This window comes from Lathyrus oleraceus, chromosome 5 (genome assembly GCF_024323335.1).
Source record: "Lathyrus oleraceus cultivar Zhongwan6 chromosome 5, CAAS_Psat_ZW6_1.0, whole genome shotgun sequence".
Lineage (NCBI taxonomy): Eukaryota > Viridiplantae > Streptophyta > Magnoliopsida > Fabales > Fabaceae > Lathyrus > Lathyrus oleraceus.
In genome coordinates, this window is record NC_066583.1 from 300,770,763 (window position 1) to 300,842,851 (window position 72,089).

The 72,089-nt window shown below is 36.4% G+C and overlaps 1 protein-coding gene across 1 annotated transcript; it reads right to left on the reverse strand.

The window, feature by feature from the left end:
* Window positions 1–27,567: 27,567 nt before the first annotated feature.
* LOC127080322 (uncharacterized) lies at window positions 27,568–29,355 on the reverse strand. The gene is made up of 5 exons (XM_051020653.1): window positions 29,005–29,355; window positions 28,813–28,944; window positions 28,486–28,770; window positions 28,245–28,404; window positions 27,568–27,773 (listed from the first exon to the last, which is right to left on the reverse strand). Exons 1-5 carry the CDS (start codon window positions 29,353–29,355, stop codon window positions 27,568–27,570), a joined length of 1,134 nt encoding a protein of 377 aa, XP_050876610.1.
* Window positions 29,356–72,089: the final 42,734 nt, after the last annotated feature.

A 72,089-nucleotide genomic window follows, 5' to 3' on the forward strand; every position in this document is an offset into this window, starting at 1 on the left:
GAATCTCTTTTGTAAGGCAACTATAGATTCACCGGGCTGCATGCGGAACATCTTATATTCTTGACTTAGAGTGTTTAGCCTCGATCTCTTCACTTCGGCGGTTCCTTCATGTGTTTCTACCAAGGTGTCCCAAATCTCCTTTGCCGATTTACATTGAGATATACGGAAGAACTCGTCCATACTAAGAAATCACTTGATTGCTCTCGGTAAAACCTTCACCAATGATGACATTGTGAAGACATGGCTCCTTGATGATTTTGATGATTATAACATCTCTCAACAATTCTCATGTGAAAAGATCAAAAAGGTGTCAAAGACTTGAAGTGAATTGAAGTGGAGTAAAGATTCAAGTGAAGTATATCATTTCAAAGGATCAAGTATCATCTTTGGTATATCTAACTTTCACTAATATGATATACAAGTGTTCAAATATTTATTCCATGATATCTTGGTCCATATAGAAAATTAGGATGTATTGCATTTCATTTTTCACATTCTGCCAAATTCTATTTTTCAAAACTGAGCTTCAGTAACCGGTTACCCACCGAGCAGTAACCGGTTACCACTGTTATTTTTTCAAATATTTTTTGACGTTGGAAGAAAGTAACCGGTTACCCACCGAGCAGTAACCGGTTACCACTGATGAATTTTGGCAAATTGGTGCATTTCTTCATTCAAATGTTTTCTTTGCATTCCTTTGGATCATGACATCTTTTCATTCATCGTACTCTTTCAAAAAGGTGTTTGTAGCAATATATAAACATCATTACTCATTTTTTTACAAACACCTCCTTTCTTGCAAAAACTTTCAATTAAATCACTCTTATAAAAACTCAGATTTTTTATCAAGTGTCCAAAAACCTTCTTAAAGTATTCTTTGCATTAAACCTTCATATACCTTGAAAAGAATACATATCATTCGGTTTGAACACTTGTATACTACATTGAGTGAATTATTTATCCAAGGAGAAGATCAATCAATAGAAGATTGATAATACTACACTTTATTCAAATCATCAAAGAAGATTTATTTCTGTTTGACTTGTGATCCAGGATTGTTGGACACAAGGGTTAGTGTTGAAGAGGATTGTTCTTCATACACTTGATTACCTATAGGTTAGATAGTAAGCATCACCATTGGTGTGAGTAGGTTGTACAATAATTCTAACTATAGTGAAATCTCTTTTAAGTTGAACAATTTGGAAAGATAAAGACTCACAATTCTTACATACAAGACTTTGTTTTTCATCCATCAACTTTTGTTTTTCACTTTCAATATATTTTTTCAAAGCAATATTATTTTCTTCTAAAGATGAAATTTGTTTCTTTTGGGATGAAATACTTTTATACAACGTCTTGCATTCTTTTAAAAGTTCATCTATAACATCTTGTGCGTCATTGTCATAAACTGAAAAGTTGCTACTAACCTCGTCGATTTCTTCATCGGAGTGATGTGATGCCATAAGAGCCATGTTCGCACATTCATCGCTTTCCGATTTCGAAGATGAACTTATCTCATTATCGTCCCAAGCAACATAAGCCTTTTTGTTCTTGAATTCCTTCTTTCCTTTGAATCCTCCTTTCTTTGCAAGTTTCGGGCAATCCGACTTTATGTGACCTTGCTTTCCACATTCATAACAAGTGACGTCTTGCATTGATGTTGATGCTTCCTTTTTTCTGAAATGTTTATTCTTTTTAGGATAAGAGGAACTTTGATTTTTATTAAAAAACTTACCAAGCTTCTTCACAAGAAGCATAAAGTTCTCATCTTCGGACGTCTCATCATCTTTGTCATTTTTTGAATCAGCCTTCAAGGCAATTCCCTTGGACTTCTTTTCTTGACTTTCGTGCTTCTCGAGCCTTCCAAGTTCCAATTCGTGTTCTTGAAGTTTGCCAAATAGAGACGCGGATGTCATCGTTTAGAGACTCTTCTTTTCCGAAATAGCGGTCACCTTCGGTTGCCATTCTCTTGTCAAAGATCTTAGGACTTTCAGGTTGAGATCATCATTGGTGAAGGTTTTACCGAGAGCAATCAAGTGATTTGTTAGATGGACGAATCTCTTTTGTAAGGCAACTATAGATTCACCGGGCTGCATGCGGAATATCTCATATTCTTGACTTAGAGTGTTTAGCCTCGATCTCTTCACTTCGGCGGTTCCTTCATGTGTTTCTACCAAGGTGTCCCAAATCTCCTTTGCCGATTTACATTGAGATATACGGAAGAACTCGTCCATACTAAGAAATCACTTGATTGCTCTCGGTAAAACCTTCACCAATGATGACATTGTGAAGACATGGCTCCTTGATGATTTTGATGATTACAACATCTCTAAACAATTCTCATGTGAAAAGATCAAAAAGGTGTCAAAGACTTGAAGTGAATTGAAGTGGAGTAAAGATTCAAGTGAAGTATATCATTTCAAAGGATCAAGTATCATCTTTGGTATATCTAACTTTCACTAATATGATATACAAGTGTTCAAATATTTATTCCATGATATCTTGGTCCATATAGAAAATTAGGATGTATTGCATTTCATTTTTCACATTCTGCCAAATTCTATTTTTCAAAACTGGGCTTCAGTAACCGGTTACCCACCGAGCAGTAACCGGTTACCACTGTTATTTTTTCAAATATTTTTTGACGTTGGAAGCAAGTAACCGGTTACCCACCGAGCAGTAACCGGTTACCACTGATGAATTTTGGCAAATTGGTGCATTTCTTCATTCAAATGTTTTCTTTGCATTCCTTTGGATCATGACATCTTTTCATTCATCGTACTCTTTCAAAAAGGTGTTTGTAGCATTATATAAACATCATTACTCATTTTTTTACAAACACCTCCTTTCTTGCAAAAACTTTCAATTAAATCACTCTTATAAAAACTCAGATTTTTTATCAAGTGTCCAAAAACCTTCTTAAAGTATTCTTTGCATTAAACCTTCATATACCTTGAAAAGAATACATATCATTCGGTTTGAACACTTGTATACTACATTGAGTGAATTATTTATCCAAGGAGAAGATCAATCAATAGAAGATTGATAATACTACACTTTATTCAAATCATCAAAGAAGATTTATTTCTGTTTGACTTGTGATCCAGGATTGTTGGACACAAGGGTTAGTGTTGAAGAGGATTGTTCTTCATACACTTGATTACCTATAGGTTAGATAGTAAGCATCACCATTGGTGTGAGTAGGTTGTACAATAATTCTAACTATAGTGAAATCTCTTTTAAGTTGAACAATTTGGAAAGATAAAGACTCACAATTCTTACATACAAGACTTTGTTTTTCATCCATCAACTTTTGTTTTTCACTTTCAATATATTTTTTCAAAGCAATATTATTTTCTTCTAAAGATGAAATTTGTTTCTTTTGGGATGAAATACTTTTATACAACGTCTTGCATTCTTTTAAAAGTTCATCTATAACATCTTGTGCGTCATTGTCATAAACTGAAAAGTTGCTACTAACCTCGTCGATTTCTTCATCGGAGTGATGTGATGCCATAAGAGCCATGTTCGCACATTCATCGCTTTCCGATTTCGAAGATGAACTTATCTCATTATCGTCCCAAGCAACATAAGCCTTTTTGTTCTTGAATTCCTTCTTTCCTTTGAATCCTCCTTTCTTTGCAAGTTTCGGGCAATCCGACTTTATGTGACCTTGCTTTCCACATTCATAACAAGTGACGTCTTGCATTGATGTTGATGCTTCCTTTTTTCTGAAATGTTTATTCTTTTTAGGATAAGAGGAACTTTGATTTTTATTAAAAAACTTACCAAGCTTCTTCACAAGAAGCATAAAGTTCTCATCTTCGGACGTCTCATCATCTTTGTCATTTTTTGAATCAGCCTTCAAGGCAATTCCCTTGGACTTCTTTTCTTGACTTTCGTGCTTCTCGAGCCTTCCAAGTTCCAATTCGTGTTCTTGAAGTTTGCCAAATAGAGACGCGGATGTCATCGTTTAGAGACTCTTCTTTTCCGAAATAGCGGTCACCTTCGGTTGCCATTCTCTTGTCAAAGATCTTAGGACTTTCAGGTTGAGATCATCATTGGTGAAGGTTTTACCGAGAGCAATCAAGTGATTTGTTAGATGGACGAATCTCTTTTGTAAGGCAACTATAGATTCACCGGGCTGCATGCGGAATATCTCATATTCTTGACTTAGAGTGTTTAGCCTCGATCTCTTCACTTCGGCGGTTCCTTCATGTGTTTCTACCAAGGTGTCCCAAATCTCCTTTGCCGATTTACATTGAGATATACGGAAGAACTCGTCCATACTAAGAAATCACTTGATTGCTCTCGGTAAAACCTTCACCAATGATGACATTGTGAAGACATGGCTCCTTGATGATTTTGATGATTACAACATCTCTAAACAATTCTCATGTGAAAAGATCAAAAAGGTGTCAAAGACTTGAAGTGAATTGAAGTGGAGTAAAGATTCAAGTGAAGTATATCATTTCAAAGGATCAAGTATCATCTTTGGTATATCTAACTTTCACTAATATGATATACAAGTGTTCAAATATTTATTCCATGATATCTTGGTCCATATAGAAAATTAGGATGTATTGCATTTCATTTTTCACATTCTGCCAAATTCTATTTTTCAAAACTGGGCTTCAGTAACCGGTTACCCACCGAGCAGTAACCGGTTACCACTGTTATTTTTTCAAATATTTTTTGACGTTGGAAGCAAGTAACCGGTTACCCACCGAGCAGTAACCGGTTACCACTGATGAATTTTGGCAAATTGGTGCATTTCTTCATTCAAATGTTTTCTTTGCATTCCTTTGGATCATGACATCTTTTCATTCATCGTACTCTTTCAAAAAGGTGTTTGTAGCATTATATAAACATCATTACTCATTTTTTTACAAACACCTCCTTTCTTGCAAAAACTTTCAATTAAATCACTCTTATAAAAACTCAGATTTTTTATCAAGTGTCCAAAAACCTTCTTAAAGTATTCTTTGCATTAAACCTTCATATACCTTGAAAAGAATACATATCATTCGGTTTGAACACTTGTATACTACATTGAGTGAATTATTTATCCAAGGAGAAGATCAATCAATAGAAGATTGATAATACTACACTTTATTCAAATCATCAAAGAAGATTTATTTCTGTTTGACTTGTGATCCAGGATTGTTGGACACAAGGGTTAGTGTTGAAGAGGATTGTTCTTCATACACTTGATTACCTATAGGTTAGATAGTAAGCATCACCATTGGTGTGAGTAGGTTGTACAATAATTCTAACTATAGTGAAATCTCTTTTAAGTTGAACAATTTGGAAAGATAAAGACTCACAATTCTTACATACAAGACTTTGTTTTTCATCCATCAACTTTTGTTTTTCACTTTCAATATATTTTTTCAAAGCAATATTATTTTCTTCTAAAGATGAAATTTGTTTCTTTTGGGATGAAATACTTTTATACAACGTCTTGCATTCTTTTAAAAGTTCATCTATAACATCTTGTGCGTCATTGTCATAAACTGAAAAGTTGCTACTAACCTCGTCGATTTCTTCATCGGAGTGATGTGATGCCATAAGAGCCATGTTCGCACATTCATCGCTTTCCGATTTCGAAGATGAACTTATCTCATTATCGTCCCAAGCAACATAAGCCTTTTTGTTCTTGAATTCCTTCTTTCCTTTGAATCCTCCTTTCTTTGCAAGTTTCGGGCAATCCGACTTTATGTGACCTTGCTTTCCACATTCATAACAAGTGACGTCTTGCATTGATGTTGATGCTTCCTTTTTTCTGAAATGTTTATTCTTTTTAGGATAAGAGGAACTTTGATTTTTATTAAAAAACTTACCAAGCTTCTTCACAAGAAGCATAAAGTTCTCATCTTCGGACGTCTCATCATCTTTGTCATTTTTTGAATCAGCCTTCAAGGCAATTCCCTTGGACTTCTTTTCTTGACTTTCGTGCTTCTCGAGCCTTCCAAGTTCCAATTCGTGTTCTTGAAGTTTGCCAAATAGAGACGCGGATGTCATCGTTTAGAGACTCTTCTTTTCCGAAATAGCGGTCACCTTCGGTTGCCATTCTCTTGTCAAAGATCTTAGGACTTTCAGGTTGAGATCATCATTGGTGAAGGTTTTACCGAGAGCAATCAAGTGATTTGTTAGATGGACGAATCTCTTTTGTAAGGCAACTATAGATTCACCGGGCTGCATGCGGAATATCTCATATTCTTGACTTAGAGTGTTTAGCCTCGATCTCTTCACTTCGGCGGTTCCTTCATGTGTTTCTACCAAGGTGTCCCAAATCTCCTTTGCCGATTTACATTGAGATATACGGAAGAACTCGTCCATACTAAGAAATCACTTGATTGCTCTCGGTAAAACCTTCACCAATGATGACATTGTGAAGACATGGCTCCTTGATGATTTTGATGATTACAACATCTCTAAACAATTCTCATGTGAAAAGATCAAAAAGGTGTCAAAGACTTGAAGTGAATTGAAGTGGAGTAAAGATTCAAGTGAAGTATATCATTTCAAAGGATCAAGTATCATCTTTGGTATATCTAACTTTCACTAATATGATATACAAGTGTTCAAATATTTATTCCATGATATCTTGGTCCATATAGAAAATTAGGATGTATTGCATTTCATTTTTCACATTCTGCCAAATTCTATTTTTCAAAACTGGGCTTCAGTAACCGGTTACCCACCGAGCAGTAACCGGTTACCACTGTTATTTTTTCAAATATTTTTTGACGTTGGAAGCAAGTAACCGGTTACCCACCGAGCAGTAACCGGTTACCACTGATGAATTTTGGCAAATTGGTGCATTTCTTCATTCAAATGTTTTCTTTGCATTCCTTTGGATCATGACATCTTTTCATTCATCGTACTCTTTCAAAAAGGTGTTTGTAGCATTATATAAACATCATTACTCATTTTTTTACAAACACCTCCTTTCTTGCAAAAACTTTCAATTAAATCACTCTTATAAAAACTCATATTTTTTATCAAGTGTCCAAAAACCTTCTTAAAGTACTCTTTGCATTAAACCTTCATATACCTTGAAAAGAATACATATCATTCGGTTTGAACACTTGTAAACTACATTGAGTGAATTATTTATCCAAGGAGAAGATCAATCAATAGAAGATTGATAGTACTACACTTTATTCAAATCATCAAAGAAGATTTATTTCTGTTTGACTTGTGATCCAGGATTGTTGGACACAAGGGTTAGTGTTGAAGAGGATTGTTCTTCATACACTTGATTACCTATAGGTTAGATAGTAAGCATCACCATTGGTGTGAGTAGGCTGTACAATAATTCTAACTATAGTGAAATATCTTTCGAGTCGAAAGGGGAGTGGATTACCTTCGGAGTGTGAAGGGAACCACTATAAATTCCGGTGTCTTTTTACTTTCCGCAATTTATTTTTCCGCACTTAAACGAAAAATAACCACGAATCAGAAACAAGATCGAAGAATATTTTACCACCTAATTCACCCCCCTCTTAGGCGCATTTACAACTTACAGTTAAGAGTTTTCCAAATTTTTGTTTTCTCCACATAGTCGAATGAGGTGTAAATGGATAAGATCAGACATTTTTTTAATTACACGTGGAAGTATGTTGAAGTTGGAGTCAACATGGAGACAAAGACGTGTCATATTTTGCTTAGTCGACTGTTGTAGACGATTAACTTAGGACTAGTATATAAGTAAGCATTCACTTATATTTTAGAGTCTGCAATTATACACAAGTTCTGTAAAACTCAAAGTATCTGTGTGTTTATGAGAAAATATTCAAAAATGTATGTATATGTGTCATATCCTAATTTTACACCTAAGATTCCACATATCATATCATATCATTTGCATTTCAATAAAGATCACCAGCATGGTATCCTCCTAATCTTCACCTCTTTGGGTTTTCCTTTGAGGGAGATCATCAAACATCCTTTGTGTTTTCTTTTTATCTTTTTGCTTGCTTGCATTCTAACTTTTCTAACCTTATTTAAAATACAAAAATATGTGTTGTTCCTTTTTCTTATTGTACAAGGTAGGGACTTGCAATCAAAGTATCAAGCTTGATTTCTAAATTAGGATTTTGATTCCCAAGGTCAAATTTTGGTCAACAAGTGGTTCACAAGAGCTTTTACTCAAAGGCATGATCTATAATCTTAGGTCACATTCATGTCAAGCTTCATTCAACATCATTTGATCAAGAGAAGTTCAAATTTGGTGCATGTTATCAAAGTTTATTCAAATATGGTTCATGTGTTTATTTCCATGCCTCTCCATTCAATTTTCAAGCAATTATCAAGATTCTTAAAGGGACAATCAAGTTTCCTTCATTTGGCATTCAAGTGTTCATCATTGGGCCTTTGGATGCAAGGAAAGGGCAAGAAATCACAAGTTGGCACATGTTTGGTTGACCTAAAATCAAGTATGGCATGTCACTTGGTCCAAACATCATAACTCTCTCATTTCTCAATATTTTTGGAATCTACTTTGAGTCAAATGTCACATTTGAACTCCTCTACAACTTTGCTTTAAGGGTCAAACATCAATTTTTCCTCTAAGCCCATCAATTTTGGAATTTTTCAAGATGTCCATGTATGCACAAAAGTAGGTCCAAGACCTGGTCGACCTAATACCTGGCTTAGAATTTTAGGTCACAACCCCAACTTTCCACCCATGCCATTTTCAACTCAAGAATCCTTTTAATGTTATTCTTTTTGCATTTGATTCTTTACCATAAGGAGATCATTTTGCACAAATAATATCTCAAAACGCACGAGTGAATTTCATTTGGCCTAAGCTCCAACATGGTACCTCAAACTCTGCTTCTTGCGTAAGTTTCAATTTGGGACCATCTGCACATGTGCAACCTATTTGGAAAAGCAAAACGCATCTGAACAAGTGAAAAATGACTTGGTTTCATCATCAACTCACGCATTGCATGTTTCATTTCACACGGATTGCAAAACATTGTGACCTAATTCACATGAATGTGCCTCCATTTCACACGTACCATGATCTCACTTAATTTCCTATAAATAGAGGAGGCATTTTCCTTTATTTCAAAGCTTTGATAGCCAAAGAAATCCTGAAACCATTTGAATCTTTACCTAGAATTACTCATCGACACCTTCTGAAGCTATTAAAGCATTGTCGTGGCTTGAAACTCTTTGGAACCTGACTTCTAAATCCACCATTGTTGACCCCTGAAGCTTCAACAGGAAAGGTAGATACAACATTTTTGAGCAAACAAGTTACCAGTGTGTTCGTCTTGATTCAATGATCAAAAGCCCTAAATTACCTTGAAATTATTCTTCGTATTCATCAATTAATTTTATTTTGAATAGCTAGGATTCTTCGTGTTCTTGACCAAATTCTCTTTGCTCAGAGCTAATCAATCTGAAGCAAAGAGAAAGGAACAATAATGTGTTACGAATGTAACTCCATACTTGGGTGTTGCTAAAAACACGAGTTCATGATTTGCAGAAATCAAACTCAAGGTTGAACAAGAAGTTGAAACGTGCATTTTGGTTCCAAGATTCAAATTCAACCAATCACGTTGTGCAAGCATGTTTTTTTAAATCTCTTGACCGTCGGCGCCCTAATTCTGATTTCTTTTTATTTTCTTTTATTTCTTTTCTTTTCCATTTAATTTCTGACTCGTTTTTAATTCAATTTGATCCAAATTTTTTACAAAAAATCCATAAAAATATTTTGCATAACATATATTTTTTTTTCATAATTTTAAAAATCATTTTTGCATTTATTTTAGATTTTCCTTTGTTTTTTATTTAATTTCCATTTTTAATTTTATTTTTGATGATTTTTAAACATTTTGAGATCCAATTTTTTAGGTCCACTTATTCATATTTTTCTTAATATCTCATAATTTTCTCAACCATTTCTTTTATCTTTTTGTACTTGATTTGAATTTTCTCTTTAATTTCCCATTTTAAATCATTTTTAATCCCTTTTATTTCATTTTAATTAAATTTTTGTCATTCTTTTGACTTTGCTTGAGTGATTGCTTGGTTGATGAGATCTTAAATATTTCAAATCATTGATAGATAGTCCTTTGGTTGATTCAATCTTCTCTAATTCAATATGTTGATAGATGATCATTTGATCATATTTTTGAGACTTTGAGTTAATGATAGTGTATCCCTTGGTGTAACATATGTTTGAGTCCTTTGACTTGTTGATAGATGGATCCCAATGTGTTGACTTGAATTTGCCTTCTAACATCTAACACTTAACTCATAACTCTACATTTAGGCTTTTTACATTTATGTCATTTACGTTCATTCCATTTGCATTCTTGCCTTTTACTTTATGATTTTATTTCCTTTTTATTTCAAAAGAACAAAAACATGATAAAATTACTAAGACCCCTGAAAACTTTAATCTGATCTTTTGGACTTGATGTTACTATCCCTTGCTTGAGGAGTATTTTGGACCTTGGACCTTATGACTTAGTACTTTCCCTTGCTTGGAGTAGGTCTGATATTTGGTGATTCATCTGAGACCTTGTGATCCCTCTGGACCCTTTGATCTTCAATTCAAGACTTGGATGTTTGTTTGTGGCTTTGTGACTTTGACATTCATCTGGATATTTTATTATTCATCTAGATCATTTGATATTCATCTGCTTATGTGCTTATTCATCTTGTGGCTCAATTGAAAGGGAAAGGAATGCTTGTATTGACCAACGTCAAATGCTTGCTCTATCTTGTGGTTAGTACACTTGCACACACAAAGGCTTTCTCTTAGGCTACCTTACAATGAGAGCTTTTATTTCATGTCATTTACTTTATGCTTTAGGATAGTCTCTTCATCTCCTTCCCACTTCTTCAATTTTTAAAACTTCTCCCTATTTCAAAAACTACTTGTTTTCAAACTTCACACTATTTTTTAATAAACCTTGACTTTGTCAAGTGATCCATAAAATCTTTTTCTCAATAAATGCTAAAACATTTAAGCATACTTAAACTTTTTTGTGAGGGAAAAGATCCATTATCCTTATTTTAATAATGTCAAACCTTTTTAGTTGCTCATAATGTGTGCTTTGGACGGTGTCATCATATCATAGAATGCATTCATCCTCCAACATGCTCAAAGTATAAGTGAAATGAGTCCATGCATATATGAGCATTTCATAAATGTGAATAAGGCACTTGATCATCATTGGTACCTTAGGTTCATAAGAAAATGGTTTGAATTGACCAAAATATCAAAAACTCATTTTTGACAGTTTAAGAATTTTGAGTTGACTCATGACTTAGAGCGTAACTCTCGGGTCTGAACAGGTCGAGTCATGAGTCGACTCATGACTTGGAGCAGTAGAACTGTGAGTCGACTCATGACTTGGAGCGTAACTCTCGGGTTTGAACAGGCCGAGTCATGAGTCGACTCAACTCTGGAAAAACCTGTTTGAGTTGACTCATCCCTTGTTTGAGTTGACTCATTGGCTATTTCATTTGAACCATGTTGTCACGGGTCTGAACAGGTCGAGTCATGAGTCGACTAAACTCTGGAAAAACCTTGTTTGAGTCGAATCATCCCTTGTTTGAGTCAACTCATTTCCTGCTTCATTTGAGTAGTTTTTGCCTCGGGTCTTAACAGGTCGAGTGACCTGTGCGAACAGGCCGACTGGTCGTTGTTGGCACTTAATTTTCTGTTGTGCATTTTTGAAAAATTATTTTGTTATGTCTGTTACTTTGTCCATGCAACATATAAATATTCTAGAGTTTCTTCTTCAACAAATAACAATAAAAGTGAAAGATATACACCAAAGTGCTCTTCATCTTCATTCTCCATTGCATTTCTCAACAAATACACATAACAATTTTTGTTGATCATTGTGCATTGTTGTGGTGATAACGTTCAAATAGGATTGTGTAATCTTAGTTTGGGTTGAGCTTTGTGTGGGTTTTTCTTGAATAAAACCATTGGGGTTTTATCCTCCAAGAATTGGGGTTTTTTACACTAACCTTTGCTTCACAGATTCAGCCGAGTGAAAAGTTTGAAGAACGGTGGGTTCGGTCAAACAAGTAACAGTAACCGGAGGATTGTGAAGAAATCTTAGGGTTCAAGCGACTTACGATCGAAATCAGATGAGCTGAAGTTTTGGAGAACATTGAGTTCTTGCAATAAGGTAGGCGTACCCTAAGCGAGGACGGTAGGGGAACTGCCTAAACAAATCCGGTGTTGTTCTCTCTTTCTCTTAACTCTTCAAAAATCTGCATTAATTACGTTTTGTGTGAAACTAATAGTAAAATCAATTTCGCTTGATTGTTGTGCATAGTAGCTGTTCGATAAATTGGTGAAATCACTTTGATTGCAATTGAGTATAATTCTGCGCATTCAATTTGAGTGTAATTGAGACTTGGTGAGGAGTGCTCACGAAGTGTTCGATAAAATTAATGTCACACAAATCTATTAATATTTTACTTTCTCTCTTATTGTGTTAACGCATTATTAGAGGTAACGATATCAAGGATTGTGGTAGTTAATCGTTTGATTTAGATAGTGGTTGATTATTTCTATCGTAGTTATGCCATTCGGTTTCACGCATATCCGATCTTTCTATTAACGAATCGTTTAGACGATTGCAATCTAGGGAGCTTTCACAACCGTTGAAAACATTTTTAAAAAGCGATAAATTTTAAATACTAATCTATTTTACCCCTCTTCTAGATCGGTACTATCGTCTAACAAGTGGTATCACGAGCGCCAATTCATCTAGTGCTTCACATATAATTTTTTAGAAAATGAGTAACGATCCTAAAGGGGTGTACAATAGGGCGCCTATTTTTACCGGTGAAAACTACAGTTATTGGGAGGATTTTATGCGTATCTATATCAACTCTATTGATAGGAAGGTATGGAATGTCATTCAAGATGGTCCTATGGAAATAACCATGACCAATGCGGATGGTGTTGTTATACCTAAACCTGAAGCACAATGGAATGAAGAAGATGAGAAAAAGTATAGCTATGATTGGAAAGCCAGAAACATACTCATCACCGCCTTAGGTGTTGATGAGTATTATAGGGTTTCCCATTGTACTAGTGATAAAGCTATGTGGGGCTCATTGCAAATTACCCATGAGGTAACCAATGATGTTAAACTAGCTATAATCAACACTTTAACTCAATAATTTGACATTTTTCATATGGAGGATGGTGAAACCATTACTGATATGCAAAAGCGATTTTCTCATCTAATCAATCGGTTAAATGCTCTTGATAGAACTACCCCTAATGATGTTGCTACTAACAAAATCTTAAGATGTCTTAATAGGGATTGGCTACCAAAGGTCATCGCGATTAAGGAAGCCAATGATCTAAGAACATTTGACATGACAACATTGTTTGGTAAGCTTCAAGAGCATGAGCAAGAGCTCATGAACCTTGAGAAATATGAGAAGAGTCAAAAGAAGGAAAAGAAGGAGAAAGCTAAAGACACTGAAAGGAAGTCTATCGCTTTAAAGGCTTCAAGATCTAAGTCATCCACCAATGATGCGTGTGAGAGTGAATCAAGTGATGATGATAAAGGTTCAAATGAAGACATGGGGTTGTTCGTAAGGAGGTATAACTGATACCTTAGAAAGAATGAAATTCAACATTAGGATAAAAATCTTGTCAACTATCAAAGACAATCAAAATTCTCGAATCGAGAGGAAGGTAAGACAACTAAGTCAAAAGGATCATGCCATTATTGAGGAAAGGCCGATCACTATAAGTTGGACTGTCCCTTGTTGAAGAAAGACAAAGGAAGAGAGAAACGTCATAATAAATCTAGCAAAGCTAGAAGAGCATACATTGCATGTGAGAGCGATAGTGAGTCCTCAAGCGATGATAACTCAAGTGATGAAGAAGAAAATGTCAATATTTGTCTTACGACTCATCAAAAGGAGAAAAAGAATGTAAGTCATTCTAAGTATGATCATGTTGATAAAATGTCTTATTTTGATTTTCAAAATGCCTTTAGTACTCTACACAATGAGGCCAAGGAAGCTTTTAAACGCTTGACCTCAAATAATAAAATTTTCTGTTATTTAGAAAAGAAGATTTCTGATTCCGAAAAGGAATTAGAAACTCTTAAGAAATCTATGATAAAGGTTACTAAAGGAAAAACTGAAGATGATAAGGGATTTTGGTTTATATGGTATGGATGTGAAACTTGTCACATTTGGCAAAGAGAGGTTAGAACTCTTCAAGTTAAATTAGACAGGGCTTTACAACCTAAAGTTACCTTTGCTATTGATCAATCACATTTTAGAAGTAACATGAATAATCCTTATAAAAAATACACTTATGTGGTAAAGGATCAAGTTAGCAAAAACAACTCTCATCCGAACTTAAATTGTCTATATTGTTGCAGAAGGGGATATACTATTGCTAAATGCCGATTTAGGAGATTTTTGGTTCCTAAAGGCATTTTTCAATGGTTGCCTAAATGCAACCAAAGTTTCACTCACACACCAGGACCCAATAAAAATTGGGTACCTCCTTCCCTTGTTTAAATTTCCAAGTGGAATGTCTTGAGGATACGGAGAGAACATGGATTCTCAATAGTGGATGCTCAAGACACATGACGGGTGACATTTCCTTGTTCTTTGACTTTGTGGCTAAGAAGAAAGGGTTTGTAACCTACAATGATAATAACAAGGGAGCTCTACTCGGAAAAGGTAGTGTAGGTAATCCCTCATCTACTACTGTCTCAGACGTCATTTTAGTTAAAGGCCTTAAGCACAATCTCATTAGTATTAGCCAATTATGTGACAAAGGATATAAAGTATCATTTTCAAAAGATTGTTGCATGATTAAACATAATGATAAAAAGAATGATGTGCTTAAGGGCTGGAGGGAAAATAATGTATACATGCTTGACTTGAATGAAGTATCTTTGACTAGTGCTAAATGTCTCGTCTCCATGAGTGAAGACTTGTGGCTTTGGCATAGGCGATTAACGCATGTCAACTTTGACTTGCTAAATAAAGTTGTTGCAAAAGATCTAGTAGCTTCCCAAAATCAAAATTTCAAAATATCACTTATGTGATGCGTGCTAAATGGGAAAGCAAACAAGTATCTCTTTTAAATCTAAAAATATTGTTTCCACAACGAGACCCCTTGAACTTCTCCATACGGACCTTTTTGGGTCATCTAGAATTGAAAGTCTAGGTGGAAACTACTATGGTTTTGTTATAGTAGATGACTACTCTAGATTTTGTTGGACCATCTTCTTAGAAATTAAAAGTGACACTTTTTCTGCTTTTGAAAAGTTTGCCAAGATGTCTCAAAATAAATTGAACACTAGCATAGTTACTTTTCGAAGTGATCACGGAGGTGAATTTGAAAACCACCTCTTTGAGGAATTTTGTGAAACAAACGACATTGATCATAATTTTTCTGCTTCAAGAACTTCACAACAAAATGGAGTAGTGGAACGTGAAAACCAAATTTTATAAGAGCTTGGAAGGACTATGATCAATGAAAACGACCTTCCTAAATATTTTTGGGCCGATGGCATAAATACGGCTTGTTATGTATTGAACAGGATACTCATTCGTCCTATTAAAAAAAACCCTTATGAATTGCTAAAGGGAAGGAAGCCTAATGTTTCACATCTTTATGTCTTCGGATGTAAATGCTTTGTATTAAATAATGGTAAAGGAAACCTTGGTAAATTTGACTCAAAAGCCGATGAAGGTATCTTTATCGGATACTCTCAATCTAGTAAAGCATATAGAGTATACAACAAAAGGCTACTTATTGTTGAAGAATCCGTGCATGTTTACTTTGATGAATCTTATCTGAAAATTGTAGGAGAAGGTATTATTGTTGATGGTGCAGGTGTTCCTTCGGAAGACATAATAAAAGATCAAGAAGAAAAGAGTGTTGAACCCCCTCCGGAAAAAGCCGAGGAGGGGCCGAATCACATATATGAAAAGAAAGAGGAGGATCATTTGATTAATAAAAATGATCTTACTTTGGAATGGAAATCTTCTAAGGATCATCCCATCGATAATATTCTAGGAGATATCTCAAAGGGAGTTACCACACAGTCAAAGATAAGTAACTTTTGTTATCATTTCTCTTTCGTCTCTCGAATTGAGCCTAAAAACTCCAAAGACGCATTACTCGATGAACATTGGTTTTTAGTGATGCAAGAGGAACTTAATCAGTTCAAAAGAAATAAGGTGTGGGATCTTGTTCCCCCTCCGCGAGATCATCGAGTAATCAACACTAAATGAGTGTTTAGGAACAAGTTAGATAAAAACAGAGTTATAACTCACAACAAGGCTCACCTTGTTGCTCAAGGGTATAACCAAGAGGAAGGCATCGACTATGAGGAAACTTATGCTCCGGTTGCCCGACTCGAGGCTATACGCCTTTTGCTTGCCTATGCTTGTTCTCAAAATTTCAAATTATTTCAAATGGATGTTAAGAGAGCTTTCATAAATGGTCACATTAATGAAGAGGTCTATGTATCTCAACCTCCCGGTTTTGAAAATTATGAGCATCCTAACTATGTTTATAAGCTTAAACGTGCTTTGTACGGTCTCAAACAAGCCCCTAGGGGATGGTATGAGCGTCTTAGCAAATTTCTACTAGAACAAGGATTCTCAAGAGGGAAGGTTGATACAACCTTTTTTTATTAAACGTCAAGGAAAACACTATATTTTAGTTCAAGTGTATGTAGATGACATTATTTTTGGATCTACTAACATAAATTTGGTCAAGGAATTCTCTAAGTTAATGCATGGAGAATTTGAAATGAGCATGATGGGGGAGCTAAATTACATCCTCGGACTTCAAATTAATCAACTTGAAGAAGGAACTTTTGTGAGCCAAATGAAGTATTGTAATGATTTACTCAAGCGCTTCGATATGGCAAACTCCAAAGTAATCGATACTCCAATGCCTACTATGGTTAATGTGGACCAGGATGAAAATGGTAAGGCCGTAGACATAAAAAGGTATAGAGGTATGATCGATTCCCTCCTCTGTCTTACCGCATCTCGACCAGATATTATGTTTAGTGTATGTATGTGTGCTAGGTATCAATCATGTCCCAAAGAATCACATTTAAAGGCCGTCAAGCGCATACTTAGATACCTCTGTGATACTTAAAAGTATGAGCTTTGGTTTTCTAAGGTAAGTGATTGCTCTTTAGTTGGCTACTCCGGTTCTGACTTTTCCAGTTGCAAATAGGATAGGAAAAGCACTAGTGGAACTTGTCATTTTCATTCAAATTCCTTAGTGAGTTGGCACAGCAAAAAGCAAGTTTCAGTTGCTTTGTCAATAGCCGAACAACAATTACTCGAATTTAATGTTCAACTTGAACGTATTCCCATTTTTTGTGACAGCGCAAGCGCCATCAATTTTACCAAAAATCCTATACTACATTCGCGCACTAAACATATTGAAATTCGACATCACGTCCTTAGGGATCATGTTGAGAAAGGCGATGTTGTCTTCGAGCATGTTAATAGCAAAAATCAACTTGACGATATTTTCACAAAACCACTTGCGACAGAGCCTTTCTTCCACATTTGTAGGGAACTTGGAGTTCTCGACATCTCGGACCGCGTTTAAATCTATATATGATGTCTGCTCTATATCTATGTATGTTTATTCCTTGATTTATAAGTGCGGGCTATGTGAGGGCACTCGTCGTCTATCATCATTGGAGGTAATATCGTTTCTATCTATTTGATCTATATTGATCAACTATGTATGTATATACTTGATCTATGTAATTCTTGATGTTCATTTTATGGTTTGATCTAAGTTTGATCAATTTCTATGTTTGAATTGTACTTGAACTTGCATAGGTGTCATATTTAACATGCATATTACTATATTTAGTTATTTTTCTTAAAGTTTATGCTAAACAAATGTGACAATGTTATTTACTTATTTTCTTTTGCTCCGTGCAATATTTATGTCTTTAATTCTTACATTGAATTCATGTTATATGCATGGTTGTTAATGTATATATGCTGCAAAGTAGTTGACTAAGTGCTTATGAATATCTTTGTTTCCCGTTGACCGTATCATTGTTTCCTTTTGATGTTGTCAAAGGGGGAGAAGCAATGGAAACAAAACACAATAGCAGATTTATAATAGTAGAATTTTTGATGGCATGCATAAAATCAGGGGGAGGATGTCTATCAAAGTACGCGATTGTGCCACGATTTGCCATCATTGAAAAGGGGGAGTATGTGAGGGAAAAGATCCCTTGTGCTTATTTTAATGGTGTCAAACCTTTTTAGTTGATCATAATGTGTGCTTTGGACGGTGTCATCATATCATAGAATGCATTCATCCTCCAACATGCTCAAAGTATAATTGAAATGATTCCATGCATATATGAGCATTTCATAGATGTGAATAATGCACTTGATCATTATTAGTACCTTAGGTTCATAAGAAAATGGTTTGAATTGACCAAAATATCAAAAACTCATTTTTGATAGTTTAAGAATTTTGAGTTGACTCATGACTTGGAGCGTAACTCTCGGGTCTGAACAGGTCGAGTCATGAGTCGACTCATGACTTAGAGCAGTAGAACTATGAGTCGACTCATGACTTGGAGCGTAACTCTTGGGTTTGAACAGGTCGAGTCATGAGTCGACTCAACTCTGGAAAAACCAGTTTGAGTTGACTCATCCCCTGCTTCAGTCGATTCATTGGCTGTTTCATTTGAACCATGTTGCCATGGGTCTGAACAGGTCGAGTCATGAGACGACTCAACTCTGGAAAAACCCTGTTTGAATCGACTCATCCCTTGTTTGAGTCGACTCACCGCCTACTTCATTTGAGTAGTTATTGCCTCGGGTCTGAACAGGTCGAGTGACCTATGTGAACAGGTCGACTGGCTGCTGTTGGCACTTAATTTTCTACTGTGCATTTTTGCAAAATTATTTTGTTATATCTATTACTTTGTCCATGCATCATATAAATATTCTAGAGTCTCTTCTTCAACAAATAACAAGAAAAGTGAAAGATATACACCAAAGTGCTTTTCATCTCCATTCTCCATTGCATTTCTCAACAAATACACATAACAATTTTTGTTGATCATTGTGCATTGCTGTGGTGAGAACATTCAAATACGATTGTGTAATCTTAGTTTGGGTTGAGGCTTTGTGTGAGTTTTTCTTGAATAAAACCATTGGGGGTTTGTCCTCCAAGAATAGAGGTTTTTTGCACTAACCTTTGCTTCACAGATTCAACCGAGTGAAAAGTTTGAAGAATGGTGGGTTCGGTCAAACAAGTAACAGTAACCGGAGGATTGTAAAGAAAGCTTAGGGTTCAAGTGACTTGCGATCGAAATCAGCCGAGCTGAATTTTTGGAGAACGTGGAGTTCTTGCAATAAGGTAGCTGTAACCAGAGGTTTGTTCTAAGCGCTTGAAGGACTTGGTTCAACTCGAATCAAGGGGAGAGAAGCGAATAGGATCTGCAACAACACTAGGGGTTGATTGGTGGTGATCATTTGTTCTCTCGTATCTAATTTGAAACTTAATAATAAATATATCTCAATTCTAGATTTAGAATTAAGGGCAGACGTACCCTAAGCGAGGACGGTAGGGGAACTGCCACAACAAATCCGGTGTTGTTCTCTCTTTCTCTTAACTCTTTAAATTCTGCATTAATTACATTCTGTGTGAAATTAATAGTAAAATCAATTTCACTTGATTGTTGTGCATGGTAGCTGTTCGATAAATTGGTGCAATCACTTTGATTGCAACTGAGTAAAATTTTGCACATTCAATTTGAGTGAAATTGAGACTTGGTGAGGAGTGCTCACCAAGTGTTCGATAAAATTAATCTCACACAAATCTATTAATATTTTACTTGCTCTCTTATTGTGTTAACGCATTATTAAAGGTAACGATATCAAGGATTGTGGTAGTTAATCGATTGATTTAGATAGTGGTTGATTATCTCTATCATAGTTATTCCATTCGATTTCACGCATATCTGATCTTTCCATTAACGAATCATTTAGACGATTGCAATCTAGGGAGCTTTCGCAACCGTTGAAAACATTTTAAAAAAATGCTAAATTTTAAATGTTGATCTATTCAACCCCCCTTCTAGATCGGTACTATCGTCTAACATTTTTTTTCAAAACTTCTAAAAAAACAAACCTCATCAAACTTATTTTTGTGCCTTTGTGCACTTTCCTTTAAGAGCCTTTTCTTTTAAAAGATTGGATATTAGTATATTCTTGTAGTGAAGCAAACCACTATACTTCTACAATATGTTGAGAAATGATTTACATTTTCCAATTGAATGTTGAGACATGCTTATGAGAAAGTCCAAGTAAAAGTTCTCCATATCAAGATGATGCAAATGCTCATTTCCCCATACTTGTGGGTAGTAAGCTGAGTTTTCCTCACGAATACGACAAAATGTCTTTTCAATTTAAAATCCATCAATAAACAAACCATCTTTTTCTATAAACACAGATTTACAAGTGGTTCCTATGGAGTACCATAGATGTGAGGGGCGCTAATACCTCCCCTTGCATAACCAACCCCTGTATCCAGATTTCTCTTTTGTTTTACCTTTTTGTGGGTTTTGTTCGATCTTTTTCTCATTCCCTTTAGAAACAATAAAGTTTGGTGGCGACTCTTTATTTTTTGTGTTAAGTTAATCAATAGCTTAATCTCAAATTTTTCCCGCGACAACTGGCGACTCTGCTCTGGAGTAGTCTCTAAGTGGGTTAAGCCTAGCTTGTTTATCTACGTTTATGTTATTGCTTTTTTTTGGATGCTTGGTGATCTCTACGTGGTGATATAAGTACCCTACCCGGATTGAGTACACTTAAGATAGGATGGTGGTATAGTCATGTTGACCTTATTGGCGTTAGGCCTTGTTAGGTGAGCATGAGAACCCCGCTCATATGAGACCCCTTTGGAGGTATTATTGTCTTGCGAGTAGTCGTAATGGCGTTATTATTTTCGACATGGGAGTCCAACATTCTGAGAGACCTTAGAACACTTTAACCCCTCTTGGACTTTTAATATATAGTGTGGTAACCTTTCCGGCGTAGGCCTGGTCTGATTGATACACGATACTACATTGTGATGAGGTTCTCTTGAGAATATTATTGGTCTACGAGTAAGTCATTAAATTGTTAATATCTGAAAGATGGATTTACGACTCTGAGAACTTTTTTAGAATCTGGTTACTGTTTGAGACATCCAAAGCTATAGAACATACCTTGTGGGATGGCTGTCACCGTGTCCACCTTACTCCATGCTCGTGATGTTGAACCTTTAAACCCCTAAATTTTTGTGATTGTGGCATAATCATGCATTCATAAACATATTTTTTTCCACCTTGTTTTCAAGGAACTTAGGAACTTTATTCGCAAACATTGGAGGTAATTTGAATATGGACTCTGGAAGGATAAGCACTCGTCAGTTTCGTTTCAAACATCCTGAATTGAAAGAGTTAAGGAAGTTAGGATATTTGGTGGCTTATCCTCCTAATTTCAAAGACCGGTATGGAATACTTCCGTCTGTGTTGAATACTGATGTAAAAGACGGATTTCTGAACACCTTGGTCCAGTTCTATGATTTTACATATAAGTGTTTTAGTTTCCTTGATTATCAGCTTGCACCTACTTTGGAAGAGTATTCCTATTACATAAGCTTGCCTGTATCAGATCAGATATCGTTCATTGGTTTAGAGGAGATTCCTAAGTCTCATGCCATTGGAGAAGCTATGCATTTGAGGAAGGGCGAGATTGATGCTAATCTTGTGACTAAAGGAGCTATTTGTTAGAACAAAATTTGGTTCTACATCTATACCTTGAGTTTTGATGATAACAATGTTGTATTTGTGTGAGAACAAATTTTGGTACCCTAATGGTTTGTTATTGTGTAGCTTTAAGGAACATTTCTGATTCTGATCACATGATATGCAACATCATTAGATTTTGGACTTTGCGTTCCAAATTCGCTTCTGCATTGCAATTAGAAGTTCTGAAAGACGTCAATACTGTTGCTGCAATGTTCTTTCTGCTTCTGCGTTATCTCACCCATCAGAAGCTTCTGAGGAGACATTATGTTGTTGTTGCAATATTCTCTCAGTTGTTTTGCTTCTGGACATGACTATAATCAACAAGCTTCTGAAGAATGGCAAGCTTCTGAAGTTGTGTTATGTAGTTGAATATTCTAAAGATCTCAAGACAAACAATTGAAGTTATCAAGGTTCTGACTGAGGCTTCCGAAGATTATGAAGATTCTGAAGACACTGAACAACTCAAGCCAGATTACTGACGCTGTCAAGGTTCTGAATCTAGCTCTCTATTTCTTCACTTCATGCTTTAATCATCTTTTATCAGAAACCAATGAATCTGAAGATAAGATCAAATGGGAACATGATCAAATAGTACAAATCAAACAACTTTTCCACTACCTGATTCCGTGGGCAAGGACTGTACTATTCATCACATTTGTCACTGAATTTGTGGGCTAAAGGACATACGTGGTATCATTCCATTCTCATCCAACAGTGGACAGCCGCTCAAGGAGCTTTTCCCATTTCCCCCTCCAACGGTCACATGCTAAAACTATATAAGGATGCATTGGAGTCTTGAAGAACTCTCGCTGCTGATCTACAAAAGTTTTTGACAAGCTATTTTCTGTGAAAAGCTATCATCTTTTGTATACAGTGTTCTTTAAGTATTTAATATTCTTTTCTGTAAATCTACTTTTAAGGAAACATCTTTTAACATGATCTGCTGTCGCGTACGGGTCAAAACGAGTAATTAGAAAACTGTAGTTTAGCCGAAGCGACAACTCGAGTATCGTATCGCAAGGATTATTGTATTATTGTTAACCTAATGAAATAGAATTAAGGGGGGGGGTTATGTTTTAGTGATCGACTTAGAAAACAAAGAAAATAAAAATGATTAAAATAAGCAATTATAAAATAAGTCAATCTATTATTTTCGGTTTTCGGCTAATCACTGGTTTTTATCTACCAATTCCCTAAGCGGCTTTGATCTCTATTCGATTCAAATTCGATTGACAAACGCAATAGATATATGAAAGATTTATATTCCTATATTCCGAATTAAGCAAACGGATAAATACAATCGTGAATTAAGCAAACACGATTTACAAATGCAGTTTAATGACAAAAAGCGACGAAAACGGCGATTAATAGTTAGGAATGCAATCATACGAATTTAATCAAAACCATTCCACAAAATACAGATTAAGCAAATGAAATTTCATAGAATAAAATTGAAAGAGAACGAAATTAAAGGCAAACATGAACTTAAATCTAAAAACATAATAAAATAGTAAAATAAACTAGATAAATACCTAAGTACAATTATAGAAGAATGTGTATCAAAATGCACTAGTCAAATTCTCCCACACTTGAACTTTTGCACTCCAAGCAAAATTACAATTTCAAAACAAAAGGAAAGAAAATAGAGCATGCACTTCCAAAAGTTTTCAAGATACGAGTTATAAGCATAATTCTAAGTCTAAGCTTCAAAAACATGGTGTTAGTAAGCAACTTTTTGTGGCACTCAAAGCAGATAGAAAAATAGATTACCAAAAAGTACATCAACAACAGTAAGATCCTCACAGGATATAATTCACTCAACTCTCAAGTGTTTAGATTAACTATTTACACTCAAAGCACAACATGAAAGTTAGTACAACCATAAGATTGAAAAGACTCTAACATCCACAATTGAAATACATGCACACAAAGATCAAAATGACTTTTATTTGGTTGTATCGTGGCCAAGGTAAGAGAGAGATAAATCCTAAGGGACTAGGCTAAAATTCAAAGAGATAAAAGAGACTTGAAAGAAACTGCGGGAGTTGAATTTACAAAATATTTCATTCACTTGCACAACTCTATAGCAATTGTTTTCTCTTCTCCTTCCTCTTTTTATTCATTTTTTTAGAAGGAGTATGTATTGACATGTATTGACATCCTTCTATTTTTTTCATTCATTTTTTTCTTTTCTATTTTCTTTTTCTATTTTTTTTTCTTTTTTTGCCAACTTCTGAAATATTACAAACATAATTATTCAACCCCACACAACTCCAAACAAGACCCTTTCAACCCTTTGAATAGGGTGATAACATTGTTTTTCACTTCTAGGCTTGTAATGAGTTTTAAACAAAAAAAGGATAATAGGCTCAAGGGGGTTTCAAACAAGGGATGAAATTATTTCAGGGTTGGCTTTTTGGCTAACTAGCTAAAAAAACAAAATTTCCTTTATCATATTAGTGTGCGCAAGTAAACAACAACATCAACAAGAGTCAATTCAAGTTCTAGAGATTAACAGACATGAGTGAATCACACAAGAAAGAAAGAGATGGATTTTTGTATGTTATCCATATAAGGCTCAAAGCTCATCAGGGTTAATGATCTACTGCTAAAGATATACAATTTAGAGTTTAGTCCTACCTATCATACTAAAAATGCACAACAAATTTTTCACATCACACCACAAGACTTTAGTCAAGAGAACTAAGAAAAATACTCATAATTGTAACTCAAAAACCAAAGGAAAAAGCATGCAATTTTTTTTATTTTAAATTTTAACCAAAAACAGAGAAAAACTGAAAATAAAACAAAAATAAATAAATAAATAAATGGTTCCCTCCCCCACACTTAAAATATGCATTGTCCTCAATGAAAGGACACAACTATTAAATAAGAGTGAGAGGAAAGGAAAAAGTGCTCCCTGGTCAAGTTGTAGGGTAGGTGGGCTTTTCCAAGGAAAGCTCTTCTAAGAGTGCATCTTCAGGCACCACACTTTCATGGAATATCTCCAGGCGCTTCCCATTGACCTTAAAGGGTTTATTAGTACCTGCATTTTTTATTTCTATTGCACCATGAGGGAAAATATTAGTAACAACAAAAGGGCCAATCCACTTGGATCGAAGTTTCCCAGCCATAAGCTTAAGGCGGGAGTTAAATAGTAAAACTTGTTGGCCCACAGAGAATTCCCTCCTAGAAATCATCTTATCATGGAAGTGCTTAATTTTCTTTTTATAAATCCTAGATCTCTCATAATCCTCTAGCCTAAGTTCTTCAAGTTATTGTAATTGGAGTTTTCTTTCAATACCTGCTTGTTGCATCTCCAAATTACAACTTTTTATCGCCTAATAAGCACGGTGTTCTATCTCTACAGGAAGGTGACATGCCTTACCAAAAACAAGTCGATAGGGAGACATCCCTATTGGTGTCTTAAAAGCTGTTCTTTGAGCCCAAAGTGTGTCTTCTAGACGACGGCTCCAGTCCTTCCTGTTTGGTTGCACCATTTTCTCTAAAACCTGTTTGATCTCCCTGTTTGAGATCTTAGCTTGCCCATTAGTTTGTGTGTGATATGCGGTAGAGACTCTGTGCACAACTCCATACTTTCGGAGCAAAGCTTCCATGGTGCGGTTACAAAAATGAGTGCCTTGGTCACTTATGATAGCTCGGGGAATTCCAAACCTGCAAAAATATTGGTCCTGACAAAATCTGCAACAACTCTAGAATCATTAGTCCTAGTGGGGATAACTTCCACCCACTTTGAAACATAATCAACAGTAAGCAAAATGTATAGAAAACCAAATGATATAGGAAAGGAACCCATGAAGTCGATTCCCCATACATCAAATACCTCACAGAAAAGCATAGGTTGCTGAGGCATTTCATTCTTACGAGTGATGGTTGTACCTACTATTTGGCACTCTTTACAAGTTATATAGGTCTCATATGAAACTTTAAAAATAGTGGGCCAATAGAAACCTGAGTCTAAGACTTTTCATGTAGTCCTTTGAGGACCAAAGTGCCCCCTACTTGAGAAGCATGAGAAAGATGCAAAATAGATTCAATCTCATAGTCGGGGACACATCTCCTAATTACCTGATCACTACCAAACTTCCAAAGATATGGATCATCCCAAACATAATATTTGGCGTCACTCTTGAGTTTGTGAATTTGTGTCCTAGATGCACCTGCAGGAAAAACACCATCAACACGATAATTAATAATATCAGCAAACCAAGGAGTAACCCCATGCAAAAGTAAAAGCTGCTCATCAGGAAAGTCATCCTCAATGGGAAAAGGATTTTCATCCCTCTTTATCCTGCTTAAATGATCAGCCACCAAGTTCTCAGCTTCACTTTTATCTTTAATCTCCACATTAAACTCTTGGAGCAACAACATCCACCGAATCAATCTCGGTTTTGCTTCTGGATTCTTCAACAAGTATTTTAAAGCTGCATGGTCAGTAAAAACAACAACCTTGGAACCTAGCAAATATGATCTGAATTTATCAAGAGAAAAAATAATAGCTAGCAGTTCCTTTTCAGTGGTGGTGTAATTAGATTGCGCATAATCTAAAGTCTTAGAAGTGTAATAAATAACATGGGCATCCTTGTCAACTCTTTGTGCAAGGACCGCCCCAACAGCATAGTTATAAGCATCGCACATAATCTCGAAATGGAGGGTCCAGTCAGGGGGTTGAATGATGGGGGCGGAGGTCAATGCTTTCTTCGAGAAGTCAAATGCTTTTTTTTGCAATTGTCATCGAAGTTGAAAGTGACGTTATTCTTCAACAAGTTTGACAGCGGAAGAGCTATCTTGCTGAAATCCTTTATGAAGCGTTTGTAAAAACCTACATGACCAAGAAAACAACGAATCTTGTGAACGCAAGATGGGTAAGGAAGTGTAGAAATAACATCAACCTTAGCAGGGTCTACTGAAATTCCTTTTTCAAAAATTATGTGACCTAGGACAATTCCAGGTTCGACCATAAAATGACATTTTTCATAATTTAAAACAAGGTCAGTTTCGATGCATCTCTCTAAAACCAAATTTAAAATATTTAAACATGCATCAAATGATGAACCATAAACAGTGAAGTCATCCATAAACACTTCCATGCAATTTTCAATAAAATCAGCAAAAATGCAATCATGCATCTCTGAAATGTGCCAGGAGCATTACAAAAACCAAAAGGCATCCTCCTGTAAGCAAATGTACCGAATGGGCACGTAAAAGTGGTTTTTTCTTGATCTTATGGTGCAATATGAATCTGAAAGTAACATGAAAAATCATCAAGAAAACAACAGTGTGATTTACCATCTAGTAGTTCAAGCATTTGGTCAATGAACGACAAAGGGAAGTGATCCTTTCTAGTAGCCTGATTTAATCTCCTGTAATCAATACAAACTCTCCAACTATTCTGAACTCTAGTGGGAACAAGTTCATTTTTTTCATATTTGACCACTATGAGTCCAGATTTCTTAGGTACAACCTGCACTGGGCTTACCCATTTACTGTCAGAGATAGGATAAATGATACCTGCTTGCAAGAGTTTGGTTACCTCTTTCTTCACAACATCGAGAATCAAAGGATTAAGCCTCCTTTGGGACTGCCTCACTATTTTACAACCATCCTCAAGTAAAATCCCGTGCATACACATTGAGGGACTAATGCATGGTATGTCAGCTAATGTCCACCCAATCGCCTTTTTATGCTTCCTCAAAACCTACAAAAGCTTATTTTCTTGATCGACATCAACGTTAGAAGAAATTATAACCGAAAGTTTTTCATTACTATCTAAATAAGCATATTTCAGATTTTCAGGGAGTTTTTTCAGCTCTAGGGAAGGTGGTTGCTCAATGGATGGGGTGTTTGGGACAACCGGGATGTCGAGAGCTTCAACTGCATAAACAACTTCATGGACAACTTCACCTGTAGGAGAAATGTTTCACTGCAAGGCAGCATCAATCTCAACACATACTACACAAAGGTTAGTGTCAGTACAATCATCACATGAATAAACATCATCAAACCCAAATAAAGATGGAAAATCAAGTGAAAAAAATTCAGAAAAAGTGTCATCAACCGACTCAGAGATCAATTCAATATGAAAAACAGAACGCTCCTCCTAGGGATGTTTCATGGCATCGAAAATTTTAAATTTTGCGATAATGTCACCAAATTCCATGGACATGGTTCCATCGTCGACATTAATTTTTGTTTTTGCCGTTTTCATGAACGGTCTTCCTAAAATGATGGGCGATCTGCTTGAATTTGTTTCTCCATACATGTCCAGAATGTAGAAATCTGCAGGAAAAATCAAGTCATTAACTTGAACAAGCACATCTTCCACTACTCCAATAGGGCGAGCATTGCTTCTGTTCGCTAGTTGAATGATTAAACCTGTATGCTGCAAAGGACCAAGATCAAGGTTATTATAAACAGAAGTAGGCATAAGATTAATGCCCTCTCCCAAATCAAGCATGCAAATTTCGAATTTACTATCCCCAATGGTACATGGAATAACAAAAGTTCCTGGATCCTTGCACTTTTGGGGTATGGCCTAATTGAGGGATGAAACAATAGCTTTTTCAGGTGAATGTTTAAGCTGGATAAGGGCTGAAATGTTTCGTCCCAAATTTACTCTCTCATTTCCCTTCAACCTTCTCTTACTTGTGCACAAGTCTTTTAGAAATTTTGCATACTTTGGAACCTGCTTAATAACATTAAGAAGCGAAATGTTTACCGCCACTTTTCTGAACACATCTAAAATCTCTCTCTCCTTGTCTCCATCATCAGTCCTTTTATTTTTCAGTATTCTATGTGAGAAGGGAACTGGTGGCACATACTCCTTCTCTTTTTCTTTTTCAGTTTCTACCACAACAGAGGGTTCAGTTTCTATCACAATGGAAGAAGGTTCAGGTGTTACCTAAAGAATTTTTTTATTTTTTTCTGGGGCTGGTTCTGTTACCTTCCCGAATCTCAAGGAAATTTCACTCACATTAGCATTAGGGTCTTTTGGATTCATAATCGTTTGGGCAGAAAGTTCGTTTGATCCTTGGGCTTGCTGCATGACATTCATCGAAGTGGCAAGCTTTCCAATCTGTGTATGTAAAGTCTGAATACTAGAATCTGTTCGTTGCTGAAATTAGAGATTGTTAACATCCATTTGTTTGACAAGATCCTCTAATGAAGGTTCAGAAGGTGCAGAGGTGGAGACTTGGAGAGTGGTCTGTGGTTGTGGCAGAGGTATGACTAATTGTTGTTGGATGGGTTGTTGGTTTCCATATCGAAGGTTTGGATGGTTCCTCCAATTGGGATGATATTTGTTGGTGGACAAGTCAGGAATGTTGTATCCTTTCTGATTGTTTCTTTGGTTGAAAAAGTTAGCTGCATATGCTTGAGGCAACTGAGTGACCGACTCATCTTGAAGAATAGGACATGTGTCAGTTGGATGTTCAGTAGAAGTACAAATACCATACAACTTTGCTGTTTGAGATTTACTCACTGTCATTTATTTCACTAAAGAAGTAATCTCTTCAATTCTGGTTTCTAGAGCCTTGTTGGAAGAGGAAACCTGAATCTCATTAAAACCTTTTGTTTGGACCATAGAATTATTTATGGTTGTGAACTGTTGGGAGTTGAGTGACATGTTCTCAATCAGGGCTTTGACAGCAACTGGAGTTTTATCGACAAGTGCTCTACCACTAGCAGCATCAAGAATGTTTCTATCCATTGGTAACAATCCCTCATAGAAATACTGAATAAGCAGTTGTTCGGTAATTTGATATTGAGGGAAGCTGGATACTAATTGTTTGAATCTCTCCCAATACTCAGTCAATGACTCATTTCCCTGTCTAATACCCCATATTTCTTTTCAGATTGATGCAGCCCTGGAGGCAGGAAAGTATCTCTCTAGGAAGACTCTCTTCAAATCATTCCAAGTCGTGACAGAATTCGGCTCAAGATAATATAACCAATCCTTGGAAGAACCCTGTAGTGAAAACGGGAAGGCTCTCAGCTTGATGTGATCTTCGGTGATTCCTTCAGGTCTCAATGGTGTAGAGCAAACAACCTGAAATTCCTTAAGATGCATATGCAGATCCTCACCTATAAGACCACTAAACCTTGACAACAAGTGTATTAAACCAGATTTCAACCCAAAAGGAACAGTAACATCAGCATATTTAATACATAAACCATTGTAATTCATATCAGGAGCAGCAAGCTGCCTTAGTGTTCTTTGTTCAGCCATGTTATTAAAATCAAGTTCAGAATCAGAATCAAATAAGTTATACAAATGGTCATAATCAGAATCGCTAACGGGTGGTGAACTAGTGCTAGCTTGATTTGCTCTACGGTGTGCGTGCTAGGCTCTCTCTATCTCAGGATCAAAATTAAAAAGATCAGAACAATCATACCTAGTAGCCAGAACTAATGCAGCAACAAATGCGAAAATGCCAACAATGTCCCATTAGGCAGAAACAAAAAGAAAGAAGAAATATGATCAAAATAAATTAAAAAAATACAAAAACACAAAATTTAATCTAATTAGGTAAAATAAGAATTTTGGAAAATTTTTGGAATTTTTTCGAGACTATGAAAACAGTAAAAAATAGAAAAAAGATGAATTTGGGAATTTGAGGGTGGTTTCCCATAACTCTTTCAAGAGTATGGGACTAATGATCGCACGATTTTTCTGCTCCTAGTAGACAAAACTGTATTTGAATCGGACACAATTTTTCAGAAAACCAGATTTTCGGACGAACGAACGCGAATTGGCCATAACAGCAAACCGGAGGGCCAAAACACTACAATCGATACCTATGACTCAACTAACAATTAAAAACAACAAGAATCCCCAGCAAGAAAATTATCAAAAGTCTTCCCAAAAAATGGAGACCTATGGTAACTGCTCTAAAGATGGCCTAGGATCTTAATAGCACCAGTCTTGAAGAACTTGTTAGATCTTTAAGAAGTCATGAGATTGAGCTAGAAGACGATGAACCTCAGAGGATAGGTAAATCTGTAGCTCTAAAATTTAAGCCTGAGAGGACTATAGTATATCAAGCTGAGGAAGAATCAGAAGGATCTGATGAAGACTCAGAAGATGATGATGAATTGTCTCTAATCTCAAGAAGAGTTAACATACTCTGGAAACACAAGCAAAGTGGTCAAGGGAAATTCAAAGGAGTCAGAAGTACTGTTGGTCGATTTGAATCCTCATCAGGTTAAAACAAGCAAACTTCTGGAAAAGAAGTTAACTGTTTCGAATGCAAGTAGCCATACCATTACAAGAATGACTATCCCAAGCTGAAGAAGGACATAAGGCCCAAGATGAACTACTCCAAAGTTAAGAAGGGGATGACAGCTACCTGGGATGACTCAGAATCTGTAGAAGATTCTGACGAAGAAAAAGCTAATGTTACACTAATGGCAACTACTGAGGATCCCACAAGCTCTGAGGAACCAGAAGAAAAGATTTTGTCAGAACCATAATCTGACTCTGATTCTGAAGAGGTATTCTCTAATCTATCTCGTTCTGATATTGAAATTTGTCTTTTTGAAATGCTGGAAAAGTACCAGAATCTTCAAAGCAAATACAAGGACCTTAAACAAGTCCAAGTAACTGTAAGAACAAAGTTGGTTCTACAATAAATCTCTAAGATTTTGATGATAACAAAGGATGAAACGAAAATGGTACTCTAACAAATTTTTTCTTAAGTATGCAGGACTCTAATCAAACAATCAGATAGATAAAAACATCAGATACAGAATTTAACAATCAGATGCTGCTCAGAGGAAACGCGTCCAGAAGGTTCTGACTCTGATCAACACAGGTACTAGAAAAATAGAAAGAAGTCGGCAACTCTGGTAAAGAAGACTGAATCCAGACTCCGAATCTGAAGAAGTCAAGAGCATAGAGAAACTCTGATGTGGTCAGATAAAAGCAACCTTTGAAGTTAAACTCTGACTAACAAGACTCTGATACAGATTCACCATTTCAGAATGCGTAACCATGAAGAAATTTGATTTTGGAAAGAAATTATTTCTAGAAGGAAATTATGACGCGCACAAAACTGTTTTAGAAAGAAACAAGGAGAGTAATGATAATAAACAGTCTTCAATGACCAAGATCCTATCATCACTCCAATGATTCTTCTCAACGCCTATTTAAAGGACTGAATACTTCACAAGAGAACACACCCGAGACACACAAGAATACAACAACTATTATTCATCCTCCCTTACGTTTTCATGAGCTGCCGCTCTTACATGAAAAACTGATGTTCTTAAAACTCTGTAGTATTTGCTTTTTGTTAGAAGCACGTTGCATTACAATCACATTTTTGTTAAGATACTTCCTCAAGTGACTCTGTACAGTCTGAATACTTGAGAGGGCTAAGGGATTATTCTCTTAGACAGTTGTTTGTGTAATCTTTCAAGATTAGTGGATTAAGTCCCTTTTGAAGGTGAAATCACCTTGGGCGGGTGGACTGGAGTTGCTTTGAATTTCAAGTGAACCAGTATAAAATTCGGTGTCAATCTATTTTTATTTTGTGTGTGTCTAAACTGTCAAAAAGATTTTATTTTCCAAAACAATTCAAACCCTTTTTCTTGTTTTTCTCTACCTTCAGTAACGTCTTTTGAAACTCAAAGAGAACATGAGAATGATATTTTCTCTATAAATGAAAAAGTATTTTCTTTAGAAAGTAATAACTCTACTTTGAAAAGCAAGATTTCAAAACTAGAGGAGGAAATAACTTCTGAAGTTTTGGGTACGGATTACGTCATCAGATATGACAGAGCATTCTAGTACTTTCTGGCTAAAAGCATAGATAGAAGCAAAATGGTTTCCTTGATATACGAAGTTAGCAGAAATGGCAAGAAAGGTTGGGGTTGTACAAAAACTAAAAAACCTGATGAAAGTCAGAAGTTTAAACCAAAACCTCTATGTGCATTTCGTGTCTGCTAGCACCGAGTCTGATATTACTGCACAGACACAGATGCATACTAAGGATAAGAACTTTGTTCTGAAACCTAAGTATCATGCACAAATCTCTCAAAATTATCCTTCTGCTAAAAGACCCAAAGTTGTGAGAAACTCTGGGAAAACTAACAAAAGAGGACCTAGAAAGTGGGTATCTAAGGATAAAATCATTTTTGTTGTAGATATTCTTAACAGCTCAGCTGAAACATCAATCATGGTACCTGGATAGTGGATGCTCGCGACACATGACAGGCAGAAGGTCTATGTTCCAAGATTTGGAACTTAAGCCTGGAGGCTTTGTTGTTTTCAGAGGAAACCAGAAAGGAAAGATCATTGGCTCTGGAACTATTGGTAACAGTAAACTTCCTTCTATTACTAATGTTCTTTTAGTTGATGGTCTAATGCATAATCTATTGTCCATTAGCTAACTTAGTGACAATGGTTATGATATCATCTTCAATCAAAAGTCTTGTAAGGCTATTAGTCAGAAAGATGGCACAGTCCTTTTTAATGGAAAGAGGAAAAACAACATTTACAAAATTATACTTTCTGATCTTGAAGATCAAAATGTAAAATGTCTAATGTCTGTTAATGAAAAGCAATGGGTCTGGCATAGACATTTGGGTCATGTTAGTATGAGAAGGATTTCTTAACTCAATAAGCTTGAATTAGTCAGAGGTCTACCTAAACTGAAGTTCGCTTCAGATGCTCTTTGTGAAGCATGCCAGAAAAGCAAGTTTTTTAAAACATATTTCAAAGCTAAAACGACTGTTTCTACCTCTAGACCATTAGAACTTCTGCACATTGATCTGTTTAGACCAGTGGAACTACTTCTATTAATGGAAAGAAGTATGGATTAGTCATTATTGATGACTACAGTCGTTGGACATGGGTAAAGTTCTTGAAACACAAGGATGAGTCTCACTCCGTGTTCTCAAAGTCAAAGTCATAAGTCATCATGGTGGCAAATTTAAAAATAAATGAATTGCAAAATAGTCAAAGTCATAAGTGATCATGGTGGCAAATTTAAAAATAAACATTTTGAAAATATTTTTGACTCAAATGGTATTTCCCATGATTTCTCCTGTCCTAGAACTCCACAGCAAAATGGAGTTGTAGAAAGGAAGAATAGGACTTTACAAGAAATGGTCTGCACCATGATCCAAGAAACTAATATGGCTAAGCATTTTTGGGAAGAAGCAGTCAACATAACGTGTTATATTCAGAACAAGATTTTTATTCGACCTATTATGGGTAAGACTCCTTATGAATTGTGGAAGAACAGAAAGCCCAACATTTCTTACTTCCATCCTTTTAGATGTGAATGCTTTATGTTAAACACTAAGGAGATTCTTGGCAAGTTTGACTCTAAGGCACAAAAGTTTTTACTATTAGGATATTCTGAATGCTCTAAAGGGTACAAAATGTTTAATACAAAAACACGAATTATTGAGGAATCAATTCATGTTAGATTCAGTGTTAAGCTTGACCCTGAAAAGTCAAAGCTAGTTAAGAAATTTGCAGATCTGAAGATTAATCTTTCAGAATCCAAAGAAATTATCTCTGAAGAAAAAGACTTAGAAGGCAAGGCTAAAGAATATGAAGAAATGACTCAACCAAAAGCAATCATTGATCCAACTCATTAGAAGATGAGTAGATCAAGAACTTATCATTTCGAAGAACTGATTATGGGAGATAAGAATGCTCCAGTCAGAACTAGATCTTCATTCAGACCCTCTGAAGAAACTCTTCTAGGTTTGGTGTCTTTGATAGAACCCACCTCCATTGATGAAGCTCTTATGAATAATGAATAGATTCTGGCCATGCAAGATGAACTGAATCAATTCACCAGAAATGATGTTTGGGATCTTGTTCAGAAACCAAAAGGCTTCCATGTCCTTGGAACCAAATGGATTTTCAGAAATAAGCTGAATGAGAAAGGAAAAGTTGTCAAAAACAAAGCTTGACTGGTAGCTCAAGGTTATAGTCAGCAAGATGGTATAGACTATACAGAACCTTTGCTCCAGTTGCCAGGTTTGAGTATATTCGCCTTTTAATTTCTTTTTCAGTCAATCATAACATCATACTTTATCATATGGATGTTAAGAGTGCATTCCTGAATGGTTATATTTATGAAGAAGTTTATGTGCATCAACCTCCTTGTTTCGAAAGTTCTCAAAACCCTGACTTTGTTTTTAAAGTGAAAAAGTCTCAGTATGGTCTAAAGCAAGCTCCAAGAGCTTGGTATGATAGACTAAGCAACTTTTTGTTGGAAAATAATTTTACTAGAGGAAAAGTGGACAAAACTCTCTTTTGCAAAACCTTCAAGAATGATATTCTGGTTGTGTAAATATATGTTGATGATATTATTTTTGGTTCTGCTAATGCATCATTGTGCAAGGATTTTGCTAAGTCTATGCAAGAAGAATTTGAAATAAGTTTGATGGGAGAACTGAAGTTCTTTCTGGGAATTCAAATTAATCAAAGACTAGAAGACACATATGTTCATCAAAGCAAATATACAAAGGAACTTCTGAAGAAATTCAACTTATCAGAATGTAAGCTAGCAAAGACTCTGATGCATCCTACATGCATTCTGGAGAAAGAAGAGGTAAGAAGTAAGGTAAATCAGAAGCTTTTCAGAGGTATGATAGGTTCTCTTTTGTATCTAACAGCTTCTAGACCTGATATCTTGTTTAGTGTATGCTTATGTGCTCGCTTCCAATCAGATCCTAGGGAAACTCACTTAATTGCTGTTAAGAGAATCTTTAGGTATCTGAAAGGTTCTACTAATCTTGGTTTATTTTATAGAAAATCAAGTGAGTATAAATTAGTAGGCTATTGTGACGCTGACTACGCTGGAGATAGAATTGAAAGAAAAAGGACTTATGGAAGTTGCCAATTTTTGGGAGACAACTTAATCTCATGGTCCAGCAAGAGACAGTCAACAATTGCGCTTTCAATAGCTGAAGCTGAATACATTGCAATTTCTAGATGCAACACTCAGATACTCTAGATGAAGAGTACAACTAGAAGATTATCAGATATCTGAGAGTAACATTCCTATTCTCTGTGATAATACTTTTACTATCTGTTTATCTAAGAATCCTATCTTGCATTCTAAGGCTAAGCATATTGAAATAAAACATCACTTCTTACATGACTATGTTCAGAAGGGAATTTTTCACTTAAAATTTGTTGATACATACCATCAATGGGCTGATATCTTTACAAAACCCCTTGCTGAAGATAGATTCATATTCATTATGGAAAATCTATTTATGAAACCATGTCCATAATGAAAAGATGTTATTCAGAATGTAAAGTCTCCAGAACTCTAGGTAAGATTCTGAGATTGTTCTGCATTTTAACTCTGAAACTTCAAGCTTTCTGGAGTAAGGAAGTTTTCATGAATCAGAAAGGTTCTGATCAGAAACAATCTTATCAATTTGCCTTCCTGATTTTAAACAGTTGCTGCATTTAATGGTTGTCCTTTCGTTTGATTTTGTGTGGTTCTTAGTGGAGACAATTGTCCCATTTTCTGAGCATACGTGATTAAAGCGTGACACATTGGATTTAACAATTATTGGAATTAGGTCTAAACCTTTACACTTCCCCCCATGTCTGCACACACCTTTTGTCATCATTGCTAACATTGTCTATTTAAACTCACATCACTCACATTTTCACACTACGCGCATATTTATCTTACACTTTCAAGTTTTTCAAACCTCAAACTCTCTCTCTCTCTCTCTCTCAACTATTCTTCATCTTCATCTTCATCCTCACTCAAATGGTTGGACAACAATCTTCAATGGCTCAATAATCTTCAAAGACTGTTGAATAACAACTCTCTCAAAGTAGATCAAAGGATGATCAACAATAACTGGTTCAACAATAATTTCAACAACTGCAACTAGATCATACTAGATCTCATCCAAGATCTGTATCTGTTGAAGGATTTCCTTCAGTCAAGGAAGAAATAAACGGAAGTACTACTCAGGTGGAGAAATATCCTATCTTCATAAAGGTTGATCCTCCTGAAGTCTTTACGCACTACATGAAGATCTGTCATGAAGATGGTGTTGATCCTTTGGTAGATCCCCTAAGTCTCACGGATAACTACACAGTTGATTCGTGGCGAAAATTCCTTCCCCCTCAAACCATTGGTTTTTATAAAATATCTTAGAACATGTGTTTGTTTATCTAAGTGTGTATGTATGTCCTTTATGTTTTTCTTACGGAATTTCGTTTGTAGTTCTTTTTAACTGTTTTACATTTCGTTTCTTTTGTTCTGAAACCCTACTCTACACTGTCTTTTTGGCATGTTTTCAATGAAATTATTGTTTGTTTCTCATTATTTACTCTGACTTTTTATTCTTTTTTATTGATGACAAAGGGGGAGAAAACATAACCTTTTAAAGGGGAAGAATTAAAAGTTTATTTTGATATCTAAATTCCCAAGTAAAAACCCCAAACATTGTTTTAATGTTTTTATTAACAAATACTTCGAGAAAAGTTTGTTAAGTGTTTTTGCAGGGTTAACTCTCGAGATTCAAAATGATTTATTAAAGTTTCTTTCTCAAGAATCAAAATGATTCTTCAAATAAGTTTCTGAAGAAAGGTCTCCGAAGAAGTTTATGAAGAAATCTCTTCTAAAGGTCTATCAAAAGGATGATGTTATCAACCAGTGTTCTGGACAACATTAATCAACTTCTGAAGTTAAACTAGATTCTGACTAATTAATCATTTTGGTACTTCAAAAGGTAAATCAGGAAAGTGTTCTTTTATTCTGAGTTTATCTTTATAGGACTATACATCTCAGGGGGAGATTTCTGCTTTTGTAAGATGTATTCTTCTATAATTACCCTGTAAAAAACTGTTCATCAAAATACATGTTTTATCATCATCAAAAAGGGGGAGATTGTTAGAATAAAATTTGGTTCTGCATGTATACCTTGAGTTTTGATGATAACAATGTTGTATTTATATCAGAACAATTTTGGTACCCTAATGATTTGTTATTGTGTAGCTTTAACAAACAATTCTGATTCTGATCACATGATGTGCAACATCATCAGTTTCTGAACTTTGCATTCTAAATCCACTTCTGCATTACAATTAGAAGTTCTGGAAGACGTCAATATTGTTGATGCAATGTTCTTTCTGCTTCTACGTTATCTCACTCATCAAAAGCTTCTGAGGAGACACTATGTTATTGTTGAAATGTTCTCTTAGTTGTTTTTCTTCTGGACGTGACTCTGACCAACAAGCTTCTGAAGAATGGCAAGCTTATGAAGTTGTGTTATGTATATGAAGATTATTAATATCTCAAGACAAACAATTGAAGTTATCAAGGTTCTGACTGAGGTTTCTGAAGACTCTGAAGATTCTGAAGACACTGAAAAACTCAAGCCAGACTACTGACATTGTCAATATTCTGACCCAAGGTTATGAAGTTTCTGAATCTAGCTCTCTATTTCTTCACTTCATGCTTCAATCATCTTTTATCAAAAGCCAATGAATCTGAAGATAATATCAAATGAGAACATGGTCAAATAATACATAGTACAAATCGAATAACTTTTCCACTACCTGATTTCATGGGCAAGGATTGTATTATTCATCACACCAGTCACTGGATTTATGGGCGAAAGGACATACGTGGTATCATTCCTTTATCATCCAACATTGGACAGCCGCTCAAAGAGCTTTCCCTATTTTCCCCTCCAATTGTCACATGCTTACACTATATAAGCATGCATTGGAGACTTGAAGAACTCTCGCTGCTGATCTACACAAGTTTTTGACAAGCTATTTTCTGTGAAAAGCTATCATCTTTTGTATAGAGTGTTCTTTAAGTATTTAGTATTCTTTTGTGTAAATATGCTTTTAAAGAAGCATCTTGTAACACATAAATTTTTATTCAAACTATTTGTTTGATTCCTTAAGGAGGTTATCCTTGAGAAGACAAAGAAAGTTGTTCTTTGTGAATCCTTAAGGAGACTAAGGTTTAGTTGGATCCTTGAGAAGAAAAATAAGGGTATTCTTTGTGTTTATTGTAATCTGTTGATTATAGTGGATTAAGTCCTTGTGTATTAGGCAAATCACCTCGGCAGGTGGATTATATTAACTTTGAGTTTCAAGCAAACCAAGATAAAAATAATTGTGTTTTTATCTCTTCATTATTTAACTTGTTAGTAGAGTTTTTATTTTGGAAAAAGCTTTTACTTTTAAAACTCAATTCAAACCCCCCTTTCTTGTGTTTTTCACACCTTCACTATTCTTGATCTACCTGCTAAGTTATTGATGGAGAAGGCTTCTACTCTTGCTAGTGCTGGGAGTATGGTTGCTTTTGAAGTTGTTATCACTTTGCTTATCTATGGCATAGTCTTGTTCCATACTGTTGACAACTTTGTGGACATTAATGTTATCTGTATCTTTCTGATTCGGAATCCAGTTCCTACTTTCTCATAGATACCTACTATTCTATCCATTACAAAACGAAGAAGAACGAAGGAATTGTTATGTGTTGTGCACCTTTACTGTACAAGTGGTTTATTTCTCACTTGCCGCGGTTCAGCTTATTCAAGGATAACAAGAAGTGTTTGAGGTTGTCTTAGAGGATCATGTCTCTCACCAATGCAGATGTGACTTGGTATTCTAGAGTTTATGATGACGTGGATATTATTGACAGTTATGGTGAATTCCCTAATGTACCTCTTCTTGGTACAAAATGAGGTATCAACTACAATCCGATTTTGGCTCGACGTCAACTTCGGTATGCTATGAAGGATAAAACAAACAATATTATTTTGGAAGGGTTCTTCATTCAAGAAGGTGTTGATAATAAGGTATTTAAAGAGAAGATAGTCCATGCCTAGCATGAGATTCATAGAAAATGAAAGGATGAATTAGGAAATAAATATTGTGTTGCCTTGGAGCCTTACACTCAATGGGTGCAAGCAAGAGTTGCTAAGGTCAAGATGCCTTATCCTCCTAAAGAACCTATGTTCCCTAAAGTCATAGGACCCACTCCTGTTCTAATTGAAGATCTGAAAGGACTCCAAGTTGCTTTAGCTTAAATGAAGCAAGAAAGAGATGCTTGGGAGAGCAAGTTTCCTGAAATTCTGGTATCAGATATAAGATGTCGAAGGTAATGTCACGACACTGATATCTGGTTATAAACAATGGATAAACAGAAACAGAATGGTAAAGCAAATAACACAAGCAATTGTTAACCCAGTTCGGTGCAACGCACCTACGTCTGGGGGCTACCAAGCCAGGAAGGAAATCCACTAAAATAGAATTAGTTCAAAGACTATCCGTACACTTCACCAAGTTACAGTCTTTCTCACCTAATCTCTACCCGTGCAATTTCTACCTAAGCACTCTTAGATATGAGAACCCACTCACTTCCCTTACAATCACACACCCGTGATTTTAAACAACAATCCCGTGTGAAAAGAAAATACTTTTCAATTACAATATTCTTGATTTTACTTCACAGTTTCAATCAAGAAGACACACTCTTGATCTTGCTTCAAAGCTTTAATCAAGAAGACAAATCAGTCCAATTCAATCATCAATGGATGACTTGAATGACCTACAGACACAAACCCTAGCTCTCTCTCTAAATTTCGCTCAGTATTGGTTGTGTGTACAATCAGGTTTTCTAAGTCCCTTTTTATAGAAGTATTGGACACCTTGAAAACCCTAGATATATTTTCCAATCAAATCTTTTCATATCAGCTGTAAAGATCTCCTTGGAAAATAAACAAATCTGGTTGATATCCCTGAAAGAATGCGCCAGCTAGCCATATCTTCAATCAACCAATGATTGCCACCAATTGTGCAATCACAAAACACCATACATTCACACTGAATGTTCTGTGTACATGATGTCATGACATCGGGTCTGACATCTGGAAAAATCCTGCATAATCCAGTTTCCTTTTATAGCAGGTACAACCATATTAGTTACCATGACATTGTGTATGTCATCTGAAACAATCCTGCAGCATATGTCTTCCATATAAGCTCCAGCAGGTACATCCAATATCAGAAGCCTTAGCATTGTAAGTGGCATTCTGAAACAATCCTGCATGCACATGTTCTTCAACTCCAGCAGGTACATAGGATATCTCATGTTAAGACATCACACATGACATCTTGTGAACACTCTTTGTTTTACCAAAATTGCTGCCAACACTTAAAATCAACAAACTCCCCCTTTGGCAAATTTTGGCTAAAACATATATCTGTCCTTTTTGTTCACAAGGCAAACTATCAGCAATTAAACCACATAACAGTAGTTTAATAAACAGCAGAAGCAAAAAACAATTACTAGCTATGGCTACTAGTAATACACACATGCACAAGGGTACTTCTCCTCCCCCTAAATCTATGCAACAATCAGAATTACTAGTTAGGGATGCAACTAGTAAGACACACAAATGCACAATACACCAGGGTACTTCTTCTCCCCCTAAATCTGTGCATTCAGCAAAAACAGCTACTGAAAACTCTTGCACCTGTACCAGCCAGAATGTCATATGACATCTGCTACAACATCAACACCTGTGCACCATCAGCACCTGTGCACCATATCAATAATAGTTGTCCTTCTGATCAGCCACATCCAACTTCCATATCAAGCACTTCTCCCCCTTTTTAGTCAAAATTGACCAAAGGTGACCAATCAGACAAAATAAATGTCTATTAGTCTAGCATAGAAAGTTAAAACATATGTTATAACATTAAGCATGTTAAAACAAAATTCAGGAAGTACACAACATCATTATACACAACAGACAGCTGAGATAATGAATAAATTCAAGGAACTCATTAAGAGCCCTAAATATTACATAACAAGCATCATGAGGACTGCCACAAAATACAAAAACAGAAAGAACATCAGCTTTCCAAACAACAACAATTTCCACCTTCCCTTCCAGCTCCCCCCAGGTCTTCAATACAGGCAGGAACCATTAATCAGAAGAAGAAGTATCTTCTTCACCTTGATCTTCATCTTCAGAATCTTCTGAGCTTTCAGCACTGCATTGGGATCTTGGATTTGTGTCTTTTCCAGCCTTTTCTCTGTCTTCCCTTTCCAAGCTACAGATGAGAACTTCTAAAGCTTATTTTTTGGCCTTGGCTACCCTTATACCATTGTCCAATTCTTTGCAGGTCTCTTTTAGTTGGTCAATCAAGCTTCCTTTAGATGCAGACTCCCTTCTGGCAGATGTCATGACATCATTGACATGACTTCCCTCAAACAGCTTGTAATGGATGGACAAAGGGGATTTTCTCCTGCTTGGGATGTCACTTGTGCTCAGAATCCCTGGTTGTTAGCTTAGGATAATGCCATAAATGATAGATGGGAATGCAATGGGCAACTTTACAGCATTGGTGGAGGCATGTTTGATGGTTTGATCAAACACAAACTTTCCAAAATTGTAGTTGATCTTAGTTCCAATGGCATGAATGATCTTCCTAAGAGCAATGGAAATGGTAGATATGTGATTAGTAGGTATCCAATTTGCTGAACCAATCTTATGCAGAATGGCATATTCCACAGTGAGCTTACTAGCTGATAGGTGTTTCCTACTAGGCCATTCCTTAACTTGGCCAGCTGTAATAATTCTACAGACCTCATTGTCTGTGGTCTCTAGATCTACTCCTTCATCAGTTCCTATCCGTAGGAACTTGTTGATAATAATAGATGAAAGTTTCACACACTTACCCCTAACAAAGACTTTGCAGCCTTCCCTGCTGCTACTTTCAGATAGCTCCTCAGGAATGTTCACAATGAATTCTTTGACCAACCCCTCATAGCACTGAGGCAGAGCAGTCACAGTTTTCATAAGACCAACTGTCTTAATTAACTCCATGACTTCCTTTACTTCACTTGCTTCTTTTCCCAATTATCTTTCAACTGCTACTCTTCTTTGAGTCACAAACTTCCATTTGGCAGCACCACCTTCCACGTGAAACGAGATATTGTCAAGATGAACAGCAACCACTTTGTTTGGAGACTTCTTTACAGGCTTCCTTTTAACAGGGGAAATGTCTGAGACATCATATTCGACATCCTCATCAGATTCAGACCTCTCACTCTCCTTCGTCTTCCTGACCTCTACTTTACTCCAAGTCTTGGAGGGACCTATACCAGCAACCCTTTTCTCCTTCCTACCAGTCCTTATCTCAGCCATACTCTTCCTTTTTCTCAGTCTATTAGCTACACTTGTTTTCACCAGATAGACCAACATGTCATCTTCTTCCTCAGACCCTTCTTCCTCAATGTCTTGAGCAGTGTCAGGGGACATACTAGGTAAGTTTCTTCCAAGAGAACATAGTCCCTCAGCAGCTACTTCCTTTTCTGTTTTAGATGAGTCACCATATTTCTTAGCTCGGGTTTCCACCTCAGGTGAGGGGTTCCTTCTAGACAGAGGGGTAAAAATGTCCTTAACTCCATGCTCTTCATTCAGTATCCTGGTAACTAGGTTTCTTATGATGCGATCCGTAGAGTGTATGTCCTCTTTATCAGGCAATTCTTCAGGAGTGTTGTCTTGTTTAGCTTTAGCCATGGACGGGGAGCATGGAAAGTCACCTGGTATCATACGCAGAGGGGTTGCGTCTATCAGCTCTTCTTCTAAAAATTCCATGGAGGAAGTTCTAGTATGAAGGGATTTTGAGCTAGATGCTGACGGATGTTGAGACATGTTGTTGAACTTCTGAGAAAACTTTCTTTGCCCTAGCAGAGGTTCTTTGAGAAGTTTAATGAGGATGGAAAGAATTGTGTTCAGGCAGAGAGTGCATATGAAATAGATGCTATTTCCAATACTAGGAGATAATTCATTATTAATGTGGCAGACAATATTTTTCTTGCCTTTTCCACTCCACATTAATTGCCATATTTTCTCAAGAAGCCAAGCCCCTAATTTTCCCTTTTCCTCATACAGGTCCTTTGCAGTCAGGTTGTCATAATACAATGTCATAACATTGAGTGTGACATTGTAGATAATTCTCAGCAATTTCATCCACCCTGGTTGAGCATTGTTGTTTTCAAGTGACATAGTTCCTTGTGTCTCAGTTCCAACAAAGCTCTTACTAACTTCAGACTTCATACCACCAGTTATGTGTTTAGGCGTTTGTGCCATCATGACCTTTTCTTCCTTGAGGTTAGGTGTTAGCACCCTTATCTGACACTTTTCCTTTCCCTTGATGATTCTTTTTGAAAATGTACTAATCTCAGAGGGGTTATCCATTTGAGAGCTCCATATGTAGCAGTTGTTGTTGGTCCTGATTCCTTTCATAATTACTTCACTGTCTTTGTTCACAATTAGACATTCAGTTTTAGTGAAGATGATATTCAGACCTTGATCCCCTCGCTGACTGATGCTTATTAGATTTGAAGTCAAGCCCTTGACCAGTAGAATATTGTCAAGTTTAGGAGCTCCAGGATACTCAAGCTTGCCTATCCCCTTTATTTCACCTTTAGCTCCATCACCAAAGGTTACATAGCTTAAGTCATGAGGGTGAAGGTCAGTAATCAAGTATGAGTTCCTAGTCATGTGTCTAGAGCATCCACTATCAAAATACCATTCTTCTTTGAGAGCCATTAGACTTGTGACACTAGTCTTAGGAACCCATTGCTTCTTGTTGATAGGCCTGTGATGTTTGGGTCTGGGTTGATAGTGGATCTGTTGATGACCATGGCTAGGATAACCATACAACTTATAACAGGAAGACTTAGAGTGTCCAGCTTTCCCACATTAATGACATCTCCATCTTTGGTGCTTGCCATACTACTGTTTTCTCTTATGCTGTTGCTGATGAAGGTGGGTAGGGTAACCATACAGCTTATAGCAGAAGGCCCTTGAGTGTCCAGATTTCCCACAGTAATGACATCTCCATCTTAGGTGTTTGTATTTTTGCTGTTCTTTCTTCTGATGGTGTGACATATGATGTGACATCTTGGAACTGCTCTTACTATTGCTGCATTTAGGTTTAGCTTGAGGTTTGCAGCCAGTGTAGCTACTTTCAGCCTTGGTTTTATGGAACCCTAATCCAGATTTGACTCCTGTGCTTTGTCTAGTTTGAAGAATCTTGTCTAAGGAGTCAGATCCATTGTTCAGCATCCTTACATACTTGGCTGTCTCTTCTAGTTTTGAGTTTAAGAGCACAACTTCAGTCTTTAGCTTGAGGATAGTTTCCACATGTTCTGCGTTTTCTTTCTCCAGTTGGACTATCTTCTGGCTCTGAACTTGTTGATCTTCATCTAGCTTGACCTTTAGAGCCACAACTTTTGTTTTCAATTTGGAGATGGTTTCCAAGAATTCTACCTTCTCATTCTCAAGTTGAGTTATGTCTTTTTCTTGATTTAAAGACTGCTTGTTCAGTTCAACACTTTTCTGACACAGCTCTCTGTAGGTAGAGGCCAATTCCTCAAAGGTTACTTCACCATCACTTGACTCTTCATCAGATTCCCATCTTCCTGTCAAAGCAGTCACAAGATTTGCAGCCTCTTCAGTATCACTCTCATCAGACCATGTGGCAGCAAGACTCATCTTCTGTTTCTTAAGGTAGGTCCCACATTCAGACCTGATGTGTCCATACCCATCACATTCGTAGCAATGAACCTCTTTTCCTTCTTTGGGCTTCTCACCTGCTCTTGCTTTTCTTCCAGCATTGTTGGATTTACTGATGTCAGACGCGATGTTCTTGACATTTGCCTTGGATCTGACATCCATTTTCTTTAATAATCTGTTAAACTGTCTCCCCAGCATAGCAACTTCATTGGCCCACTCTTTATCCACATCTTGACTGTTTTCCTCTTCTGTGTTGGAAACAAAGGCAATGCTCTTGGTTTTCTTTTTAGTTCCCTCAATCAATCCCATCTCAAAGGTTTGGAGGGAGCCAATTAACTCATCTACCCTCATGTTGGAGATGTCTTGAGACTCTTCTATGGCAGTCACCTTCATTGCAAATCTCTTAGGGAGTGACCTAAGTATTTTTCTCACCAACTTTTCATCTGTCATCTTCTCTCCCAGGGCTCCTGAGGCATTAGCTATCTCAAGGATACTCATGTGGAATTCATGAATGTTTTCATCTTCTTTCATCCTTAAGTTTTCAAACTTGGAGGTGAGCAGCTGAAGTCTAGACATCTTTACCCTAGAGGTGCCTTCATGAGTGGTCTTGAGAATGTCCCAAGCATCTTTGGCCACTTCACAGTTATTTACCAGCCTGAAAATATTCTTGTCTACACCATTGAATATTGCATTCAAGGCTTTAGAGTTTCCAAGGGCAAGATCATCCTCCTCCTTGGACCATTGTTCTTCAGGCTTCTTTTCAGTAGTGGCTTCTCCTTCTTTAGTGACTACAGGGTGCACCCATCCTGTCAAGACAGCTTTCCAAGCCTTGTTATCAAGGTATTTTAAAAACGCTACGATTCTAGGTTTCCAATAGTCATAGTTAGAACCATCCAGGATTGGTGGCCTATGAACAGATCCTCCATCTCTTTCCATTACCAGAAAGTATTGCCCCTAAATCTCACCCAGAACCAGAGCAGGATGCCTGCTCTGATACCAATTGAAATTCTGGTATCAGATATAAGATGTTGAAGGTAATGTCACGACACTGATATCTGGTTATAAACAATGGATAAACAGAAACAGAATGGTAAAGCAAATAACACAAGCAATTGTTAACCTAGTTCGGTGCAACTCACCTACGTCTGGGGGCTACCAAGCCAGGAAGGAAATCCACTAAAATAGAATTAGTTCAAAGACTATCCGTACACTTCACCAAGTTACAGTCTTTCTCACCTAATCTCTACCCATGCAATTTCTACCTAAGCACTCTTAGATACGAGAACCCCCTCACTTCCCTTACAATCACACACCCGTGATTTTAAACAACAATCCCTTGTGAAAATAAAATACTTTTCAATTACAATATTCTTGATTTTACTTCACAGTTTCAATCAAGAAGGCACACTCTTGATCTTGCTTCAAAGGTTTGATCAAGAAGACAAATCAGTCCAATTCAATCATCAATGGATGACTTGAATGACCTACAGACACAAACCCTAGCTCTCTCTCTAAATTTCGCTCAGTATTGGTTGTGTGTACAATCAGGTTTTCTAAGTCCCTTTTTATAGAAGTATTGGACACCTTGAAAACCCTAGATATATTTTCCAATCAAATCTTTTCATATCAGCTGTAAAGATCTCCTTGGAAAATAAACAAATCTGGTTGATATCCCTGAAAGAATGCGCCAGCTAGCCATATCTTCAATCAACCAATGATTGCCACCAATTGTGCAATCACAAAACACCAGACATTCACACTGAATGTTCTGTGTACAGGATGTCATGACATCGGGTCTGACATCTGGAAAAATCCTGCATAATCCAGTTTCCTTTTATAGCAGGTACAACCATATCAGTTACCATGACATTGTGTATGTCATCTGAAACAATCCTGCAGCATATGTCTTCCATATAAGCTCCAGCAGGTACATCCAATATCAGAAGCCTTAGCATTGTAAGTGGCATTCTGAAACAATCCTGCATGCACATTTTTTTCAACTCCAGCAGGTACATAGGATATCTCATGTTAAGACATCACACATGACATCTTGTGAACACTCTTTGTTTTACCAAAATTGCTGCCAACACTTAGAATCAACATTTCCTGTTTCAAATGCAGAAAGGCTAGAAGTACAAAGGAGATTGAAGGAGAAAGATGATATGCTTCACCAGGAGGATAACTTGATTGAACAACATGGAAAGAAAAGGAAGAGGGAGCAAGAGGCTAGGCCTGGTGCTTGGAAAGGTGTTGTTGACAAGATCTTGAAAGAAAAGGCTGACATGAAGACTGCTTTTGAAGCTCAGATCAAGAAGCTCAAAAGGAAGTTGCAGCATGGAGATGGATCTTCTTTAGTTGTGGTTACCTCGGATCCTAGACCTTAGTTTATGTCTTTTGTTTAGGATTTCTTTGAAATCATGTACTAAAATTGTAAACCTTCCAAATATTTTAATAAAATGAAAGTTTGAGTTTTTCTTTTAATGTGTTATTACTTATGATGTTTTCAATAAACACAAAGAATACCCTTATTTCTTGGGATTATAATGAAATTCCAGGTTTAAGCAAATAATTGGGGGAGCCAAAGCTTCCAATAAGGCCTAATAAAAAGCCAGTCAAGCAGATGCAAAGACGGTTTACACCAGAGGTTTTGTTCAAAATAAAAGAGGATGTCGAAAGACTCCTAAAAAGAAAGTTCATAAGGACAAAGAGGTATTTTGAATGGCTTGCAAACATTGTTCTAGTAATTAAGAAAAATGAGACATTGAGGGTTTGCATCGACTTTAGAGATTTGAATGCAGTAACCCCAAAGGAGGACATCCAATGCATGTAACTAAACTGTTGGTTGACTCAACAGCGGGTTTCAATTATTTTAGTATGCTCGATGGTTATTCTGGTTATAACCAATATTTATTGCAGATGAAGATATGCTGAAGATGGCATTTCGATATCCATGAGCCTTAGGAACTTATGATTTGGTGGTGATACCATTTGGCTTGAAGAATGTTGTGGCAACATACTAGAGGGTGATGAATTCAATTTTCCATGGTTATATCGAAACTTTTATGGAAATATATATACATTGATGATATAGTCATTAAGTATGCATCGGAAAATGGTCACCTTGACCATCTTTGACAATCATTTGAAAGAATGAGGAAGTACCGACTAAAAGTGAACCCTCTCAAGTGTGTTTTCTGTACACAGGCTGGAGATTTCCTTGGTTTTGTTTTCCATAAGAAGGGAATAGAGATACACCAAAATAAGACCAAAGCCATCATGGAGACTCTATTTCATTCATCCAAGAAAGAGCTATGATCTTTATTAGGGAAGATACATTTTTAGGGGAGGTTTATTTCAAACCTTAGTGGCAAGATTCAAGTGTTCTCGTCGTTACTTCGCCTAAAAAAGGAAGAGTTCAAGTGGCAAGAAGAACATCAAAAGGTCTTTGACGAAATGAAGGAGTACTTGATGAACCCTTCAATATTGTCTCCTCCTGTTAGGCATAATTACACGAGGTTGTATATTTCTGCTTCAGACTCGACAATAGGAAGCATGTTAGCATAAAAGGACGATAATGGTGTCGAAAGGATCATTTATTATCTCACTCGAGTCTTGAATGATGTAGAGACTAGGTATAGTCTTATAGAAAAGATGTGTCGTTGTTTGTATTTCTCATGTATGGAGTTAAAGCAATATATAGAACTAGTTGATTTTTACGTCTCTTCGCATTTTGATATTATTAAGCATATGTTATCTAAGTAATTTCTGCAAAGTCGAATTGGAAAATGGGCTCTTGCCCTGACTGAATATTCCCTAATATATGTGCCTTTAAAGGCAATGAAAGGGCAGGTGATCTCCGACTTCATTGTAGATCATTTGATAGTCGAGGCACCTCAAAATCATTTGGAGCCAGAACCATGAAAGTTATACTTCGATGGATATAGCATAAAAATGGAACTTGCATTAGAATTTTAATAATTTACCCTAATAATATTCTGACGAAGTTCAAATACAAAATTGATGACTTTTACTCAAATAATAAGGCCGAATACGAGGCTTTGATAGCTGGCCTCAAAATTTTGCTGGAATTATGGGCAAAAACAGTTGAAGTAAGAGGAGACTCTAAATTATTTGTCAAGAAACTAACAAAGGAGTACAAATTTATAAAGGAAAACTTAATCATGTACTTTGTTATAGTAAACCGAATGATTAAGTGTTTCGATTTTTTCGAAATTCAGCATGTCCCTCGACTAGGAAATCTAAAAGAAAATGAGCTGGCGCAAATTGCCTTAAGGTTCAAAGTGATAAATTAAAAGTTAGAATATTTGATTAACGTTCGAGGAAGAGTAAAGTCAACAAGATTATATCCTTCGTATTAGTCGATGACAAAGTTAGGGTCAGCAGATCCTGAGCACTTTAAGATCTTTTCCATTGACAATTTGAATGATACTGACTGGCGAAGACCAATAGTTGAGTATTTAGAGAATCCAACAAGATCAACTAATTGAATGGTTAAGTACATGTCTCTAAGTTATGTTATCATAGGGAATAAGTTGTTCAAGAAAACACCTTAAGGTAGTTTGGTCAAATGTCTTGGAAAAAATGAGGCATATTTAGCAGTATTGAATGTCCACAATGGAGCCTTTGGGGCCCGTCGAGTCAGACACAAAATGAGATGGTTGTTGTGTCGGAAGGGCGTCTATTGGCCTACGATGTTAAAAGATTGTATTGAGTTCTCCAAGAGATATCAAGAGTGTCAAATACATGCAGACATTTGTAAGACCCCAATTTTGACCCTAAGATCCCTCATGCTATTCTCATCATATACATTAGCATTGGGATCACACCTTGGCATCCTCCTTACCCCTCTTTCATTAGGTTTGCATTGGGAGAGATCACCAAGCATAATTTGATTGTATCATACTTCATTTTTCCTTATTTACTAACCAAAATACCAAAAATATGTCATTGTATAGTTCAACTCTTTCGTAGGTAGTGCACATGCTCACCCATGCTCTATCAAGTTCATATATAGGGTTTAAGACCCTCATTACAAGGAGCTCAATAAATATTTGGTTTACTATGGATCTAAGTATCATATATTAATACCCATGATCTTCACATGTTACTTTTATCAAGAAATCATCAAGAGTTTGGAGTTGGTTTGCCTTGGAAACCCTAATTCATCTGGGTATCTTATGTAACTTCTTTAACAAGTTTCTTTCACAATTAATCATCTTATGCATATATGATCTACCATGAGTCCCAAAAGTAAAAATAATAGCAAGCCAATAAGTTGGTTCATGGTGGTTGACCAGAGGAATTCAACTAGTCAAAACTGGGGTTCCCTAGACCCTATCTCCTACAATATTTGTCATATAAAAATGATTCCAAGATAAAGGTTACTCTAAATGAAATTAAAAACAACTTTAATGTTGAGGTCAATAGCTAGTTTTGCTTGGAAAGTCATTTTTTATGGTGAAATATAATAGGTCATTTTGTCTAAACCCTAATTTGGAGGTCAACTTCCCAAGACCATAACTTGCTCAATTTTTATAAGATGAAAGCCATTAAAGTTGTATGCTCAAATTCAAGATGTCTAATTCAACTTTTATGTTTGGAGGAAGTGAAAATTAAACTTTTAAATACATGTGATATGAGGAAACATTATAGGTCATTTTGGACCAATACTATTGAACAAGTGATTTTCCTCAACTTCTAAAATGCATAACTCCTTCATGCTAAATCCAAATGAGGTCAAATTTGTATCCAATTTGAATTACTTTGATAAAGCTACAACTTTGATGAAGGAACATTTCTCATTTGAAGCCCATAGAAAAAGTTATTCAAGGTGGAAGAAGTGAACATATGGCTTGGTACTTAGACTTTTTTTTTTGATATGTTTGATTTTCCAAAATTCCACCTCAAAATTCATCATGATCCAAGCTTCAAACAAAAACGTGTTCAACATGAAAGTTGTTCCTATTGATCTAACCTTTCTAGAAAATACAACTTCATCCCATTTGGACAAAGTATGAATGACTTTCACATGGCTTAAAGTTGAATGACCATTTGGAATATTTGAACTTCCATTTCTCATACACGATTGCATGGCCTTTCCACATGACTTCAGCAATGCTTACACATGATTTTGGACCTGAATGCATCATTACACAGGCCTATCATACGCCCATGCATCCATGCAAAGGCATTTTTCTATTTTTGAACTTTTGAAAGAAGTGTGCAAATATCAAAGGCTTTGGCTATAAATAGAAGTGTCTATGCTCAGAATTAAGGACCCCTGCGCGCCAGCTTTGAAGCTACAACCCTAAACCTCCATATTCAAAGGATAACCTTGAGGATTTTCATTAAAAATCGAGTTTGAATCTCCCAATATTTTGAGATTCAAAACTCCAATAGTCTTTCTTCTTCTTTGATCCATTTCCACTCTATCAAGTATCAGAAGCAAGGCCAAGTACAATTGAAAGCAAAATCGTGTCCATCTGAACCTGTAGTGAAGGTGAACTTCTGAATTTTTCATCTCTTTGATTCTCACTCAATTCTACACTATTCTTGTTGATTTTTGGTTGTCTGAAGTCCTACCAATGTAGGAAACAAGATTGAGTTGCTTAGAGGTCAAATCAAAGCAACTCAGATCATGATCCTCAAAACTCAACTCCCTGTATCTTTCAATATACTTGGAGTTAGGTAAAATTGAGGCCAGATTCGAGCTCCTGAGCATTTTTACTTTAAATTCATGTCCTCCTTTTTCATTTTGGAGATGGTTGAGGGTGGACCAGTCCGGTGAGGTCCACCGGAGAAGAAGACCGAACCTCTAGCTCCGGCGATGCGTTGGCGTGTCTCCAGACCACATGATCCTCTTATTTTGTTTTAATCTTGAGCGTCCAAACTGATTACCATGCGTGTGGCACATTGACTAAGGTTCACCATGGAACACGCACTCTGATCAACTTGATCTGCCACCTCAATTAATGAGGGAGATCAAGTGGTCCATGTATTTTTGCATTTTTTGATTTTTATTTTATTGCCTTATTTTAATTAATTCATATTAATTTTAATATTGATCCGAAAAATATGGGACTTTCACCAAAAATTCTCAAATATTTTTATCTTTCATTTTCTGAATTAAAATTAACTTTTGGATCAATATTAATATTTTTCATGATTTAATTGTTTTTTTTGTGTATATTTTTAATTGTTTAAAAAAACTTTTAAGTTTCCAAAAATAATGAATTTTTTTCTCCAAGGTCCTTTGATCTTGTTTGACCTATGATAAATTTCTTGGCCATTTATTTGGTGTTTTTAAGAGGTTTTAGGATTTTGATCAATCATAATTTGATTTAATGCATTTTTAATTGATTTTTAATTTGCTTAATTGAAATAAATTGTGTAGAGCTATCTGTATTGACTTGTTGAGTTTGACTTTTGTTGCTTGGGCCTTGGTCAAGGTTGATTTGACTTTGTTGGATTAAAATTATTGGATTTAGGGGATTGATGAAATGTACATTTCATCTCCCAAAATGAATGAATGATTTTATTTTGATAAAAGTTCTTCCATGACCAGATTGTGTTTGTTCCATTTCCCCTCCCTCTTCATCTTCAATCTCATTCTATCCCATCCATTTGATTGACCTATGATATCTCTATATCCTAAGGCTAGTTGATTGCAAAATCAACATAAGTGTGGTATGTTTTAAGAGTATGGTTCATAATACCATATCTCTAACATGCATTAACACTAAAATTTCTATTGCCCGACCTCAAATAGTTGTGACTTCTACATAAGTCCAATTACGATTGCTTAACATAGCGCTAAATTTTGACCCAAAAGCATAGCATTCTAGTAAGTGAGATTGTAAGTCTCCCCCCTTTCATGGTATTGTGTGGAAACTTGGCATTTTTTCCTTCCTTTGGAAGATTTCTTGGTTCAAGGATCCATGCTTGTGAATAGAGGGTTGAGTGTTCTCCAAAGAATGACTTAAACAACAAAAAGCTAAAGCAATACTAACATCTAATCAACTAACATTTAACTAACCTGTAATTTCAAGACATTTACTTTTATGCACTTTAAATTCAAGTATTTATTCATTTGCCATTATTCATACCATTTGACTTGTTTACTTTAATGCCATTTTCACTTTGGTCACTTGAGCCATACTTTGTGATTATATTGTGATTGTATATACTTGTTTGTGTATTTTGTTTGTGTTTGTGGTCTTTTGACCTTAATGTACATAATAACGACAAAAACTCTAAAAAAGATTTGTGTGGACTGTTGGATTTGATCTGAGACATTGGACTTAGAACTAGGCAACATTCCCTATGCAAAAAGGACTTAGCCAATGCCAACTTTTCTGAAGCCAGTCATTGTGAATTGAACTTTCATCTGAAACAAGTATTGAGATCCCTTTTGAGTTCATCTGCTACATGGTCTTGATGCAATTGTTACTTTGAACCTGTGTCTAATGCCTTATTCTAAGCCATTCAAGGAGTATGTCATCTGATACATGGGAGCTTAAGAAGAAGACTATGAAGTTGCTAGCTTGGATGTGGCTATCTTTATTTGATGCCTTGCTCTTAACCTTGCTATTTTTATTGCTTGATTCTAAAGTCTAAGGGAAAATTGGGTTTCTATATGTCATTCTTGTCTATTGGATTGCATCCCATTGGTAAGATCTTTTCAACTCTTAACTTTTAAATTTTTGCTTAGGATTAATCTCTTCATCTCCTCCCACTTCTTTAATTTCAAATCTTTCCCTCCTTTAAAAATCTTCTTTGCTTGTGATTTCTAAACCTAGACTCTTTATTGCAAATTAGAAACTTTGGCCTTATGCCATTTCCTTTTTAAACTCTTTTTTTCTTAATCAAGTTTGTAAATGAATCTAACCATATTGACTTAAAATTTCAAAAGACAAAAAGAACTAACATCCATTCAAACTCTTTTAGGCCTTTGGTGCCTCTTTTAGACTTAAAATTTTGTTAAAAGAAACTTACTCACTTTGAAATTGTTACCACGAACTACGAGATTTTGATCCCTCATTTTATGTTGGTACGTAGGCACAAGTCTGAAGGTCTTGTCAAACACAAAAATATAATTAATGAATTTTTTTCTCATCCACACTATCTATTTTATTGCAAACATCTTTTATACCAAAACACATGTACACACAAAAAGGGTTCCCTAGGAGTACCTAGGACAGTTTGGGTGCTAACACCTTCCCTCTGTGTAACCAACCCCCTTACCTGTAATATCTGGAATTTTATTAGTTTTGATTTGAAAACTTCTTATCTTTGGGTTTTGTTCATACTTTTCCATTTTCCCTTGGAAACAATAAAAGCGTTGTGGCAACTCTGGTTTAATTGACGTTAAGCTTATCCTTAGCTTGATGGTCATGAATTTACCTCTATAGAAATTAAGTAGCGACTCTGCTGGGGAGTAGTCTCCAGTGGGTTTAGCCTACTTTTTTGTGTGTATATAATTGTATATTTGATGTATGTATATTTGTTTGTATGATATAATCTACTTGTTGTGCTTGGTGATCTCTGAGTGGTGAGATAAGTTCTAACCCGAACTTGAGTGCAATTAAGATAAGAGGATGGTATAGTCATGTTCGAATTGTGTGGAGTAGTCCTTAACAAGTTGGATTGAGACCTATCTACTCAATGGAGACCCTTTTTGGAGTTATTGATGTCACATAAGTTATTTATGATTAGGCATTACTTTTTTTGATTTGGGGTCTGAGAAGCTGAGGAGCGTAGAACATTTAACCCATATTGGCCTATTTAGGAGATAGTGCGGAGACTGTTCAGGTGTAGACTTGATAACAGTTATTACGCGAGAGTACACTCAGACGAGTTTCTCTTGAGAATATTATGCGTTGATGAGTCAGTCATCCTAACCTGTAATATCCGATAGATGGAATTAAGACTCTGGGAACTTTTTAGAACATGATCTACAGGTTTTTATCCTTAGCGCACTCCTTTGGGATGGTTTTTAACCTGACTCCGTGCTCGTGACTCACAACAAACCCTTGATTCTTGGTTGATCCAATCAAGTCTTGTCAATATCAATGGAACTTGGGTGTTGATAAGGTGAAAACCATAATCCACCAAAATGGATGATTGATCTTGATAATGACTTGATTCATCCCTTGACCTTTGTTTGCCTTGTGCGTGATCCCTTATTTGTGATTGTTGCATTCATGCATTCATGCATTCATGTGCATCATCACATTCATCACACGAAAAAATAACTTCAATGAACTAAGGTTTTATTTGCAAATACTTTCAGACCATGGATTATGGAGGAAGGAACACTAAGAAGTACAGTTTCAGATGTCCCGACTTGAAAGAGTTAAGGAAACTATCATCTTTTGCATTAGATCCCTTGGACTTCAAACAACATCATGGAAAGCTTCTATCTGTGTTATCTGCTAATGTGGTTGAAGGACTCTTGAGTGTATTGGTTCAGTTTTATGACCCTCTCTACCTTTGCTTCACTTTTCCCAATTATCAGCTTGTACCTATGTTGGAGGAGTATGCCCATCTCTTGGGAATACCTATTTCTAACAAAGCGCCTTTTAGTGGATTGGAAGAGGTTCCCAGATCTCATATTATAGCTGAAGCTCTTCACTTGAAGAATTTTGAGATTGAGGCTCATTGGGTGAAGAAAGGAGGAATGTTTGGATTGACTTCTGAGTTCCTCATTAAGGAAGCTACTTCCTTTGCTCAAGCCAGTAATGTGGATGCTTTCGAAGCTATCTTTGTGTTGCTCATCTATGGGTTGGCATTGTTCCCTAACATTGACGGTTTTGTTGATGTTAACGCCATTAGAATCTTCTTGATTGGGAATCATGTGCCTACTTTGTTGGGTGATATGTATTTCTCTTTGCATCTAAGGCATTTTAAAGGTGGTGGAATGATTGTGTGTTGTGTTCCTCTTCTATACAGGTGATTTATTTCGCACTTGCCTCAGTCGCCTACTTTTGTGGAGAACAAACAATGTTTAAGGTGGTCACAGAGACTTATGTCTCTCACTAATGATGATATAGTTTGGTATGATTCTTCATTAGGTAGCTTGGAGATTATTGATAGTTGTGGTGAATTCTCTAATGTGCCTCTCATTGGTACACAAGGAGGAATCAACTACAACCCTGCTTTGGCTCGTCGTCAACTTGGGTTCCCCTTGAGAGACAAACCTAATAACACTCAGTTAGAAGGTCTTTTCTATCAAGATGGTAAAGATCCCTAACATTTGAAGCAGAGGATGGTGCATGCTTGGCATAATGTGCATAGGAAAGGAAGATCCGAGCTTGGTCCGTGCAACTGTGTAGCTTTGGAAGCTTACACTTATTGGGTGAAGAAGAGAGCTTTAGAGTTGAAGATGCCTTACGCTTGTGAAAGACCTATGTTGATGGTTGTGGTTGAGACATTAACTCCCCCTAACCAAGATGTATAGGAGTTGGAAGACGCACTCTTTAAGATGAAGGAAGAGAAAGATATATGGGAAGAGCGGTTCCATGCTTTGAGCCGAAAGCATGAGGAGCTGCAGCTTGAGTCTAAAGACAAGGATGCACTTATTGAGCTTCTTGAAGACCGAGCAGTGAAGAGACATAGAGAGCCATAGGTTTCATCTTCCTCTAGTATACCTCAACCTTTCGGTGCTTGGAAGAAGATTGTAGATCAACTTGTCCTCGAGAAGGCTCAAATGAAGACTTCTTTTGAGACCGAGATTCAACGCATCCGAAGGAAGTACGCACCTGCAGCCAGATCATCTGACACTGTTGTTAGGGGATCCTTAGGATGACTAGTTTCCTTTTCTCTTGTATTTGTATTTTGGTTTCTGAAATTGTACTCAGTGTAATCCCTTCAAATTATATAAATAAAAGAGATTGTTATGGTCAATCAATGTTACAATTGTTATTATATATTTGCAAATAAAATAGTATGTTCCTTGAAAATAAAAACAATCAAAGCATTTCATTTCACACATATTTTGTATAGCAGGTTTTCTTCCGCCATATGTCTTATTGGTTATTCTTCTGTGCTTCAGCCAAGCTAACGCATCGATATGATATTTGCACCAATCATCCAAGAATCATGGAGGACTTAGAGCAAGAGAACAGAGAGTTGAAGGACGAGATTGCTCTCTTGACTGCCATGATGGAGTCAGTGTTAGCTGCTCAAAGTCAATCTTCTCCAACACTTGTAACTCCTCCTCCTCAGAGGACTGTCATTTCGGAAGTTATTACTTCAACCGTGCCTGCCACTCAGTATGCCCCTGCCATGCCTGCTGGATTCCCGTGGGGAATGCCGCCTAATTTTGTGTCTGAAGGTTTTGCGCCTACATTTGCTTCCTTGTTAGCATCTAGCCCGGTCATGTTTGTTCCTCCTCCGGTCGTTCACACGCTGCCTTGTGTTAAAGACACCATCTACCATTCTGAGCCGTCTAAGGGTCTAGATGTTTATGAAAAGATGGACGAGATGAAAGACCAATTCATTGAGCTGCGAAAGGAGTTGAAGACCTTGAGGGGAAAAGATTTGTTCGGTAAGAGTGCTGCTGAACTCTGCTTGGTTCCCAACGTCAAAATCCCGATGAAGTTCAAAGTCCCTGACTTTGAAACGTATAAGGGGAATACATGTCCACTCAACCATCTTGTCATGTATGCTAGAAAAATGTCGACGCAAACTGATAATGATCAGTTACTGATTCATGTAGTGGTAAATTCATGACCATTAAGCCATGGATAAACTTAACGTCAATAAAACCAGAGTCGCCACCACGCTTTTATTGTTTCCAAGGGAAAAGGGAAAAGTACGAACAAAATCCAAAGATAAGAAGTTTTCAAATCAAAACTAATAAAATGCCAGAGATTACAAGTAAGGGGGTTGGTTACACAGAGGGAAGGTTTAGCACCCAAAGTGTCGTAGGTACTCCTAGGGAGCCCTTTTTGTGTGCATATGTGTTTTTGGTATAAAAGGATGTTTGCAATAAATGGAGTGGAGGGATGGGAAAAGAATTCATTAATTATATTTTTGTGTTTTACAAGACCTTCGGACTTGTTCCTACGTACCAACATAAAAATGAGGGATCAAAACCTCGTAGTTCGTGGTATCAATTTCATAGTGAATGCATTGCTTTTAACAAAAGTTTAATTTTAACAAAGGCACAAAAGGCCCAAAATGGTTTGAATGAGTGTTAGTTCTTTTTGTCTTTTGAAATTTTAAGTCAAGTATAGTTAAGTTCATTTACAAATTTGATTAAGAAAAGAGTTTTAAAGTGCAATGGCATAAGGCCAAAGTTTCTAATTTGCAATCAGGTATGAGTTTAGAAATCACAAGCAAGAGAAGATTTTAAAAGGAGGGAGAGATTTTAAATTTAAGAATTGGGAGGAGATGAAGAGACTAATCCTAAGCAAAAATTAAAAGTTAAGAGTTGAAAAGATCTGACCAATGGGATGCAATCCAATAGACAAGAATGTCATCTAGAAACCCAATTTTCCCTTGGACTTTAGAATCAAGAAATATCAATACACAAATATTAAGATGAAGAGAAAGGCATCAAATAAAGATAGCCACATCCAGGCTTAGCAACTGCATGATCTTCCTCATAATCTCCCATGTATCAGATGACTTCAGAGATAGGTATTAGGCACAGGTTCAAAGTAGCAACTTCAATAAGACCATGTAGCAGATGAACTCAAATGGGATCTCAACACTTATTTCAGATGAAGATTCATTTCACATAGCACTTAGTTTCATGAAAGTTGGCATTGGCCAAGTCCTTTTGCATAGGGAGTGTTGCCTAATTCTAAGTCCAATATCTCAGATCAAAACCATCAGTCCACACAAATATTTTTTAGGGTTTTTGTTGTTATTATGTATATTCAAGTCAAAGGATCACAAATACAAACAAGTATATACAATCACAAAGTATGGCTCAAGTGAGCAAAGTGAAAATGGCATTAAAGTAAACAAGTTAAATGGTATGAGTAATAGAAAATGAATAAGACTTAAAATCAAAGTGCACAAAAATAAATGGCTTGAAATTAAATGTTAATTGTTAGTTGGTTAGAAGTTAGTATTGCTTTTTCTTTTGTTTTGTTTAAGTCATTCTTTGGAGAACACTCAACCCACTATTCACAAGCATGGATACATGAATCAAGACATCTTCCAAAGGAAGGAAAAAAGACCAAGTTTCCACACAATACCATGAAAGAGGGGATACTTACAATCTCACTTACTAGAAAGCTATGCCTTTGGGTCAAAATTTAGCGCTATGTTAAGCAATCGTAATTGGACTTATGTAGAAGTCACAACTATTTGAGGCCGAGCAATAGAAATTTTAGTGTTAATGCATGTTAGAGATATGGTATTATGAACCATACTCCTAAAACATACCACACTTAAAAAAAATGGCGAAAGGGGTGGACCTAATCTCATCCATACTTATGTTGATTTTGCAATCAACTAGCCTTAGGATATAAAGATATCATAGGTCCATGAAATTAATAAGAAGAGAATGGAATTGAGATGAAGAGGGGGGAGGGGGGTAATAGAATCAACACAAATTGGTCAAAGGAGGACTTTTATCAAATTAAAATCATTCATTCATTTTGGAAGATGAAATGTACATTTCATCAATCCCCTAAATCCAATGATTTTAACTCAACAAAGTTAAATCAACCTTGACCAAAGCCCAATAACATAAGTCAAACCCAACAAGTCAATATCAAAAGCTCAACATAATTTATTTTGCAATTAAACAATTAAAATCAATTAAAAAATACATTAAATCAAATTATGTTTGGTCAAAATCCTAAAACCTTATCAAAACCTCATCAAATTGGTCAAAGGACCTTGGAGAAATTTTTTCATAATTTTTGGAAATTTAAAACTATTTTTAAACAATTAAAACTATTCACAAAAACAATTAAATCATGAAAAAATATTAATAATGATCCAAAAAATAATTTTCATTCAGAAAATGAAAGAGGAATTTATTTAATTTTTTTTTGTGAAAGTCTCATATTTTTTGGATCAATATTAAAATTAATATGAATTAATGAAAATAAATAAATTAAATCAAAAATCAGAAAATAGCAAAAAACGTGGACCACCTGATCTCCCTCATTAATTAAGGTGGCATATCAAGTGGCCCTCAGTGCGCGTTCCACAATGGACACTAGTCAATGCGCTGCAGGGATGGTATTTAAAACCAACGCGTGAGGTTAAAACAAATTGCAAGGATCCTATGGTTTGAGACATGCCAACGCACCGCCAGAGCTATAACTCCGGTCTTCTTCTCCCGTGGATCTCACCGGATTGGTCCACCGTCAACCATCACCAAAATAAAAAAGGAGGACATGAATTTAAAGTAAAAATGCTCAGGAGCTCGAATCTGGCCTCAATTTCTCCTAAATCCAAGTATATTGAAAGATACAGGGAGTTGAAATTTGAGGATCATGATCTGAGTTGCTTCGATTTGATCTCAAACCAACTCAATCTTGTTTCCTACATTGGTAGGACTTCAGGCAACCAAAAATCAAGAAGAAATATGGAGAATTGAGTGGGAATCGAAGAGATGAAAAATTGAGAAATTCACCTTCACTGCAGGTCTGGATGAACACGATCTTGCTTCCAATTGCTCTTGGCCTTGCTCTAGACACTTGATGGAATGAAATTGAATCAAAAAGGAAGCAGGACTCTTGGAGATTTGAATCTGAAAATAATGGAGATTCAAACTCGATTTCCAATGGAAATCCTCAAGGTTATCCTTTGAATGAGAGGGTTTGGAGATGGGGATTCAAAGATGGCGTGCAGGGCCCCTCAATTCCAAAGGCAAGGATTTCTATTTATAGCGAAAGCCTTGCTAATTGCACACTTGATTCAAAACTTCAAAAATAGTAATTTGCTCGCATAGATGCATGGGCGTGTGATAGGCCCATGTATTCATTTCTTCATGTCTAAAATTGAGTACAAACATTGCTGAAGTCATGTGGAAAGGCCATGCATTTGTGTATGGAAGATTCAAGTTCACTTATGCCAAATGGTGATCCAAGTTCAAGCCATGCGCAAGTCACTCATACCTTGTTCAAATGGGATGAAATTGGACTTTTTTGGAAATGTTACATCAAGAGGAACAACTTTCATGTTGAACACTCTTCCATTTGAAGCTTGGACCATGATGAATTTTGAGGTGGAAGTTGGGAAAATCAAACATATCAAAAGAATTTCTAAGTGTCAAGCCATATGTTCACTTATTCCACCTTGGCTAACTTTTCATATGAGCTTCAAATGAGAAACGTTCGTTCATAAAAGTTGTAGCTCTCCCAACGTCCTTCAAAATAGTCACAAATTTGACCTCATTTGGATTTTGCATGAAGGAGTTATGCATTTTTTAAGTTGAGGAAAATCACTTGTTCAATGACATTGGTCCAAAATGACCTATAATGTCTCCTCATATCACATGCATTTAAAGTTGAATTTGCTCTTCCTCCAAAAATCAAAGATGGAGTTGACATCTTGAATTTGATTGTGAAACTTGAATAGCTTTCATCTCATAAAAATTGAACAAGTTATGGTCTTGGGAAGTTGACCTCCAAATTAGGGTTTAGACAAAATGACCTATAATAATCTTTCACCATAAAAAATGACTTTCCAAGCAAAAATAGCTCTAGACCTTAACATGAAAGTTGTTTGGAATGTCATTTAGAGTAATGTTTCTCTTGGAGTCATTTTCATATGACAAATATTGTAGGAGATAGGGTCTAGGGAACCCCAGTTTTGATTAGATGAATTCCTCTGGTCAACCACTATGAACCAACTTGCTAGCTTGCCATTATCTTGACTTTTGGGACTTATGGAGGATAATAATGCATAATATGATTAAATTTGAAGTATACCTTGAAATATTTGATAAATTGGTGAAGAATCTTGTTGAAGAAGTTACACAAGATACCAAAATGAATTAGGGTTTCCAAGGCAAACCAACTCCAAACTCTTGATGATTTCTTGATCAAAATAACATGTGAAGATCATGGGGATTCATATATGATTCTTAGAGTCATAGTAAACTAATTCTTGATTGAACTCCTTGCACTGAGGATCTTAAATCCTAGATGTGAGCTTGATAGATCAAATGTGAGCATACATACTACCTACAAAAGCATCAAACTATACATTGACATATTTTTGGTATTTGGGTTAGTAAAAAATGATAAAATACAAAGTATGATACAATCAAATGATATTTGGTGATCTCTCCCAATGCAAACCCAATGAATGAGGGGTAAGGGGGATGCCAAGATGTGATCCCAATGCTAATGCATATGATGAGATAGCATGAGGGGTCTTAGGGTCAAAATTGGGGTCTTACAGCTTCCCCTATTTAAGGACGTTCGAACTGAGGAGATGAAGGTTAAAATCTTCGTATCGACTCAGTGAAATGGACTTAAATAACAACATATAGAAACAAATTTTGGTCCCTAAGAGACCTCATGATGCATATGATATGAATTTTTTAAAATAATCTCTGTGGGGAAAAATGTTGCCACAAAGGAAGCGAATCTAGAGATTCTGAAAGTCCACAGGAGTATAACGCATTCCATAAGGAAAACTCACTCGGGAGACAGATACTCTGGGGGAAAAAGGTTGTGCGTAGGCCAGGCTACGACTTAAAAACAACTAGCGGACTCGAGGGATTCCATGAAAATTAATCAATGGAAAGACTCAGTCGGGGAATAAAAGGAACACCTGCAGGGGAAACGGGTAGATCAGAACAAAGCTGAAATACTCGAACCAAACAAGAAACGTCGATTTCACTAAGGAAATGCGCACTCAAATTCATGATCATCAAGCTATGGATAACCTAGAGATCAAATAACAAGAGTCGCCACCGCACTTTTATTGTTTCCAAGGGAAAAGGAGAAAAGTACGAACAAAACCCAAAAGTAAGAAGTTTTCAAATCAAAACTAATAAAATGTCAGAGATTACAGGTAAGGGGGTTGGTTACACAGAGGAAAGGTGTTAGCACCCAAAGTGTCCTATGTACTCCTTGGGAGCCCTTTTTATGTGCATATGTATTTGGTACAAAATGATGTTTACAAACAAATAGAATGGGGGATGAGAAAAGAATTCATTAATTATATTTTTGTGTTTGACAAGCCCTTCAGACTTGTGCCTATGTACCAACATAAAAATGAGGGATCAAAACCTCGTAGTTCGTGATACAAATTTCAAAGTGGATGCATTGCTTTTAATAAAAATTAAGTTTGAAAGGCACAAAGACCTAAAAATGGTTTTAATGAGTTAGTTCTTTTTGGATTTTTGAAAGTTTAAGTCAAGTATAATTAAGTTTATTTACAAGTTTGATTTAAGAAAAGAAGTTTGAAAATGCAATGGCATAAGGCCAAAGTTTCTATCTTTTTTGCAAAGTGGTCAAAGTTTAGAACAAAATAAGTTCAATCAAAGAAGATTTTGAAAAAGGAGGGAGAGATTTTTGAAATTAAATAAATGGGGAGAAGATGAAGAGACTAATCCTATGCACAAAATTAACGGTTGAGATTTGAAAAGATCTGACCAAATGGGTAGCAATCCAATAGACAAGAATGTCAATAGAAACCCAGAATTCCCTTGGACATTTAGAATCAAGCAACACACAAATGCACAATTATATTATCTTGAAGAGCAAAGGCATCAAATAAAGATAGCCACATCCAAGATTTATCCATTCCATGATCTTCTTCAAAAATAGCCCATGTAGCAGATGAATTCCACAAGCCACATGTTCACAATAACAACTTCACAATGATCATGTTGCAGATGAACTCAAAGGGATCTTGAATGGTGTATCAGATGAAGTTCAAATTGCAAGCACTTGGTTCCTCAATAAGTTGGCATTGGCCAAGTCCTTTAGCATAGGAATGTTGCCTAAATTCTAAGTCCATTTGTCCAAGATCAAGCCAATAGTCCACACAATTTGTTTTAGCGTTCTTTGTTGTTATTATGTACATTAATGGTCAAAGACCACACAAACAAGCAAAGTATATACAAACAAGATATATCACACAATATGGTCCAAGTGGACAAAGTGAAAATTGCATTAACATAAACAATTAGAATGATATGAACAATGGAAAATGAATAAAGGCTAGAATTAAATGATATTAAAGTTAATGACTTGAAATTAAAGGTTAGTTGTTAATAGTTAGAAGTTAGTATTGTTTTGCTTTTGCTTTTCATTTTTTAGACATTCTTTGGATAACACTCAACCCACTTATCACAAGCATGAATCCTTGAGCCAAGACATCTTCCAAAGGAAGGAAAAAAGGCCAAGTTTTCATACAATACCATGAAAGAGGGGAGACTTACAATATCACTAACTAGAATGCTATGCCTTTTATGTCACAAATTTAGCGCTACGTTAAGCAATCATAATTGGACTTATGTAGAAGTCATAACTATTTGAGGTCGGGCAATAGAATTTTGATGTTAATGCATGTTAGAGACATAGTATAATGGACTATGCTCATGAAACATACCACACACAAAAAGAGATATGCAAAAGAGATGGCCTAATCTCATCCATACTCATGTTAATTTTTCAATCAACTAGCTTTAGGACTTTGAGATATCATAAGCCAAATGAGATGAATACATAAAGAAAGGGAATGAGATGAAGAGGGAGGGGAATGGATCAAAACTCAAATTGACCAAAGGAGGACTTTTACCAAATTAATATCATCCATTCATTTTGGGAGAGGGAATGTACATTCCATCAATCCCCTAAATCCAATGATATTAACTAGACAAAGTCAAATCAACCTTGACCAAGGCCCAACAACAAGAATCAAACACAAACAAGTCATTACAATTGGTCAACAAAATTATTTGGCATTTATTCAAATTAAAAATACTAAAATAAGACATTTAGATTAAATATGGTTTGTCAAATTCCTAAAACCTCATCAAAATACCAAGTAAATGGCCATGAGATTTATCATAGATCAAACAAGGTCAAAGGACCTTGGAGAAATTTTTTCAGAATTTTTAAAGACTTAAAAGTATTTTTAAACAATTAAAAACAAATGCAAAATCAATTAAATCATGAAAAATATTAATAATGATCCAAAAAATAATTTTAATTCAGAATATGAAAGACGAAATTATTTGAATTTTTTTGGTGAAACTCTCATATTTTTTGGATCAATATTAAAATTAATATGAATTAATGAAAATAAAGTAATTAAAATGAAATTAAAATAATCAGAAAGAACGTGGACCACTTGATCTCCCTCATTAATTGAGGTGGTAAATCAAGTGGCCACCAGCGCACGTTCCATTGTGGACTTGAGTCAACGCGGCATAAGCTTGGTATTTAAAAGCAACACACGAGATTAAAACAATTTGAACCAGATCAATGGCTCTGAGCACATCCAGCACATCGCCGGCGTCCAAAGGTCGGTCATCTTCTCCGGTGACCCTGGCCGAACTGGTTCACTCATCACCATCAAGAAAATGAAAAAAAAGAACATGATCTGAAAGAAAAAAATGGCGTAGAGCACGAATATGACCTCAATTTTAACTAACTCCACATATATAGAAAGATATGAGGAGTTGAATTTTGAGGTGTATCAACTGAGTTGCTTCGATTTGAACTCTAAGCAACTCAATCTTGTTGCCTACATTGCTAGGACTTCAGACAGCCAAAGATCCAAGAGAATTGAGTGAGAATCAAAGAGATGAAGTTTTCTGAAAATTACCTTCAATGCTATACAGTTCTTGATGTGGCTTGCTCCAAACATGATCTGATCACACTTGAGAAGCTAGCAGGAAGTGATTAGAGAGGTTGCAAGGCTTTGGATCCTGGAGTTCTTGAATCTCCAACAGTTGAGATTCAAACTCAAATTTCAAGTTGAAATTTATTAGGTTTTCCTTTGGAATGAGAGGGTTTCAGTGGGGGGCAAAGCTAGCGCGCAAGGTGTGATTCAAATGAGCACAGAGAGCATGTATTTATAGCATGAATGAATGATATTTGCACACTTCAAATTTTGTCCAAATTTAGAAATGTTGATGGCATGAGTGCATGGGCATGTGCAAGCCCATGATGCAATGCAAAAAGGTCCAACATCAATCCAAATGAAGTCTAAATGGAAGCTTGATTGGCAAGGCAAAGTGAATTGAAGTTTTGAAGCTTGATTCTTGCCAAAGATGCAGCTCTGTTAAAGCCATGCACAGACCTAGCAAACCTCATCCAAAATGCACGGCCTTGGGTTCTTTGGAAAGCTTGGATCAAGGGGAACAAGTTTGATGTTCAACACTTTTTCATTTGGAGCTTGGATAATGGAGAATTTTGAGGTGGAAGTTTGGAAATTTCAACATGTTGAAATTTTTTCTAAGTGCCAAGCCATATATCTCAATATTCCACCTTGCTTAACTTCTTATGTGAGCTTCAAATGAGAAACGTGTATTCATCAAAGTTGTAGCTCTTTTAAAGACCTTCAAAATTGTCACCAATTTCATGTCATTTGGATTTAGAATGATAGAGTTATGCATTTTTGAAGTTTGGAAAAATCACTTGTTCAATGGTATAGGTCAAAAGTGACCTATAATGTAACCTTATATCACATGCTCAAAAAAGGTTGAATTAGCTCTCACTCCAAACATCAAAGTAGAATTAGACACCTTGAATTTTATTTTTCAACTTGGAAATCTTTCATATCATAAAAATTGAGATAGTTATGGCCTTGGGAAGTTGACTTTCAAATTAGGGTTTAAACAAAATCACCTATAATGTTTCAACATAGAAAATGATTTTCCAAGAAAAACTAACTCTAGGTCTCAACATGAAAGTTGTTTGGAATGTCATTTAGAGTAACTTTACGCTTGGAATCATTTTCATATGGTGAAAATTGTAGGAGATAGGGTCTAGGGAGACCCAATTTTGATCAGATGAATTCATCTGACCAACCACCATCAGCCAACTTGCTAACCTTCAATTCCTTTGACTTTATTGGCTTATGGTAGATCATATATGCATAAGATAATGAATTTTGAATTATCCCTTGAGAAATTTGATCAATTGGTGAGATAGCTTGTTGGAGAAGTTACTCAAGATACCCGGTCAAACTAGGGTTTCCAAGGCAAATCACCCTCAAACTCATGAAGAAAACTTGATCAAAATCACATCTAGGAATTAATGGAACTCATATATGATGCTCATAACCATTATTGGGTCAATTCATGGTTGTGCTCTTTGTCATGAGGGTCTCAAACCCTAAATATGAACTTGATGAATCAATGGAGGCGATGCCCTACCTACAAAAGAGTTAGGCAAATGCAAAGACATATTTTTGTATTTTGGTTAGTAAAATGATAATATACAAGTATGATACAATCACAAAGTACTTGGTGATCTCTCCCAAAACAAACCCAATGAAAGAGGGGTTAGGAGGATGCCAAGGTATGATCCCAATGCTAATGCTTATGATGAAATTGCATGAGGGATCTTAGGTTCAAAATTGGGGTCTTATAGTTGCCCCTATTTAAGGACATTCTAACTGAGGAGGCGAAGGTTAAAATCTTCATGTCGACTAAGTAGAATGGGCTTAAATAACAACATATAGAAATAAATTTTTGTCCCTAAGAGACCTCATGATGCAAATGGTATGAATGCAAAAGTTAATAGTCTATGGGGAAATATTGCCACAAAGGAAAAGAAATCAGAGAGACCAAAAGTCCGCAGGAGTATAACATATTCCATAAGGAAAACTCACTGGGGAGACAGAGACTCTGGGGGGAAAAGGAGTCATGCGTAGGCCAGGCTACAACTTAAAACTACTCGGGGACTCGAGGAATTCCATACAAACATGCAAAGACTCAGCCAGGGAATAACAACATCTGTAGGGGATACGAGTAAGTCAGGATAAAACTGAAGTACTTGAATCATGCAGGAAAAGCGATTTCACTAAGGAAATGCGCACTCAACTCGACTGGAGAAGAAATAAACTTCAACACAAGAGGAGCAGAAATCTATTATCTACTACCTGTTATTGGGTAAGGAGATAATAAAGATCTGACAGAGAGGACATCCGTCATCGCTTAGGATGAACATATCAATGATGGCTTGCTGAGAACCCACAGGAGGGAGTATTCATTACCGGATACTGGGTAAGAATAGCCTTGCTGGGGAAAACTGCAGAAAAATAGGATTTACAACTACCAGTTACTGGGCAGAAGACCAAAAGTGAGAATATCCGTCATCGGTTAAGATGAACATATCAAGGATAAACTCAACAAGGAAGAAAATCCGTCATCGGTTAGGATGAACATATCAAGGATAAACTTTCCTGAGAAATGTCAAGGAGGATACCCATCATCGGTTAAGATGAACATATCAAGGATAAACCAACTGAACAAAAAGTAGGAATTACATCTATCGAATGCTGGATAGAAGACCAAAGGTGAGAATATCCATCATCGGTTAAGATGAACATATCAAGGATAGACTCTGAGAGGGGAGAAAATAGGAATTACATCTATCGATTACTGGATAGACTACCAAGAGAGAGAATCCGTCACTAGTTAAAGTGAACATATCAAGGATTAACTCTGCGGAGGAGACAAAAAGCAGGATTTACAACTACCGGTTACTGGGTAGAAGACCGCAAAGAGAAGGAAACCCATCATCGGTTAGGATGAACATATCAAGGATTAACTCTCTGGGGAACAAAATAGGGATTACGACTACCTTTTTACTGGGTAGAATACCAAAGGTGAGAATATCCGTCATTGGTTAAGATGAACATATCAAGGATAAACTCAGGCAGGGGAGAGAAAGATATTCGTCACCGGTTAGGATGAACATATCAAGGATATACTTTCTGAGGAATAGATCCACTAGGGACTCTACTGAGGATAAAAACAAGGGTACCTTTGCCGGTTATTGGGCAAGAAGTAACAAACTAAGAAGAATATTACCAGTTACTGGGCAATAAACTTTTAGGAGACTCGAATCATCTATCTAGGTAAGAGCTAGACATAAACAGTCAATCAAGACTCAACCCAATGAGGATATAACTCAAGGGGAGTGATTCCATCCAGATAAACAACTGGAAAGGGAACTAAAATAATAATCATCCACGAGAAAACAAACTCAGTGGGAAATAGAAGAAAGGTTAAAGTCTTTCTGCCCTAAGGGGCTGACGCTCTACAATTGAGGGAGGACAGACACCGAAATTTGTATATGGATAAAGTGCCGCCATAACAGAGAATGAGAATCTCAAATAAATGAGTTAAACAAATATGCTGGTGCAAATATGCAATTATGAAATTATATGAATGTACATGTATATTTATATATGATGATTATGTTGACAAAACGATCACAAAGGATACAAAGGTGTCACAAAGAAATTGAATCATCGGTACAATCCCTGGTGAATCCAAAAAAGGGGGAGACAACTGCTGGAGAATAAAGAAATCAACAACCCAAAGGCACAAACCTAGCCGAGGGAGGAGATATGCTGAGGAAAGGAGAAATTATCGAGTCTGCAAGGAATTTTAGGTCAACACCATATCATATGGGAGGCAACCATACAAAAGATAAACACAAAATAGCTGCTCAGAAACCAGGAGGAAACTCTGACTGAGAGCGAGTCGGATGGCGACTGGTGTGTCGCATCCGCGAAAAACAACCGGCGGGAAAAACAAACAAACAGAGCCGCCACCGTGCGTTATTTATCCCAAAGAGGGAAAGGAAATGCTCGAAGTAAACCTGGAAAGGAAATGGTCTTACGACCGGAGATTACAAGGATCGGGAGTCAGTTACGCAAGGGGAAGGTATCAGCACCCCTCACGTCCGTCGTACTCGACGGGATCCACGCTCAGAAGGAAAGAATACGGTTGCTGAAAGAAACTGCTCAAAACATGCACACACACTGGAATAACAAGACAGGCGAAAGAAGACGGAACTGGCTCGCTAGGATATCGCATCCTATGCCTACGTATCTCATCTAGAATGAGAATCAGAGCTACCGTAGTTCGGCTCACGCACGCCGAAACAAAACACACACACAAGAAACCGACTGCCAATCGCTGGGCTTACGTCAGACTCCACACAAACAGGCAAACATGGAAACCGAATGCCAATCGCTGGACTTACATTAGACTTCGAACCAACAAACACACACTGGACACCAACTGCCAATCGCTGGACTTACGTCAGACTCCACACAAACAAACACCAATAGGATACGGAATGCCAATCACTGGTCTTACATCCATCTCCTAACACACACAAGAAGGTTAACAAACAAACAAGTTAATAGGGAGTTTGGCACTCGAGCCTAATAACTGTCAAGCAAACACACACAAAGAAGAAAAAGGGTGCCCGGAGAGATCTCGTACGATCTCCTGCCTACGTACCTCATCTGGTATGAGGATCAGGGCAACGTAGTTCCCCTTAACAGGGGAGAAATTCTAACCTAACCAGAGACTGGGAAATAACAAACTAAAAGGGAGACTGACTCGAGCCTAATAGTTGTCATGCAATCCACAATGGTCCTAGGTTGAGGTATCTAAACAAATCCTAACTCGCACAGGCAGCAAGTTGAAACAGCAGATAAACAGCAAACAAGCACAATAAGGCAATCACACACACTATATGCAAGCTATTGGACTCATACAAGGCTAGGCTGTAAAAACAAGCCAACTGGAATAGGGTGTGGTTAGCTCTTAACCCTAACATTGAGAGTTAGGGTGAAGCAGATGAAATGGAGATGAGGGTAAGACCTCACAGCTCTTATCCCTGGCCTGGGAGAGCTTCAGACAATGAAAGTGTGGGAGTTCAGAAAGTAGGAACTCTTCTCCACATATGACTGACACAACAAAGATCTTGGGTTAATATCCATAATGCATCAACACATGGTGTGCGAGCAAGGTGAATGACACAACTGAATAGTAGGAGATGGATTGCACGTCTCTTTTATCTGCCAATTGCCTCATAAGAGGACTTTTCCTGCTTGGCACAAAAGTAAACATTCACAAGCATTGCCTCTTAAGGAGGGCTTCAGACAGGTGCTTGCCCACATAACAGGACAGGTCTTCCAGACTACATGAAGTCAAAGGAGTTATACCTCAGTGGTTAAGCAACCAAGCAAAGCAAAGTTCAAAGTGAACTTAAAGCAACTAAGGTACCTGTGGAAACATCAAACAAATCAGTACAAAGTTCAGACAATCAAACAACAGTCAATAAGCAACAAACAATCCCAATGTACACAATGTGTAAACCAAAGGTCAAACTCAAATGAGTTAACATCAACCTACAAAACACACAAAGATTAGTAATCAAAGGCAAATATCAATGCTCAAATGGTGGAGCATCAACAACTATGAAACTTGGATGTTCAACCTGAAATCAAAGCTCAAATGTGAGAGGCAAACCACTAGGTCAAAGCCTAGGGTCAAAGGTGGAGAAAAAATTCAAAACAGAAGCTGAAAATTAACATGAATCAACTTCAAACACATCTTGAAACAATCCAAAAGGTCTCATATCAGTATCAATTACCAAATCCATTTCATGATCAATTGAAGTTCAAGGCAATTTTAAAGCTCAAATGTGACCAATCAGAATGAAAAATCTC

What these genes read in the sequence shown, in the direction of transcription:
- LOC127080322 (XM_051020653.1), bottom strand. Translation starts at nt 29,355, where the DNA reads ATGACAGTGAGTAAATCTCAAACAGCAAAGTTGTATGGTATTTGTACT. An exon ending in ATCTTGTCAAACAAATGGAT is followed by an intron (nt 28,945 to 29,004) that starts GTTAACAATCTC and finishes TTACATACACAG; the next exon opens with ATTGGAAAGCTTGCCACTTC. An exon ending in GGTTGAAGGGAAATGAGAGA is followed by an intron (nt 28,405 to 28,485) that starts GTAAATTTGGGA and finishes TCCCTCAATTAG; the next exon opens with GCCATACCCCAAAAGTGCAA.